The 68,707-nt window shown below is 53.6% G+C and overlaps 2 protein-coding genes and 1 pseudogene across 6 annotated transcripts; 2 read left to right on the top strand and 1 right to left on the bottom strand.

Annotated features, from left to right (window-relative positions):
* Window positions 1-18,539: 18,539 nt before the first annotated feature.
* ADGRG5 (adhesion G protein-coupled receptor G5) lies at window positions 18,540-39,068 on the bottom strand. 3 transcript variants are annotated; one of them, XM_042919792.1, is made up of 13 exons: window positions 38,668-39,068; window positions 37,258-37,446; window positions 32,329-32,430; window positions 32,051-32,129; window positions 31,259-31,415; window positions 30,579-30,695; window positions 29,954-30,067; window positions 28,359-28,511; window positions 27,498-27,619; window positions 26,985-27,244; window positions 22,273-22,390; window positions 19,361-19,638; window positions 18,540-18,978 (listed from the first exon to the last, which is right to left on the bottom strand). In XM_042919792.1, the coding sequence occupies exons 3-13, from the start codon at window positions 32,390-32,392 to the stop codon at window positions 18,878-18,880; spliced, it is 1,563 nt and encodes a 520-aa protein (XP_042775726.1). In that variant the 5' UTR covers window positions 32,393-32,430; window positions 37,258-37,446; window positions 38,668-39,068; the 3' UTR covers window positions 18,540-18,877. The 3 variants fall into 3 exon arrangements, with proteins under 3 accessions (XP_042775726.1, XP_042775727.1, XP_042775728.1); XM_042919793.1 differs by having other exon boundaries at window positions 37,258-37,442; XM_042919794.1 differs by lacking the exons at window positions 32,329-32,430; window positions 37,258-37,446; window positions 38,668-39,068 and having other exon boundaries at window positions 31,259-31,441; window positions 32,051-32,320.
* A 2,035-nt stretch (window positions 39,069-41,103) lies between these two features.
* Window positions 41,104-41,240, top strand: LOC122209250 (annotated as a pseudogene).
* Window positions 41,241-44,441: 3,201 nt separating this feature from the next.
* CCDC102A (coiled-coil domain containing 102A) lies at window positions 44,442-68,089 on the top strand. Of its 3 annotated transcripts, XR_006197330.1 has the most exons (10): window positions 44,442-44,526; window positions 52,667-53,405; window positions 55,539-55,765; window positions 58,671-58,779; window positions 61,238-61,354; window positions 61,714-61,923; window positions 62,304-62,474; window positions 63,621-63,724; window positions 65,927-66,872; window positions 67,682-68,089. XR_006197330.1 is itself a non-coding variant. In XM_042920030.1 (9 exons), exons 2-9 carry the CDS (start codon window positions 52,821-52,823, stop codon window positions 66,054-66,056), a joined length of 1,653 nt encoding a protein of 550 aa, XP_042775964.1. In that variant the 5' UTR covers window positions 44,442-44,526; window positions 52,667-52,820; the 3' UTR covers window positions 66,057-67,002. The 3 variants fall into 3 exon arrangements, 2 of the variants coding, with proteins under 2 accessions (XP_042775964.1, XP_042775966.1); XM_042920030.1 differs by lacking the exon at window positions 67,682-68,089 and having other exon boundaries at window positions 65,927-67,002; XM_042920032.1 differs by lacking the exons at window positions 44,442-44,526; window positions 67,682-68,089 and adding an exon at window positions 47,498-47,535 and having other exon boundaries at window positions 65,927-67,002.
* Window positions 68,090-68,707: the final 618 nt, after the last annotated feature.

The raw sequence follows: 68,707 nt of genomic DNA, 5'->3' as shown, positions 1-68,707 counted from the left end.
GAAAATACCTTTGGAGTCAGACCCACTGGGATCCATTTGTACTAAGTTATGTGACCTTGGGAAAGAGAATAGCCTTTCTGAGCTTCAGCTGCCTCACCTATAAAATGAGCATAATAATAGGACTTCGGGGGCACCTGATGGCTCAGAGTGTTAAGCACCTGACTTCAGCTCAGGTCATGATCTCACGGTTTGTGAGTTCGAGCCCGCTTCCAGTGAGCTTGAGCACAGCTTCGTGCTGACAGTGCGGAGCCTGCGTGGGACACACTCTCTCTCTCTCTCTCTCCCTCTCTCTCCGCTTCTCAAATAAATAAATAGAAATAGTACTTCACTATAAGACTGGATGAGGTGGGATTTGCACACCACACCACTTGGCACAGCACTGACTCTGTATTTCCTCCCAGCATCTTGGAGGATGCAAATCCGCAGATATCAGCCTTTGTCCAAGTGACTAAGTGGTTAATAAAATCAGTCTCTGTTGAAAGAAGTTGCTCTGGAAGTCATCGGTTTTATCCATTAATTGTTCATTAAGGTCTTCCTGTTTTGCTAATGGGAGCAATTAACTGCCTGCAGACTGGGGGCCCTAACTAAATGATAACTAATTTGGGGGTTGGCCTGGAGGCCCAGCAGGATATGGAAGCCCTGGCTTTGGGAAGGAGACTCCAGCACCTGCTCTGGAACCGGGGCCAAGGCCTCTTCTGAGTTCTGACTCCCTCTGGGATGGAGGGCTGGGGCCTGCAGAGGCCTGGGAACGGACTCCAGCCCCTGAGGCCTGGCAGAGGCAGGGAGGGGCACTGGTGGGGTGGGAATTGCTTTCTGTCATACGGAGCACGGACACTGCGCCAGGCCCGGGGAACCCCGCGAGCCCCGCCGTGTGGGTGCCGCTCTCCGTGCCCGGGTGAGGAGCACTGACCCTCGGAGAGCTCAGACCATAGGGTGGTCTGGCCGGGGTCCCTGTGCTCACACTCAGCACTGCCTTTCCCCTGCAGTGGCGGCCGGTGGAGACAGGGCCACGTGCTAGGAGGGACAGTCACACATGCCTGGTGGGCAGGTCAGGTGGAGCCTTATCCACGCTGTCCCCCATCCCATTTCTTTCACGGGGGACTGAGGCCCAGAGAAGGGCAGGGACTGATTTGAGGCACAGAGTGCAAGGCCCAAAACCTGGTGTCCTGCCTCAACTCACGGAAGGCAAGACCGAAGTCTCAGAGGCCCAGAGAAGGCCTGCCTGCCTGAGGCCACCTAACCAAAGGGCTGCAGCAAATTCTCACCCCGAGCCGTGGCCCTGTCACCCGCCCCTCCCCGTGGGAAACTGCTTACTCAGGCCAGCTGGTGGGTAACACCTTCATAAATGCTCTAGGTATGATAGCAGTTGGTTTGAGGCTACAGGCTCTCAAGCTTGTGGATTCCCAGAAGGCAGCTTCCACTCACCATTCCACTGCACGTCCTCAGCGCCTGTGGGTCCTTGAGTGACCTCAGCAACTGCTAGCCCCAGACCTCCGAGCACAAGCCTTGGGGCTTGGTCATAGTGTCCCCCACTGGTCTGATGGAGCTGGGAGCAGGTGGAGGAATGACCAGCCTTCCTTGTTGGTTCACCAACAGGAAAACCGAGGCCCAGAGAGAACAGACCAGGCCACGGTCACACAACCAGTCACTGGTGACAGACCTGGGCTAGAACCCTGGAGCACTGCTTTCCAGGTGAGGGGGCCAGTGGCCTGCTGGGTGGCCTTGGCTGAAGCTCTGCCCTCTCTGGGCCTCAGTTTCTCATCTATAAAATGAAGACATCACACTAGATTAACAGAGCAGGAACAGCAGTAATATTGTGTCCATGGGGCGCCTGGGCATCTGACTCTTGATTTCAGCTCAGGTCATGATCTCATGGTTTGTGGGTTCCAGCCCCGTGTCAGGTTCCGTGCTGACAGTGCGGAACCTCCTTGGGATTGTCTGTCTCACCCTCCTCTGCCCCTCCCCTGCTCGTGCTTGCTCACTCACTCTCTCTCTCACTCAAAATAAATAAATAAACATTTAAAAAATATATTGTGTCCACGATTTCAGTTAACCTGCAGAGGTACATGAGACAGTTTTTATCATCCCATTTTTTAAAACAGATTTTATACCACTTGGTACACACCAGGCACACTCTTAAGAACGTTGCATTTAGTAACTTGTGTGTTCTCCTATTAACTCCACGAGCTAGTTACCATTATGACCATCCCCATATTGCAGATCTGGAAACTAAGGCATGGAAAGGCTACGTAATTTGTCTGCTTCCTGGTAGTCACGCCTTTACGCCATCCCTCCACTTCTGTGGGCTGTATTTGTTAACTCACTTCGACTGAACGGAATGTGGCAGAAATCATGAGATGTCATTTCTGATATTAGGTTATTAAAAGGCTGTGGATCCCATTTTAGGTGTTCTCAAATCTCCTGTCCAGGGGAAGCCAGCTGCCATGTTGTGAGACAGCCCTATAGGTCCCCTCCACAAGTCAAGCATTCAGCCCCAGCCACCAAATTAATAGCGATTTCACAAAAGACCTTAAGCCAGAGCCATCCAGCTAGGTACCTGATTCATGAAAACTGGAGATGATAAATGTTTCTTATTGTAGCCACTACCTTTTGGGGTGATTTGTTACATATCAATAGGTCACTAATACAACCGCCACGTATAATATTTCAAAATATACCAAGTACCTAGAAATAAATCTAACCAGAAATGTGCAAAATCCAGCTAAAATTCTAAAACTTAATTGGGACATAAAAAAACAGACTGGGGTACACACACCAACGGTCCCACACATATGTGGCTGCCTGGTTTATGACCGACGTGGCATTTCAGAGCAATGTGGAAAGAGTTGACTTTCCAGTAAATGGTGCTAGGACACTTGGGTGTCCATACAGGAGAAAAAACCAAAATTTTACCTTAACACATACCAGTCACGAAAACCAACTGCAGGTGAATTAAAGACCTGGCAGCAACAAACTATGAAACTTCTGGACAATAATATAGAAAGATGTCTTCCTGACTTTGAAGCTAGGAAGGAGTTCTTAAACACAAAAAGCACTAACCATAAAGGAAAAGTGTAATTCATTACATTAAACTAAAGAATTTCGGTTCATCCAAAGACTACAAGGGGGAAAAGTGAAAAGACAAATCACAGACTGGGAGAACACATTTGCAATAATATAACTGACAAAGGACGGGGGCCTGGGTGGCTCCAGTCGGTCGAGCATCCGACTCTTGATTTCAGCTCAGGTCATGATCTCACGGTTTGTGGGTTTGAGCCCTGCATCAGGCTCAGCACTGACAACACAGAGCCTGCTTGGGATTCTCTCTCTCCTTCTCTCTCTGCCCTCCCCCACTTGGACTCTCTTTCACTCTCTCAAAATAAATAAATAAATTTTTTAAAAAAGTGACAAAGAAGTAGTGTCCGGAATATATAAACATCTCCTACTGACCAAGAAGAAAAAGATGAGAAGTAAACCTGAGACAAGGGCTTGGGTGCAACAGTGTATCTAGATGACACCAGAGGTAGGAGTGAAGGTTGGAATGAGCAAGACAGGGTAAGCAGACACCCCAATATAAGGGCATCATCAGGTCTCTACTGAAGGCCGTGGGGGCTCCACAACCCCTAGGGAGCACCAGACTTGTTTGCGTGAAGGTCGGGAGACAGAACTACCTCCCAGCTATCATCCTGCCATTCCAGTCTTTTCCACAATGCTGGAGAAGACCCTGAGGTAGAAGTGGGAAGGCTGGCCTTCTGACAGCGGGAGGTTTGTTCACCACAGAGTGGCCGAAGTCAGAGGGACACTGGCACCAGAGGCATCCACTATGAAGACAGACAACCCAGTAGAAAGCAGCCAAAAGATTCAAATAAACACTTAAAAAAAAAAAAAAAAAAAAAAAAGGAAATCCAACTGGCCCATCAATGCATGAAGAGGTGCCCTATCTCATTAATTGCCTTAGAAACACAACTTGTAATACCAGTGAGATATCCCTCCATGCCCAGCAGATGGCCAGAAATTAGCTATGCCAAGTGTGGCATTGGGAGCAATGGGAACGCGCATCCAGGCTGGATGGGAAATTTGTTCAACCACTTCAGAACACCGGTATCACGCAGTAGGGTTGAAGATACATGTGACCTGTATTCCAGAAATTCCGCTCCTAGATGCATAGCTTGGAGGAAAACGTGCGTACGTGTGCCACCACCTACATAGGAGAAGGCTCCCGCATCCTTACGATAGTGGGAAATCGCAAGCAACGCACCCAGCAAGACGCTACTGGGTTCATGACTTGCAGCAATGAGCATGCGCAAACTATCTACGCATGCGCAAACTGCATCTACCGACGCAAGCATGGGCAGTATCTACGCATGCGCAAACTGTATCTACGCAAACTACACACAACAGCACGGATGAATCCTGCAAATACAGTGTGAGTTGAAGGACTGTGGGCTTTTGTTTCGATAAACTTGCCAAACAGGCAAAACCCAAACTATTGTTTAGACATGCAGATACAGGTGGTAAAACTATCAATACAAGTGTGGAAGCGATTCTTTTAAGTGTCAGGATGTCTCTCTCAGGGAGGTGTGTAATGGAGAAAGGGGGCTGGGGGTTTCTGGGGGTGGTGGTTACATGGGGATAGGCTTTTATCATTTTTTGTTAAATTGTGTGTATATCTCTACATTCACGGTGTTTTGTAATGTTTAAAAATGATTAAATCAGTAAAACTGCCTCACACACCACCTGCTCTCCCGTCCTGTGCGCCCCACCGCAGTTACAGACAGGCCACTCCAACCACCCAGGACCCCCAGGTATCGGCTCTGATGCCTCCCAACCCTAAACGACATCTAGTCAGGCCTTCTACCCTGCGGGTCCTCCTTGCAACTCCTCTCAGAGCCTCACCCCCTCTCTGTACCTGTTTCAGCACCACTGGGGGTGGGGAGGCCCAGCATCATCTCGGGTCCACCCAAGGACAACCGGAGACACCTGCTCCTCCCTGTCTGTCCCTCCAACCTGTCTCTGGCCTTTTGAAGTGACCTTTTTGAAACACCACTTGATCAAGAACTCTCCTGGTCAAAGGCCTTCAATATCTCCCTGTTGCCCAAGCTCCATGACCGAGCCCCTTCTCCTTCCTCTGGTTTCCCTCCTGCCTCTCTCACTGCCACCCTGCCCACTAAACCCACTTGCTTCTCTCCCTCTCTCTCTCTCTCTCTTTCTCTCCTTTTCACCGCCCCCCAACCTCAAGCCTTTGTCCAAAACACCTCTTCCCCTCCTCCAGTCTCACCCTATTCAAGACTGAGGTCTCAGCTAGAAGCCCCCTTTCACAAGAAGCCTCCCTCCCTGCTGGATTACACCCCCACCCTGCCCCAACACCCTGCCTAAGGAAGCAGCCAAGCCCACAGGCTCCAGGCTCTGGGCCATGGGGAGGCTGGTGTTCCTGCAACCCAGGCACCTGGTATGAGGGAACGAAGCCAGGACTTGCCAGAGACCAGAGGCTCCCACTGTTGGGGACAGCTGGAAGGAAGGTCTGGGGTGCCTCTGAGATGCAGCCTGTCAGCCTCCGTCCAGCAAAGCTTTCCCTGGGCCAGAAAGCCTGGGGAGGGGCAGGGAGAGAGCCGATAGAAGAGATTCCATGGGCTCCAAAACAAGGGCTCCAGCAGTGACGATGAGGGGTGAAGGTCTTTCCCCCATTTTCTTTTAGGAGCAACATAAGCCTCCCAGATTTTCATTGAACTCAAGGGCCTTCTCCACAAATGACAAACTGAATGTCCCGCCCAGGCAGGGGAAGGGGGTATTAGGGTCTAATGTGAATTAAAAATTAATAATAATGAAATGTGACATTTTTGCCAAGCCCCCAAGTCTGTCCACATACATCATGCTATTTTATCACTGCCTGGTTTGTCTTCTGTCCCACCAGATGGTGAGCTTGGCAGGGGGGTGCTGGAAGCAGGAACTGTACCTCCTCCCTTCATGGGGAAACCCAGGACTGAGCAAGGTCCGGCTCTATAGAAGGTCTCAGTGCATGTGGGATATACAGTGGGTAAATGGACAGATGTTGGATGGATGGATGGATGGATGGATGGATGGATGGATGAAGGGGCACATGGGTGAATAAAAGCATGATAATAGACAGAGGCACAGACATTAGGATGGACAGGTGGACAGACGGATGAATGAAGGACAGGTGGATGGCTAGATGGTCCGGTGGATGGCTGGATGAGGGGGCAGATGAATGGATAGATGAACAAATGGAAAATAAAGGGAAAAAAAATGGATGGATGGACAGACAGAAAGATGGATGAACAAACAGACGGGTGAAGACAAAGGGACAAAGGTTTGGTGGATCAGAGACGGGTAGACAGACCCACAGCTGGATGGGCAGACTTACCAATTTTCTTCTTTAACGGAGGTATGGAAGCCAAGTAGGTCAGGGCTTCAAATGCACTCTTTTTGCCAATGCCCCACCCTGCAGCTAGCAGGAAGGTGGCTGCCCCTGCTGCCCTCTGCAGGCCACCTGAGGGAGCTGGGACCAGGGAGAAAGGCAGACACGGCCAACCGTGACCCCTGGTGGTTGCCATAAGAATGACCACCCCAGATATCCCGGAGACTGGATGACTCAGTTGGTTAAGTGTCCAGCTTCAGCTCAGGTCATGATCTCACCGTTTGTAAGTTTGAGCCCCGCATTGGGCTCGCTGCTGTCCCTGCAGAGCCCACTTCGGATTTTCTGTCCCCCGTTCCCTCTGCCCCTCCCCCCCTTCTCTCACAAAAATAAATAAAAACAAACAAAAAAAGATGTGAAGAGCCACAAAAGTAAAACAGTAAACATTAAAAAAAAAAAAAAAAGAGAATGACCACCCAAGAGCCTGGCTTGGCCACCCTGGCCTTGCCCTGCCAGCTGGGGAGCCCACCTTCGCCCTCACCCCAGACCCTGACCTCCTGGCTCTTAGGCTGAGGCTCCCATCAAATTGTTCTTAGACACAGCCCACAGAATCTATGATGTGTCCAGTGGTGGACCAGGCGTTCACTTACACTGTGGAAGGCCTGCCATCTGCCCAGCCCTGTTAGAGATTGCCTGGAGAGAGTGCCAAGGACATACGTGGACAGGTGACCAGTAACAGCCCACATTTAAGCCCTTAAGACCAGGCCACTCACAGCTTTTTCTCTCTGATCCCTCACCTCACCCCTAGAAGTAACAACTTGAGCAATCTCCATTTTACAGGTGAGAAAGCTAAGTCTCAGAGAGGCCAAGGGCTGTGGTGAGTGAGTGAGTGAGTGAGTGAGTGAGTGGCAGAGCCAGGATTTGAACCCAGGTTGTCTGGGATTCCCCCATCCTTGCTCCCTGCCCCTCTGACAAACCCTGCTGTGACAATAATTGTGGTTGACTTTCTGAGTATCCAGGGTGGGACCACAGCATGAACACACACATACGGCCTCCGCCACAGCAGGACTTGTCACCTGGTTGGGTCACTTCCATCCCTTCGTTGTTCAGCACAGGCTGGTTTGGATCTCAGCTTCAGCACTGAGTAGCTGTGTGACCTTGGGCGAGTCACTTAACCTTTCTGTGCTTAGTTTCCTCATGGATGTAACAAGTATGATAATAACCATGTACCTCACTGGCTTGTTAGGGAAATTAAATGAGCTATTACACATAGTGAGCATCTGGTACACATAGTAAAGGTTTCCTCTCACCATTATGAGGGAAAAAATGGGGCTCAGAAAAGGAAAAGCCTGAATATTTACAGGTGTGACAATTCCCTGCCTCTACACTCACCTTCCTGTGTTAAAAAAAAAAAAAAAAAAAAAAAAAAAAAAAAAACAACTTTGGGGCAGCTGGGTGGCTCAGTCTGTTAAGCGTCCGACTTTAGCTCAGGTCATGATCTCACAGTTTGTGGGTTCAAGCCCCGTGTCGGGCTCTGCTCTGACAGCTCAGAGCCTGGAGCCTGCTTCAGATTCTCTGTCTCCGCCTCTCTTTGCCTCTCCCCCACTCACGCTCAGTCTCTCTCCATCTCTCAAAAATGAATAAATGTTTTAAAAAAATTAAAAACACAGTACAATCACATCAGCCTTCTCCCTGGAAACAAGTCCCGTCCTGTGTTACCTTCAAATAAAATCCAAATTCCAGAGCCCCCCTCTTCTCTTCTCCCTCCTCACCTCTGCACCCCAGAGGCTTCCTGAATTTTGTGGGTTTCATCCACTACTCTTAGTATGGGTACGCGCATGGATATTATTTACTTTTGTTGGTTTTACACTTTATAAAAAGAGCATCAGACTCTATCTAGTCCCTGAGACTTGATTTTTTTACTCAGTATCACATGTCTTAGACTCACCCACATTATTCCAGCATTTCTGCAATTGTAAGCAGTGCTGTCATGAACATCCTCAAGCTGCATGTATCTCTAGGTGCACCTGCGAGGCTTCCTCTTCGAATCCGGGGAGGTGGGGGGGGATTCCTTGGACGCAGGTGTGCCAGGGTCCATCTTCACAAAGAAATGTCCCACTGTCTTTCTATGGTGCTTGAACCAATTTACTCTCCTACCAGCAATTTTCAGTTTCTGTTGACCCACATCCTCGATAACATTTAATAGCACCAGACATCAGACTTTTTACCAGTCAAATGGGGAGAAAGTAATGTCTCATTGTGGTCTTCATTTCCAGATCCCTGGTCACCAGAGAGTGTAAGCCTCTCACTGTGTTTTCTGACCATAGCTGGTTCATCATTCGTGAAATGCCAGTTCACATTTTGTGCATTTTTGTCTTGAGCTGTTTATCCTTTTCTATTAGTCCTGCTCTTTTTGTTGTTGTTGATGTTTGTTTATTTATTGGTTTGAAGAGGCCCCTAGTCCAATGTGGGGCTTGAACTCATGACCCTGAAACCAAGAGTCGCATACTGTACTGACTGAGCCATCCAGGTATCCCTAGTTTCTGTTTTCTCCTTCCTTAGCCTTTTAAAAAGCTTTCAAAGTGTTTGTTTTCCTATCCTACCTTTACCTCTCTATTGGAGTGAAATGTATACATTCCAGTTTTATTTTTTTAGTCATTATCCTTGAAGTTTTACCATGCACATTTAATTAACAATACCTAATGTTAAACAATATATTGATGACCCCCCCCCCATTCCTCCCAAGTGCAAGGTCTTTAGAGCACTTTAGCCTTGGTCTTACTCTGCCCCCCAATGGGATCGTTTCCTTGATTTCTGTGTCTGTTGCTTCATTATTGGTGTATAAGAATGCAACCGATTTCTGTGCATTGATTTTATATCCTGCAACTTTGCTGAATTCATGAATCAGTTTTAGTGGGTTTTTGGTGGAATCTTTTGGGTTTTCCATATAAAGTATCTTGTCATCTGCCAAGAGTGAAAATTTGACCTCCTCTGGTTGATTTGGATGCCTTTTATTTCTTTGTGTTGTCTGACTGCTGAGGCTAAGACTTCCAATACTATGTTGAATAACAGTGGCGAGAGTGGACATCCCTGTCTTGTTCCTGACCTTAGGGGGAAAGCCGTCAGTTTTTCCCCATTGAGGATGATATTAGCATTGGGTCTTTCACATATGGCTTTTATGATCTCGAGGTATGATCCTTCTATCCCTACTTTCTTAAGTGTTTTTATCAAGAAAGGATGCTGTATTTTGTCAAATGCTTTCTCTGTATCTATTGAGAGGATCATGTGGTTCTTGTCCTTTCTTTTATCAATGTGATTAATCACATTGATTGTTTTGTGGATATTGAACCAGCCCTGCATCCCAGGTATAAATTCCACTTGGTCGTAGTGAATAATTTTTTTAATGTATTGTTGGATCCAGTTGGCTAATATCTTGTTGAGGATTTTTGCATCCATGTTCATCAGAGAAATTGGTCTATAGTTCTCCTTTTTTTAGTAAGGTCTTTGGTTTTGGAATCAAGGTAACGCTGGTTTCATAGAAAGAGTTTGAAAGTTTTCCTTCCATATCTATTTTTTGGAACAGCTTCAAGAGAATAGGTGTTAACTCTTCCTTAAATGTTTGGTAGAATTCCCCTGGAAAGCCATCTGGCCCTGGACTCTTGTTTTTTGGGAGATTTTTGATTACTAATTCGATTTCTTTACTGGTGATGGGTCTGTTCAAATTTTCTATTTCTTCCTGTTTCAGTTTTGGTGGCTTATATGTTTCCAGGAATTTGTCCATTTCTTTCAGATTTCCCATTTTATTGGTGTATAATTGCTCATAATATTCTCTTATTATTATTTTTATTTCTGCTGTGGTGGTTGTGATCTCTCCTCTTTCATTCTTGATTTTATTTATTTGGGGCTTTCCTTTTTCTTTTTGATGAAACTGGCTAGTGGTTTATCAATTTTGTTAATTCTTTCAAAGAACCAGCTTCTGGTTTCATTGATCTGGTCTACTGGGTTTGTTTGTTTCTTTTTTGTTGTTTTGTTTTGTTTTGTTTCGATAGCATTGATTTCTGCTCTAATCTTTATCATTTCCTGTCTTCTGCTGGTTTGAGGTTTTATTTGCTGTTCTTTTTCCAGCTCTTTAAAGTGTAAGGTTAGGTTGTGTATCTGAGACCTTTCTTCCTTCTTTAGGAAGGCCTGGATTGCTATATACTTCCCTCTTACGACGCCTTTGCTGTGTCCCAGAGGTTTTGGGCTGTGGTGTTATCATTTTCATTGGCTTCCATGTACTTTTTAGTTTCCTCTTTAATTTCTTGGTTAGTCCATTCATTCTTTAGTAGGATGGTCTTTAGTCTCCAAGTATTTGTTATCTTTCCAAATTTTTTCTTGTGGTTGATTTCAAGTTTCACAGCATTGTGGTCTGAAAATATGCATGGTATGATCTCAGTCTTTTTGTACTTGTTGAGGGCTTATTTGTGTCCCAGTATGTGATCTATTCTGGAGAACGTTTCATGTGCACTGGAGAAGAATGTATATTCTGCTGCTTTAGGATGAAATGTTTTGAATATATCTGTTAAGTCCATCTGGTCCAGTTGTCATTCAAAGCCATTGTTTCCTTGCTGATTTTTCTGATTAGATGATCTGTCCATTGTTGTAAGTGGGATGTGGAGGTCCACTACTATTATGGCATTATTATCAGTGAGTTTCTTTATGTTTGTGATTAATTGATTTATATATTTGGGTTATTCCACATTTAGAGCATAAATGTTTACAATTGTTAGGTCTTCTTGGTGAATAGACCCCTCAAGTATGATATAATGCCCTTCTTCATCTCTTGTTACAGTCTTTATTTTAAAAGTCTAGATTGTCTGATATAAGTATGGCTACTCTGGCTTTCTTTTGTTTGACCATTAGCATGGCAGATGGTTCTCCATCCCCTTACTTTCAATCTTAAGGTGTCTTTAGGTCTAAAGTGGGTCTCTTGTAAACAGCGTATAGATGGATCTTGTTTTCTTATCAATTCTGTTATCCTATGTCTTTTGATTGGAGCATTTAGTCCATTGACGTTGAGAGTGAGTACTGAAAGATAGGAGTTTATTGCCATTATGTTGCTTGTAGAGTTGGAGTTTCTGGTGGTGTTCTCTGGTCCTTTCTAATGTTTGTTGTTTTTGGTCTTTTTTTTTTTTTTTTTTTGTCCATCTTTTCTCCCCTCAGAGAGTCCCCCTTAAAATTTCTTGCAGGGCTGGTTTAGTGGTCACAAACTCCTTTTTTTTTTTTGTCTGGGAAACTTTTAATCTCTCCTTCTGTTTTGAATGACAACCTTGCTAGGTAAAGAATTCTTGGCTGCATATTTTTCTTATTCAGCACATTAAATATATCCTGGCACTCTGTCCTGGCCTGCCAAGTTTCTGTGGATAGGTCTGCTGCAAACCTGGTTTGTCTTCCCTTGTAGGTTAAGGACTTTTTTCCCTTGCTGCTTTCAAGATTTTTTCCTTGCTTGAGTATTTTGTGAATTTGACTATGATATACCTTGTTGATAGTCAGTTTTTGTTGAATCTAACGGGATGCAACATTAGATGAATGTGCTTTCTGGATTTTGATGTATGTGTCTTTCCCCAGGTTAGGAAAGTTTTCAGCTATGATTTGCTCACATAACACTTTTACCCCTTTTTCTCTCTCTTCAACTTCTGGGACACCTATGATTCTGATGTTGTTCCTTTTTAATGAGTCACTGATTTCTCTAATTTTTAAATTGTGCTCTTTTGCCTTAGTCTCCCTCTTTTTTTCTGCTTCATTATTCTCCATAAATTCGTCCTCTAGATCGCTGATTCTCTGTTCTGCCTCATCCATCCTTGCTGCCATGGCATCCATTCAAGATTGCAGCTCAGTTATAGCATTTTTTAATTTCATCCTGGCTAGCTTTTACTTCTTTTATTTCCACAGAGAGGGATTCTAATCTGTTTTTGACTCCAGCTGGTATTCTTACTATCGTGCTTCTAAATTCTGGTTCAGACATCTTGCTTGTATCTGTGTTGATTAAATCCCTGGCTGTCATTTATTCATGCTCTTTCTTTTGGGGTGAATTCCTTTGTTTTGTCATTTTGAAGGGAGAGAAGGAAGTAATAAGGTAAAAAACATAAAATTAAAAAATTAAAAACAACACACACACACACACACACACACACACACAAAATCAAATAAATGATGCTAGATCCTATGTGTGCTTTGCTCTGGTTGTTGAAAGGAGCTTGATAGATTAGAGAAAAAGGGGAAGAAAGAAAAGAAAAAGGAAAATATTTGAAAATTTGAAAAAAATGAACACACTGCAATAGAATAAAATGAAATGATGGAAGTAAAATAGAATTTGAGAAATTTACAAAAAAAGTAAAAAAATATAGTAGAAAAAATAAAGAAAAATATTTTTAATAAAAATTGAAAATAAAAGTAAATTTTTTCTCTTTCTGTATTCAAGGAAAAGAAAAGAAACGAAAAAGAGAAAAGAAAAAAAGAAAATTGAATAGATGGACAAGGAAACAGACCGAAATACGATTGATATTACATCGTTTTCCCCTAGAAGTCAAACTATGAAGCACTTTATGGTCTGTAAACTCAGCAGGTGGAGAGACTTGTATTCCTGAAGAGTGAGGTTGTCCCAGTTGGGCCGGGCTTAGTGTAATGGCTCCGGTCTCCACTAGATGGCGCTGCTTAACTTATTGGGAAAGATTGCTTGTGGCGCTCGTAGGTGCGTATGCGCATGCGCGGGAGCAGTGAAAATGGCGTCACCCAGCTACCCAGTCTCTAGTATCAGAACTCTGGTCTCCCCGATCAGCAATTGCTCACCCATCCTCTGTCTTCAGCTTTCGTCCACTCCCCGCTTTTTCACTGTTCGTGAGCCATCAGGCTGCCAGGCAACACCTCCCTCCTGAGTTTTACGTCAGATGAGTCTGTGTTTCCTGACCCCGTACTTCTGAGGGACTGTGTTTGGCCTGCTCCGCTCCTCCGCGGGAGGGTCTCACGAGCAATGGCCGGGTGCTGGCCGCACCCAGGAACGTTCGAGGGACTGTGCTGCTGCTGCTGATGCCCAGACTGCGGCCGGGTGCCAGCCCGCCCCAGAAAAAGTCCACGCGATCGCGTGGCAGCAGCGTTTCAGGGGTTGTGGCAAATCACAACACGCCTCTGGCACCAGGCTTCACCCCCAATGACCTTGTTCCAGCACCAGCGAATGTGGTTGTTCTCCGGGTCCGCTGACACCTTTGCCTGTGGGGGTGGGGGCCACACAGCCTCTACCCGATGTCCTGCCAGCAGGGGAACCACCACTCCCCATGTGGCCCGAGGGCCACCCAGACTTCACTCTGCTCCTGGTGACTCGCCCTTCCCACCAGAGCACCGCCAGGTATCAGCTGCGCAGTTTCCGACTCTGCGCTCCCCCTGTTACAGAGTCTTAGTGGAATTGAAACCCTCTCCTTTCTCCCTTCTCTCTTTTTAGTTCAGTCCCTGCAGCTGTTTCCACTTTTCCACTTTCTCTCCAGCTGCTTTTGGGGAGGGGTGCTTTTCCCGTATCCTCCTCCCCTGTCTCCGTCCTCTCTCCTCAAGCAAAAACAGCTCCCTGCCCTCCACAGCTTCTCTCTCCCCCAGTTCACCTCTCCGCACCGTGTACCTGCTGAGTTCTGTGGTTCAGGTTGTGCAGATTGTTATGTTAATCCTCAGATCAGTTTTCTGGGTGTGCAGGATGGTTTAGTCTTGGTCTGGCTATATTTCATGGACGCGAGACGCAAAAAAAAAAAAACAAAAAAACCCAACTTCCATGCTGTTCTGCCATCTTCTCCAGCGTTTTCACTTCTGTTTTGGTTGTTGAGAAGTCAGCTCACGTTCTGTCATCCCTTTGGAGATGATTTGTCCTTTCTCTCCCACTGCGTTCAACATCTCTCTGCGTCTGGCATTCTGTGGTTCCAATAAAATGTCTGTAACCCTTACATTTCTTTTTTTTTTATTATGCTTGAGATACTTTGAGCTTCCTGGTTCTGTGGATCTGTTTTTCACTGCTTCTAGAAAATTTACAGCCATTAATGTCTTCAAATGCTGCTTTTCCTCCATTCCCTTTTTCTTCTACTTGTGGGACTCCAGTATATAAGATCTTCTCATTCAATTCTCTGTATCTCTTAATCTCTCATTCATATTATCCACCTCCTGCATTCATTATATGCAACTTCTGGTCCACAAATTCTCTACTCAACTGTTTACCATTGATTAAATTTTTGATTTTGAAATTATGTCTTTCACTCCTGGAATTTCCATATGTTCTTCCCCCAAATCTCTCTCTCTTCACCCTTCTTTGTTTATATGTTCATCTTTTCTTTTTTTTTTTAATGTTTATTTGTTTTTGAGAGAAAGACAGACAGAGCATGAGCAGGGGAGGGGCAGAGAGAGAAGGAGACACAGAATCCGAAGCAGGCTTCAGGCTCCGAGTTGTCAGCACAGAGCCCGACATGGGGTTCGAACTCATAAACTGTGAGATGGTGACCTGAGCCGAAGTCGGATGCTTAACCTCCTCTGTGTAACTATTTTTTAAACATGTCATACGTGGCCACTCTGTATTCTGACCCTGGAGGACTCGTGTGTTGCTTCCTGTCTCTGCTGTCACTCATGGTAACTTGTCTTCTTGTGACTTGGTAAGTTTTGTATTTAAGCTCATCAGTGAGTCTTACTCTGCAGGGGTCCTCCTGGCCCACCTGAGGGAAGCTTTCCTCTGCCTTGAGTTTACTTCTGCTCCTGCCAAGAGCCGAGGGCTTCCCAACCTGGGACCACCTCACCAGCCCCCCTTTAGAGTTTTTCGTCACAACAGATACAAGTTCCCATCTTCCCCATCCCTAGACCCAAAGATCACTATCACCGTGTGGCAAAACCTCTAGAGGACTCTGGCCTTGGGGCTCCCCAGGCAACCAGCCAATCAGGCCAGCTCTCTGACTCTCTCCTACCCACCCCAGCACCTCTGGATTCATTCTCCAACCCCCTCTGCTGAAACCCGAGCCCCCGGCCTCTGTATCCCCTCTCCCTCCTTTATTTTTCTAATCGCATGAGTTCCCACTAATGATATCCTATTTATTTGTTAAATGGCTTATTATATGCCACCGTCAGCAACCTGCACAGTGTCTGGATTGTGCCTCACAATTATGTGATGGACATATAATAAATGAAGGAGTGAATGAGGCATAGTACCTGTCCCCCAACTGCTCTCAATCTGGAAGCTGAGACAGACCAGGAGACAGAGAAATAACTACTGCTAAGGGGAGAGGGCAGGGGCCATGGAGGCGAGAGAAGACCCCACCCTAGATGCTGGAGGGCAGGGCCAGCTTCCTAGTCCAGACTCCAGGAGGTCAGGGGAGGGTGCAAAGCAGAGATCTCAGGGTTGGGCTCTCATCTTTCCACGAATGAAAGCACTGAGGGACAGTGTTCTGGGAAAAGAGAACAGCTTGTGCTGAGGCTTGGCAGTGAGAAAGAACCTGTTCGAGGAACTGAAAGGAGTTGAGTGTGGCAGCTGCTAGGAGGATGAGGAAGGAGTGGTGGGTGATGGGCTGGAGAAGAGGGCAAGGGGCAGACCCCCAGGGCTTTTGAAGCTCCTGTGAGGAGTTTGTCAAAAAGGAGGAACAGAGTATAGAAGGGCGTGATCAGGCTGCAGGGTGGAAATTCCCTCTGGCTTCTGAGTGAAAGGAGGATGGGAATGGGGAGGCAGGGAGGCCGGGGAGGAGGCTCTGCAGGGATGGAGGCTGGGCCAAGGTTGATAGCGGGGGAGGGGTGCAGCACAAGGCCGACTCCTTGAGCGCCCTCTCGGCGACCTTGGCAGGTAAGGGGAGCACCGAGGAGAAGCCTGGCTGAGTCAGCCCGAGTGTGCAGGGTGTGTTCAGTGGGCAGAGGGGCTCCCCAGTCAGCACATCTGGGGTACAGTTGAAGGGTAAAGAGTGCATACCCTGCACTCCCAAGCCGATGCTCCTTTGTAATAGGGTTGCCAGACAGCCAAAGAAAGGGGGAGCATGATAGACGGACAGTTACAGGATGCTCAGCTAAACTTGAATTTCAGATAAACAGTGAATAATTTTTTAGTATATGTCTCTTAAATTGGGCATTCTGTATTTTATCTGGCAACCCTGCTTTCAAACCCCACCCCGTCACGCACACACTGTGCCTTCCTGATGCGGCAGCATCTAAACAACACAGACACCTCTAGTTTGCGGCCCCACGGCATCCATTTGTCATCCTACCCGGTCCATCTCCCCACTGGCCTGTAAGCCCCCGGAGATCTGAGCCCAGTCCCCAGGCTGGGCCAGGCCAGGACCCTGCTGGGAGTGAGGGGAAGGCAGGGAGTTCCAGCAGGTCTCCTTCATCCCTGCCCCCACACCCGGGAGGGGCATTTCTGGGAACTGATCCCCATGGTGCTCAGGGCCACATGCCTGGGCCTGTTTTCTGGAACGACCAGAACGACCCCTTGTCACTGTGGCCACATCCTCCCTTGGGATATAGCCCTGGGCTTGGTAGGGTCTAGAGGTGGGGCCTGAACTAGTGGGGTGGGCCAAGTCACAGGCAAGGCCCTTTTTCACTGGGCTACAGACCCAGAGTTGTCTGAGACCAGGAGTGGGAACCTGCCCTGATCCCTCAGCACCCTCATTAGTATGAGACCCCCCCTCCCCCAGGCCTAAGGAGCCTGGTACCACTCAGGACTGGGCCAACCCCAGGCAGGGGACTTGGATGGGGACCCACATCACCCTGATAGAGGTGGGGGGCCACTCTGAAGTCAGAGCAGAGGCCACTCTAGGGAAAGTGGGGGAGGAGGTGATGAAGCTGAGGGACAGCAGGTTGTGCCTAGTGATGGCGTGCCCTCTCAGTTGACTCTGTTAATAATAATAGCAAAAACACTAATGATAACAATGATAACCGTTTATTGAGCACTTACTACGTGCTAAGCCTCTTTATATGGGGTTTTTTTTTCATCTTCAAAATAGGCACCCCTACTACTACCTCTATTTTACAGATTAGAAAACTGAGGCACAGAGAACTTGAGCGGCTTGTCACATAGCTGGCAAGTGGCAGAGCCATCTGAGCCCAGGCAGTCTGGCTCTAGAGACCACAGTACTCACCACCCAGAGAAGGGCTATTTGTATCAAGAAATGAGCAGAGGGCAGAAGATCCCCCCCGGGAGAAAAGGGATCCAGCTCCAGTTCCCTCGCCGCGCCCTCCAAAGCCATTATTACCTGTCTGACGGCCTGGGGCGGCGCCCTGAGAGCCTACCCCAGGCCACGGCTTTAGCGCCGGATATGCCCAGAAGAGCCAGAACCGGCAGCTGCGTTGGGAAAAGAGAGAAATGGCCATGTAAACGGTGTGAGAACTCTTTCTTTGGTCCCTCAGCAGGAGCAGTTCTGGAAGCAGGACCTCTGCAGCTCATGTGTCAAGTCCACAGACAGGTGACATTTCCAGATGGATTTTGGAGCCAACGGCCTCTGAGCACAGGCCAACAGCGCCCTCTGGTGTGCATCCTGGGAATGCAGCTGGCTTCGTGAGCCCTCTCCCTCTTGGTCTGACAGATAGGTCAAGGTAGGTCTCTACAACTGTGGCCTTAGCTTGGGTTTAGAATCCAGACCCTCACGCCTACCAGGGGAAATTCGATCCTAACCGATCATCAAATACCCAGGTCACAGGCCCAGCTGGCTCAGGTGGAGGGGAAAGAGGCTCTGCCCTCCTATCCCCAGGAAGCCCTATCGCCAGCTTCTGTTCTACATGGCCTATAGGGGTCTTGGGAGCACTGGAGGAGGAGCTTCTGGGAAGGACTGGACTTCCTGATCTTTAAGAACAGGCCTGGAGTTGTGGGTCATCATAATTTGGGGGGACTGAAGGAAAAGCAGCCTCAGGCATAAGCTGGTGAGGTCTCAGACACTGGGTGTGACTCAGCTCTGGGCTGGGGACCCTGGGCCAAGATGTGGTCTGGCCCTCCCCAGAAGGAAGGTGGCAGGGCCCAGCAGGAAATATCCAGGGCAGATGGGCAGAGACCCCGCCCCCAGCAGGCAGTTGGAAGTAACGGGGCCCACTAAGACCTTCTTCCCTGGTTTTACTCAGTCTTCACAAAGCTCTTGGGCTAGGCAGGACCGAAGCCATCTGCCCCATGTCACAGATGTGGAAACCAGGGTCAGGGAGATGACAGGCCCAAGGTCATACAGTAAGACTCGGAGCCAAGCCTCGAAATATGGCCTCCTGACTCCCAAGCCAGTGCTCTACCCATGGGCCTGACCAGGTACCCTGGGCCCAGGCGCCCCAGTAAAGTTTGCTGACCCCCAGCGGGGTTGCACCTGTCCCGGGGCAGAATGCCCTGCCCTCTGGGGCCGGGGAAGCCATGGAGGTAGGGAAGCCTCCCTGGAGGGCACAGCGGCTTCTGGTGTCCAGCAGCTGACCTGCCACCTTCTCTGGTGGGAGCCAGAGTCTCGGGCTGCAGGCAGCCAGAGAGGCTACGGGTTCTGGGCCAGCGGGCCCAGACTACGGCATCGTCTGAGAGGAGCTGAACGCCTCCATCTCTGCCTCCACTTCTGCCTCTGAGCGGCACCTCTGGGAGCAGAACCACAGGAAGAGGAAAAAACCTGCAAGCAAAAGACTGGTCAGGGGGACACTGGCAGGAGCAACGTGGCGCCCCACCCCGAATCCAGGGATCTCCTCGCTGGGGGTGAGCTGAGCTTCCTTGAGGCCCAGGAGTCATTCTTAGGGCCCCTTACTGTTGGAAGCCAGAAGGGGCAGAGCGTAGAAGCTGGAGGACCAGCCACCACTAGGCCAGAAGGTGCCTTTGTGCCAATTAGAAGGACATGCTCCTTCCCATGGGCAGAAGGAGCCCCCAAACCAGCTTGGCAGGGGAGCTGGATTTCTGCCCCTGACTCGCCCCCTTGGCCTGAAGCCCTTCGGGCTAAACATCTACCTGCCGCTGTGCACACCCCTTGGGGCTTCTTCCACGCCTCCCGCAGGACCTACCGTACAGCGAGTTGAAGATGGTGAAGAGGAAGAGCTGGGGCAGCAGGAAGACACCAAAGGAGAAGAAAGCCAAGGCCCAGGTGGTGCCCAGCAGCATGGTGAGGCCCAGCACGGTGACGCTATCTCGGCAGGCCCGGGTGCCCGGCACCTTCTCCTGCGCCCGCAGCCTGCGCACGGCCCACAGCGCCCAAGCCAGCACCACCAGGTTGAAAAGGGATGTGAGGCCACCATAGCCCATGACCAAGATGTTGTGCACCCAGCGGCTCCGCACCCAGCATCTGTAGAGGAGGGGTGAAGTTCAGGGTCGGTGTGGCTCCCAAGGCCAGCGTGGGGAGGAGATCCTGGTCTCTGGGCCTCTGGATGGGCTCCCGAACCTAGGCCTGTCTCCTGGCCCAGACCCGTTGTTTCTTTTCCGACCACACGTGTGGTGAAGTTCTGGGCCCAGCTTTCCAGCCAGGCCACCACATTAGGCCCCACCTGCCACCTCAGCCTCCTGCCTCAAGCCCCCCAAGCTCTCCTTTCCAGCCACACAGGGCTCTCTCATGCCTCCATGCCTTAGCCCACCTGAAAACTCTTCCTCTCCTTTCTACGTCTTACCTCTCTCCCCTTCCACGGCCAGCCAAACTGCCAACTTGTACGATACTGTCAGATCATTGGCCCGGGGGCCCTCTTTCCTCCTCCCACCCACCACACGGTCATCACCATCCAATCAGCATCTCTGTGCAGTGGACCCCTCCCCACCTAGACTGGGCCGACATGCTGGGCTCTGAGCAGCAAACAAGCTGTTGCAAGTCGGGGCAGCCTGGTGGAGGGGCAGTCAGGGCGATGTGTGGACCGAGGAGCAGAGAAGAAACAGCAGGAAGATGCCACCGAGGACTGAGGAAAGAGCAGAGGCCTGGCAGTGGCCCCAGCCCTGCTCCTAGACCCTCCCTGAGGGCTTCATGCCCTTTGCTTCCCCAAGACACCTGCAAGACAGGTGGTACCTTTTACCCACTCAGACACCGTGTCCCATACTTTCCGTGGATTAGCCCATTCAGTTCTCACGATGACCCCATGAGGCAGGTGCATCACCATCCCCGTCCTGCTGATGAGGAAACTGAGGCTCTGGCTTAGGAACATGCGCTAGTAAGAGGCAAAGGTGGGATTTGAAGTCCCAGGCTCAATGCCTGTGTCCCTGTCACAGTCGCCTGCTCGAGCCCCTGCTGCGGCAGCCACCATTCTTGAATGTGATCTTGGGGATTTATCCAAGGGACTGAGTGTGGTCATGGATCATTCCTTTTCACCACAGTGTGACAATCCAGCAGGGGTGGCTCTATCGCAATTTACTAACCAGTGTCCCGTCAGCGGGCACTGGAGTATGTTCAAGGTTGGTTTTTGTTATTGCTTTTTGTGTTCAGGAACACATATCTACATAGGAAGGGTCTTTTAAATGCAGGAGAATAAAAGTCACGAAGCCAGATGAGAGGGAAAGGAGAAAGAAGGAAGAAGCTTTGGGAGAAGCTGGTCCTTAGAGTGGGGAGTGCTCTGAGAGCCCAGCAATAATGTCCTTCCTGTCCCCACTGCAGGGCACACAGCACATATTACATTAAAACTCATGGTGAGGGGCACCTGGGTGGTTCAGTCAGTTAGGCGTCTGACTTCAGCTCAGGTCATGATCTTGTGGTTCATGAGTTCAATCCCTGCATCAGGCTCTGTGCTGACAGCTCAGAGCCTGGAGCCTGCTTCAGATTCTGTGTCTTCCTCTCTCTCTGCCCCTCCCCCACTCGTGCTCGCTCTCTCTCTCTCTCTCTCTCTCTCTCTCTCTGTCTCAAATAAAAATTCTTAAAACATTTTTTTAAAAAACTACATGGTTAAGGAGCCCCAAGTCACACCTCCTCTGACGAAGCAGCCTGACCCTTTCCGTGAGGAATAAACCCCACTCTGCCTCCACTCGGTGCCCAGAGTTCTCACTTCCTGGAGGCTGGGGGGCCGAGCTCTGGAGCCATCCTGCCTGTGGCCAAGTCCCAGCTCTGCCATTGACCATCTGGGTTTCCTTGGGCAGGGTTCATCAGCTGCCTGTGCCTCAGTTTCCCTAACAGTAAACAGAGGCTGACAACAGGACCCACTCCTTGCTGCAAGGTTTAAACAGGATAATTCATGAGGCCTGCCACAGAGTTGGCCCTCAGCAGTCCTGAGCTTGTGTCAGCCAGGAAAGAAAGCAGGATGGACAGCCGAATACTGGAGCTAGGTCAACGGGAGGTTATTAAGCTATTCTCCCTACATTGGCTGTTAGAAACTTCATAGCAAGAGAAAGGTTAGTGTCCGAGAGCACAGGAAGAAGCAACAGAGTCTGGCCCCCCCCAGACCCCCAGGCCCGCCGACACACACACACACACACACACACACACACACACACACACACACACGTGAGCCCTGTCCTTGGGATGTCCCAGCCCTTGCAGCACTGTCTCTGACCAGGAGGGTCTGTGGGCTGGCAGTGCTATGCCAGGCACAGATCGGGAGGTGCAGGAGGCTGAGTGAGCACAGCAAGGTGGTGGGAAAGGACAGCAGAGTCAGGCGCAGGCTGAGCTCCCCCAGTGAGGTCTGAGAGCGGGAGGGGGCGCTGGGCCGACCTCTGTGCTGCCAGGAGGTGGAGGGCCTGCTACCCTGGCTTGGGAGGCCCATGAGCAAGCACCAGAGTTCATGCCAGGGCTCTCTAGGGTTAGCCAGCCTAGGATGAGAGCCTGCCTCTGCGGGAGGCTTCGGGGATCCAGCAGAAGGTGTGGCAAAGGCCCCTGGAAACCACCCCCTCTCTGAGCCCTGGTCCCCTGCTTGCCCCACAGCCAGTGTCCTGCCTACAGCACACCCTGTTCAGAGCCCCTGGGTCCTTCCACCAGAGCCAGAGAGCCTGCCACAGCCCTGAAGGTACTCACATGGAATGGTTCTGGAAGCCCGTGCCATTTCCCCGGCTGTCGAAGAGTGGGATTGTGTGAGGTCCATACACTGAATTCTGGTCAACAAGAAGGAGCAGCACCAGGAGGGCTGGGACCCCTGAGGGATGAGACAGAGTTCTCAGCATCTGTCAGGTGACCCCAGAGAAAGGCTTGTCATGGGTCCCTGGGGCTGCTAAGACAGAATCCCACTGAGCAAGTGGGGAGGGAAAGGGACTGTTCTGAGCCCCCAGCCCCTGCCATATTGTCCAGCTTCAAAGCCCGTAACCTGGAGCTCTGAGAGGAGACAGCTCTTCAAGATGATGTTAGTGAGGGCTCTCGGGTGGGATGGCAATGGCAGTAGCAGTGGGGAGATCGGGCTAGTGGGACAGAGGGTTGGGAGAACTCGTGAGGAAACAAGAGATGCTAAAGAAGGGCTAGGATGGTGGTAGAGGTGCCAGTGACGGTGACGCCAGAGATGGTGGTGAAGACGAGGATGAGGATGGTAGTGACGGTGGAGGTGGTGGTGAAGGTGATGCTAGAGTCAGAGGTGGTGATGGAAGTGGCAGTGGTGGAGTTGATGGTGTTAGAGGTGGACGTGGTGGAGACGATGGAAGAAGTGACGGTGGTGTTAGAGGTGGAGGTGATGGTGGAGGTGTTGGAAGCGATGGGACTGGAGGTGTTGGAGGTAAGGTGTGGAGGTGATGGAGGTGGGGGGGATGGAACTGTTAGAGGTGTTGGAGGTGTGGAGGTGTTGGAGGTGTGGAGGTGATGGAGGTGTGGGGGTGGGGGGAATGGAGGTGTTGGAGGTGTGTAGGTGATGGAGGTGTTGGGGTAGAGGGGATGGAGGTGTGGAGGTGTGGAGGTGTTGGTGTGGGGAAATGGAGGTGTTGGAGATATTGGAGGTGTGGAGGTGATGGAGGTGTTGGGATGGGGGGAATGGAGGTGTTAGAGCTGTGGAAGTGATGGAGGTGTTGGGGGTGGAGGGAATGGAGGTGTTGGGGGTGGGGGAAATGGAGGTGTTGGAGATGTTGGAGGTGTTGGGTGTGGAGGGGATGGAGGTGTTGGGTGTGGAGGGGATGGAGGTGTTGGGGTAGAGGAGATAGAGGTGTTGGCGGTGGGGGGAATGGAAGTGTTGGAGATGTTGGAAGTGTGGAGGTGTTGGAGGTGTTGGGTGTGGAGAGGATGGAGGTGTTGGGCGTGGAGGGGATGGAGGTGCTGGGGGTGGGGGGAATGGAGGTGTTGGAGATGTTGGAAGTGTGGAAGTGTTGGAGGTATTGGAGGTGTTGGGTGTGGAGGGGATGGAGGTGTTGGGTGTGGAGGGGATGGAGGTGCTGGGGGTGGGGGGAATGGAGGTGTTGGGGTAGAGGGGATAGAGGTGTTGGGGGTGGGGGGAGTGGAGGTGTTGGAGATGTTGGAAGTGTGGAAGTGTTGGAGGTGTTGGAGGTGTTGGGTGTGGAGGGGATGGAGGTGTTGGGTGTGGAGGGGATGGAGGTGCTGAGGGTGGGGGGAATGGAGGTGTTGGGGTAGAGGGGATAGAGGTGTTGGGGGTGGGGGGAGTGGAGGTGTTGGAGATGTTGGAAGTGTGGAAGTGTTGGAGGTGTTGGAGGTGTTGGGTGTGGAGGGGATGGAGGTGTTGGGTGTGGAGGGGATGGAGGTGCTGAGGGTGGGGGGAATGGAGGTGTTGGGGTAGAGGGGATAGAGGTGTTGGGGGTGGGGGGAGTGGAGGTGTTGGAGATGTTGGAAGTGTGGAAGTGTTGGAGGTGTTGGAGGTGTTGGGTGTGGAGGGGATGGAGGTGTTGGGGGTGGGGGGAATGGAGGTGTTGGAGATGTTGGAAGTGTGGAAGTGTTGGAGGTGTTGGAGGTGTTGGGTGTGGAGGGGATGGAGGTGTTGGGCGTGGAGGGGATGGAGGTGCTGGGGGTGGAGGGAATGGAGATGTTGGGGTAGAGGAGATAGAGGTGTTGGGGGTGGGGGGAATGGAGGTGTTGGAGATGTTAGAGGTGTGGAGGTGTTGGAGGTGTTGGAGATGGAGGGGATGGAGGTGTTGTGTGTGGAGGGGATGGAGGTGTTGGGGGTGGAGGGAATGGAGGTGTTGGAGATGTTGGCGGTGTTGGAGGTGGAGGGAATGAAGGTGTTGGGGTGGAGGGGATAGAGGTGTTGGGGGTGGGGGGAATGGAGGTGTTGGGGTGGGGGGAATGGAGGTGTTGGGCGGGTGGGGGGAATGGAGGTGTTGGAGATGTTGGAGGTGTGGAGGTGATGGAGGTTTTGGGGATGGAGAGATTGAAGTGTTGGGGGTGGAGGGGATGGAGGTGTTGGAGATGTTGGAGGTGTGGAGGTGAAGGAGGTGTGGAGGTGGAGGGATGGAGGTGTTGGTGGTGGAGGAGATGGAGGTGTGGAGGTGATGGAGGCATTGGAGGTGGAGGGGATGGAAGTGTTGGGGGTGGAGGGGATAGAGGTGTTGGAGATGTTGGAGGTGCGGAGGTGAAGGAGGTGTGGAGGTGGAGGGGATGGAGGTATTGGTGGTGGAGGAGATGGAGGTGTGGAGGTGATGGAGGCGTTGGAGGTGGAGGGGATGGAAGTGTTGGGGGTGGAGGGGATAGAGCTGTGAAGGGGATGGAGGTGTTGGGGATGTTGGAGGTGTGGAGAGGATGGAGGTGTTGGAGGTGGAGGTGATGGAGGTGTTGGGGTGGAGGTGATGGAGGTGTTGGAGGTGGAGGGGATGGAGGTGTTGGGGGTGGAGGGGATGGAGGTGTTGGGGGTGGAGGGGATGGAGGTGTTGGGGGTGGAGGGAATGGAGGTGTTGGAGTGGAGGTGATGGAGGTGTTGGAAGTGGAGGGGATGGAGGTGTTGGGGGTGGGGGGGATGGAGGTGTTGGGGTGGAGAGGATGGAGGTGTTGGAGGTAGAGGGGATGGAGGTGTTGGGGGTGGGAGGGGATGGAGGTGTTGGGGGTGGGAGGGGATGGAGGTTTTGGGGGTGGGGGGAATGGAGGTGTTGGGGGTGGGAGGGGATGGAGGTGATGGAGGTGTTGGGAGTGGAGGTGATGGAGGTGTTGGGGGTGGAGGGAATGGAGGTGTTGGGGGTGGGGGGGAGGGAGGTGTTGGGGTGGAGGGGATGGAGGTGTTGGAGGTAGAGGGGATGGAGGTGTTGGGGGTGGGGGGAATGGAGGTGTTGGGGGTGGGAGGGGATGGAGGTGATGGAGGTGTTGGGGGTGGAGGGGATGGAGGTGTTGGGGGTGGAGGGGAGGGAGGTGTTGGGGGTGGGGGGGAGGGAGGTGTTGGGGTGGAGGTGATGGAGGTGTTGGGGGTGGAGGTGATGGAGGTGTTGGGGGTGGGGGGGATGGAGGTGTTGGGGGTGGGGGGGAGGGAGGTGTTGGGGTGGAGGGGATGGAGGTGTTGGAGGTAGAGGGGATGGAGGTGTTGGGGGTGGGGGGAATGGAGGTGTTGGGGGTGGGAGGGGATGGAGGTGTTGGGGGTGGGGGGAATGGAGGTGTTGGGGTGGAGGTGATGGAGGTGTTGGGGGTGGAGGTGATGGAGGTGTTGGGGGTGGAGGGGATGGAGGTGTTGGGGGTGGAGGGGATGGAGGTGTTGGGGGTGGGGGGGAGGGAGGTGTTGGGGTGGAGGGGATGGAAGTGTTGGAGGTAGAGGGGATGGAAGTGTTGGGGGTGGAGGGGATAGAGCTGTGGAGGGGATGGAGGTGTTGGGGATGTTGGAGGTGTGGAGAGGATGGAGGTGTTGGAGGTGGAGGTGACGAAGGTGTTGGGGTGGAGGTGATGAAGGTGTTGGAGGTGGAGGGGATGGAGGTGTTGGGGGTGGAGGGGATGGCGGTGTTGGGGGTGGAGGGAATGGAGGTGTTGGGGTGGAGGTGATGGAGGTGTTGGGGTGGAGGTGATGGAGGTGTTGGGGGTGGGGGGGATGGAGGTGTTGGGGTGGAGGTGATGGAGGTGTTGGGGGTGGGGGGAATGGAGGTGTTGGGGTAGAGGAGATAGAGGTGTTGGGGGTGGGGGGGAGGGAGGTGTTGGGGTGGAGGGGATGGAGGTGTTGGAGGTAGAGGGGATGGAGGTGTTGGGGGTGGGGGGAATGGAGGTGTTGGGGTGGAGGGGATGGAGGTGTTGGGGGTGGAGGTGATGGAGGTGTTGGGGTAGAGGGGATGAGGTGTTGGGGGTGGGGGAAATGGAGATGTTGGAGGTGTTGGAGGTGGAGGGGATGGAGGTGTTGGGGGTGGAGGTGATGGAGGTGTTGGGGTAGAGGGGATGAGGTGTTGGGGGTGGGGGAAATGGAGATGTTGGAGGTGTTGGAGGTGGAGGGGATGGAGGTGTTGGGGGTGGAGGGGATGGAGGTGTTGGGGTAGAGGAGATAGAGGTGTTGGGGGTGGGGGGAATGGAGGTGTTGGGGGTGGGAGGGGATGGAAGTGCTGGGGGTGGTGGGAATGGAGGTGTTGGGGTGGAGGTGATGGAGGTGTTGGGGGTGGAGGTGATGGAGGTGTTGGGGGTGGAGGGGATGGAGGTGTTAGGGTGGAGGTCGCCATGGAGGTTTGGAAGTAGAACCGATGATTAGAAAAGCAGTGTAGAAAGTAGTGGTGAGCGTTGGCAGGGATGATGATCAGTGCTCATGGTCGCTCTGATGAGGAAGAGGAGAAAGAGAAGGGCAGGAGAGGGTAGACTGCCTGTGTGGCTGGAACCCTCAGGAAGCAAGAGCGGAGGGCGGCTCTGCTTACCCCAACCCACTGCACACAGCTTGAGCATATATCGGCGGATGTAGATGTTGTAGACGCGCACGAGGAGGAGGTAGAGGTTGAAGCCTTCGATGGCCATCCAGGTGAGGCAGCTGAGCAGCGCAAAGTGCAGGATGGCCGCCAGTGCTGTGCATGCTGCCCCGGCCCTGGCCAGCACAGGACTCAGCAGGAAGGCGACGTTCAGGAACAGCACAGACGCATGCAGGTTCATGTGGATGTGTGTTGTGGAGTCACCCTGCTTCCTGCGGGCGGGAGCATGCCCTTCCGTGGCCTGGGGACGTCACCCAGGCAGTGCCACCCCTGGGCTCACGGACACACAATGATGGGAACGCTGAGGTTGAGAGGTCGCGGGGATCCAACAGCAGCCACACAGCAAGGCTGGTCTCCTGCCCCCATCCCCTGGAGGAGTCCACCCCACTCTGGGGGATCAATTGGATAAGGAGGGGTGCTGAGCAGCAGCGGGTGGGCGGTCCTGGCACGGGGGCAGGGGAATACCTGGCTTGGAAATGCAGCAGGATAGTGAGAAGCGAGGCCACGACGGAGATGCTGCAGCCCACCAGGGAGATGTACGTAAGAGGCGCCAGCAGCTCTGCGGGGATCGGGGCCGGGGAGAGTTGCTGCAGGAAGGAAGGGGGGATGGAGGACAGAAGCATGGGAATGCCCTCCCCGCACCCACAGGGACCTGCTAAGACCTCAGCTCCAAGCTCCCCTGCCCCACCACAAAGCCTACCATGGTCCTGACTTGAAAGAAAAAGCTCTGGCAGATACGGTGGCTTTTGCGCCCCTCAACTCCCATCTCCCCTCTCTCTATGAGAACCTCCCCTGCCTGGCTGTCTATGCACATAGACATATATGGACACTGTGCGTGGACAGTGCACCAGGCCTGACTTATCAGAGCCCTCCCTCCTCCTGTCCAGAGTGATTGGTTGAGGGATGGGAATGTGACACACTCCAGGCCAGTGGGACTCAATCCCCAAACTAGCTGGCAGAATTGGGAAAGAGCCAGTTAGAGCCTACTGGCCTGAAAGCTAGTAGGACACGAGCCTGGATCTGCTAGCAGCCATATAATTATCCTGAAGGGAAATTCCATCTGAAGCCCGGGCCAGTACAAAGCAAACACAGGTGAGAGATATAGAGCCTTGTCTTGGTGATATTGAACATCTTGATCAAGCCATGCCTGAAGCCCAATATAGCCTCTTCAGCTACAGGAGTTCATACGTTTCTCTTTTTTTCTCCTTAAGCCCATTTGAGTTGGATTGTCTGTCCCTTGCACCTGCCTATGCCCTGCTCCTCTTGCCTAGACATGGGGTCCTTTACAGCTTTGACTCCCATCACCCAGACTGGATGCACACATACCATGAGAACAGCGAAGTAGCTGAGGTGGTTGCAGCGGCAGAGCACCTGGGAAGGTGACGGCTGCTCTGTGCGACAGCCCTCGGGGCTCCAGACCCCCCAGTGATCCTTGCTGGCTCCTTCCTTCCAAAAGACACAGGTCGCTGTGTAGCCTTCCTAAGGGGAGATGGTGGAGTTGGGTATGGGGGAGGGCCGTGGATCAGAGTCTGGAAATTGTGGGAGCCAAAGCTGATTCAACTGCACCCTTGTCAGCATCTTACAAGGCACTGGCTGGGCTTTGGCCAGACGGACCCAGATTCCAGACTCACCTCCACTATGGACTCTCAGAGTAACCTGGGCAAGTTGCCAAGCTTCTCTGTGCCTCAGTTTACTCATCTGTAAAATGGGATTCTCTACACACAATTTCTCAAAGAGGGTATTAAATTACGGGCAATGAGGAATCTTGAGTGGCCAGCTCTGGCTGGACAGTAGGCGCTCTACAACCAACTGTGCCCTTTCTCCTCCTCCTCATGGGGAACAACGATATTGCAGGTGCACTGCCCAGGGCGGGAAAGAGACTCATCCACAGACAGCCCTGATGCTGAGCCATGGGGGTGGTGGGGTGGGAGGAACGACACAGAAAGTGCCGTGGAAAACCACTGAGCAAGGGGTAGGGGAGTCCCAAGGAGGGAAGGGACGATTGGGGCACTGGGGTCTTTGAGGACACATCAGATCTCAGCAGAAGTGGAACGAGGGCAATCCAGATAAAGGGAACTGCGGGAGCAAAGGTTCAGAGGAAAGTAAGGGAAGGATGATGGAGAAAATGAGAGTGCAGAGCAGTCTCATGAAGCTGATGGAAAGTCAGGGCAGAAGGTAGAGTCTCTGGGCTTTTCCGGAATGCCAGGGCCAGGAGAGCAGAGACACCAGGGCTCGTGCTCACCCAGCAGCCCTTCTCCCTCACTCCAGGATCAGCTTCTGAGCTTCCCTTGAAGACCCATACCTGCCCCCATGGCAGATCAGATGAATCCAGCCCCGTCCCCAAGCCGTGTGACCCAGGCCTGGCCAAGCCACACGTTCCATCCACCTGTGTGCAGTGATGGTGCAGGGATGGACACATGACCCAGCTGGACCCTAAGGACTCCATTTTGGAACCCTCATTTGCACTGATGAGGAAGAGCCTCCTGGGAAGAGGGGATGGAAGTCCAGCACTTTTGCTGCCATCTTACCAGAGTAGAGATCCGAGATAGGAAACCATTGCTGAGCGATGGAAAGAGGCTGAGCCAGAATGGCATTGCATCAGCCCCTGGATCCAGCCAGGCCTGAAGCTGGACAGCCCTGGACATTTCATCTGCATGAGCCCATCCTTTCTGTGTTTAAGCTGGCTTGACTTGGCTTTGTATCACTTGCAACTCAAAGAATCCTGCCTAATGTGGTAAGTAAAAATAAATTAAGCAAAACTTCTCTCTCTGATTCCTTTGACAGGAATTTTCAAACTGTGATCGATTTGAAATGGTTTGTTTTCGAAATGCTTCCATGGGTGTGGGTTTAGTTGAGCCAGAATTCAACAGGAGCCACAAGGGGCAGGGGTGAGGTGGAAATGGGGGCACCCCCCACAGTACCAGGCTTCGGTTGTGCCAGAAGCTGATGTTGATCGGCTCACTGAGGTTGTTCACGTGTCCGTGACTCAGCTGGGCTCCCAGGACATAGTTATTGAGCAAAGATGAGTTGATACTCTGGAAGGACAGCAGAAGGGCTGACTAGAGAGGATGGATGCATGGAGACCCCGGCTGAGGTCCGAGAGCCCCCCTTCACCAGCCCCTTCCCCCGGGTGAGAACAGCAGTGTGCCTTCACATGTGGGCCAGCCTCCTAGCCTTTGCGTGTGCTGTCCCCTCCACCTGGAAAGCTGTCCCTTCAGCACCCACCCCCCACCTCTCCGCCATGGATTCAGTGCATTCCAGCCTCCGTCTGTCCTCGCTCACTTTCAAAGCCAAAGTTAAAAACACCTTTGTCTGTCTCCCATCTAGGGACAGACACATACAGGGTAGATTGATTGTAATTGCACCCCCAACACCATTCTCCTAAAACCAAGGCCCAGAAAGGACAGCGGCTGGCTCAGGTTGCACAATGGGCTGGTCCCACCTGGTGCTGGTCCCTGTGCAGAGGCCAGGCAATGGTACGGATGCCTGCAGTGCCCTCAAGAAGGGGCCGGCACCTACCCTGCTTGGCCCCCGTGTGGCACTGACCTGGAAAAAGTAGTCAGTGAAGAAGTAAATGCAGATGAGGCGCAGCTCCCTGGGGCGGGTCCTGCAGGCATTCTGGGTCAGCTCTGCCGGGAACTGCATGGCGTGCGGCACCGAGGCCTACGGGCAGCCATGGACGGGCTAAGCCACACCCGGCCCCAACACGTCCACTGCTCCCCACTCCTTGCGAAGCCTTCCCATCCTGTTCTTTCCCTGGGGCATTTCATCCCTAGGAGGCTCCACCTGCAGAGCCCTCGCCTCCCAGGCTGTACTTCCTCCCCAACTCCCTGAGATCCCAGGCCCTCCCTCCAGGCTGCCCCTGCCTCGATTTACCCCACCCAACTGGGGCCCCTGGGGATGGAGCTCGTCAGCCCTCAGCGCCCAGACGGTCAGCAGGAATCACACCAGAGTCTTCCAAGGACCCTGGCTTCCCTGGCCTCTCCCACTGCCGCCTCCCCTCGGGGACCTGCAGAAGCAGGAAGAGGACATCGCCCTTGAGGGGCCACAGAGCACCCTCTCTTTCCACCATTCGTGTGAGGAATGTCAGCCCCATTTTACAGAAGAGGCAACTCACAGCTATTAGGCCAGACCAGATTAGTTGGGGGAAAGTCCAGACCTGAAGCCCCTGGAGGATTTCTAGGGTCGAGACCCTGGCTGCCCTCCATCTCCCGGCCCCCTCTGACCTGGGGGACCCGCTCCAGAGTCGCACTGCTCAGTGCGAGGCCAGTGAAGTCACAGCCCAGCTTGAAGGCCAGTGTCTGGATGCTGTGCGTCTGCAAGGTAAGGTTCTTGCCCCCGAAGCTGGTGTTCAACAGGCTGCACTCCAGGCCCCGGATAAGCCTGAGGGTGAGAGAGCTGGCCAGGGTCTGGAGTGGGCGTGGGGGCAAGAGGGGCCCCAGACAGCCAATAAGGGCAGGGCCTCGCCCAGCCCATACCTGCTACCCCTACCTCCGGACCTTTGCACACACAGTGTCCCTGGCACACTCTTACCTCTCCACCCCACACATCTCCTGATCACCTCTTGTTCAGGTCCAGGTCTTTGGACACCTCCTTCAGGAAGACTTTTCTGGATTTTTTCTGCTGACTGAGCGAAATGCCACATAGTCCCTGTGCTCCCCCGGCCAGTCCAATCAGCACCATCCCCTCACCCAGAGCTTCGAGAGCATTCGAGAGCTCAGTCCAGCTTTGCAACTCCTTCCCAGGAAAATGCAGAGACCCATGATTCTGCACCTGATTTCATGGCATCCATAGTTAAAGGCCCTAAACCAGACAGCAAACTTGATAAGGGCAGGGACGTGGTTAACCTGCATCTTCCAAGCCTCATGCTGGGCACACAGTAGGTACTCAATAACTGAATGTCGAATAAATGGATTAATGGTCTACACTGGACAACCCTGGACCACTGACTCAAGGCGCAAGCTGTGGCTGGGAGGCACAGCTGACTCAAGGGGGGCGGGGAGGGCCGCCCAACTCACCCACGAAGCGAAGTCACATTGCGGTTCCTGGACATCATCTCCAGGGTCTTCATCCAGCTCAGGGGTTCTTGGGACTCCTCTGCGGGGCAGGTCACACCTCCACATCAGCCTCTGTCCCCACAGCCTCTGGGCCCTTCTACCACAGCCTCAGCCTTGCTGCTGCCCTGGGAGACCTCAGTGCCCTCTTTCAAGCTCCCTTGGTTTAGGGCGTCCCCCTTTCACATCACAGCCACGGGCCCGGGCTCGGATTGCCCCCCAGTTCAGCAGCACCCCCTTACCCACTGTGTCACTGTGAGCAATCATGAGGCACAGGCAGAGGAAAAAGACCCTATGGTCATCCATGTCCTGTTCCCAGTCTCTTCCAAAAACTAGTTTCCAACCTGGAAAAGATGCATGCCATTGTCACCATGGTAAAAGAGTGAGCTCTAACTTCTAGGTGTCCGGCATGTCCCAAAGGTAGGACATCTAGCATTTTATATATTTTTTTAAATGTTTATGTATTTTTGAGAGAGAGTGAAAGAGCACAAGCAGGGGAGGGGCAGAGAGAGAGGGGAACAGAGGGTCCAAAGCGGGCTCAGTGCTAACAGCAGAGAGCCTGATGTGGGGCTTGAACTTGAGAACCATGAGATTACGACCTAAGCCGAAGGCCGATGCTTAATCGGCTAGCCACCCAGGCACCCCAAGACATGTAGCATTTTAATTAATCCTCATTACTCCTGCATTTCACAAATGAGGAAACTGAGGCTCAGAGAGCAAGTGGGTTTGCTCTGCTTTAGGCTCCCTGAGCCAGGTCTCTGCGACTCCAAGAATCCCAGATTGTTTGTTCAGAAATGCCCACCATTACCAGCTTTGTCTGAGTCACTCTCCCTCCCCAAAAAAATGGTCTGTCTGGGAGCTTCTCCAGGGCGCTGACTTCACCCAGGGGGAAGTTGCTTGGGAGCAAGCAACAGGTAACCCTGTTGAGCTGTGTCATTAATTCACTGTGTGACTTTAGGCAGGGGTCTGTCCCTCTCAGCCTTCATTTTCTGTAGTTTTAAAATAAACCAATAAACGTCTGCTTAACTATAGCAAATCTATGTCAACCCCCCGAAACTCCACTAAATGAGAGTGAGTGGATAAACGGGCACAAAGCCACAAAGACAGAAGAGGAAAGAAGTCAACAGCAGGTGAGAAATGTTAGCAAAACTTTGGAGGCTCCAAGCAGGTGACCACCGGTAATCAGTTTAGCCAACCGTAAAGAGTTGAGCCCCAGTGTCTGCAGGGGGGAGAGGTGTGGAGTGAGGGAGGGGAAAAGGGGAGGGGACAGGGAGAAGGCTTAGAGCCCTGGGAGCACTTGAGAACCAGAGGCATCGAGAACCTCTAAAAGAAGGGTGAAGGCAAAAAAATGGGGGATTGATGGTGGTGAGTCTTTTAAATGACCAGCTGGGGCCCCAGATCTCCTCTGTCACCCGGGGTGCCCAGGACTGTTGTCATCACCACCCTACCACCCTCAACCGCATTCCAACATAAAGTTCATTCCCGGGAAACCGTGCATGCCAGAGGACCTGAGGGCAAGGATGGGATGCCATTCAGGTATAGAAAAATTAAGCCATATCCCTTCCTTACCACTTCCTCCACTCAGCTTCCAGAAGCCTGCAGCAGCCAGGTGACGATGCTCTAAGCCAGGAGAAAACTCTTTGCTGAAGAACTGGCTATTCCAAGAAAAGTATCCTATAGCTACTGAGGTTTTGATGTTCCTCAGTGAAATGGCCAGGACCAAACTCAGGTTGGAGCTTTCCCAGTTATCAGCCCTGACAAGCAATAAGGCTTTAGTACCGCACTCTTAAAGGTGAGCGGTCAACCGAGGATCACTAGGTATTTTAAAACATACACCCTCTTTCAGAAAGCTGCTGGAGGACGCGCTCCAACAGAATGAGGGAGTGACTTGTGAAAGACAACACAGGACACAGGAAACCCTAGCGGAGAAGAGACAAAGCTATTCCCCCGGTTGTAGGTTGGACAGCAGGACCAGGTATATCCTGTCCAGAAGGGAGCAGGAGAAAAGAAGTTTCCAGGAGGAAGGCTTCAACAAATAAAAGGAGGAGAAGGAGGAGATTATACAGATTAATTGGGTGAAGCATACACAAAATCTTTCTGTACTATTTTTTTGCAGCCTCCTATGAATTTGTCATTTTTTCAAAAGTAGAAGTTCAAAAATACAGTACACTGGATCGCCACGTCACTATCGAAAGTTATGATGTCAATAGTAACATAAAAGAGGAACATAGTATATTATTACGCATTGAAAAGAGCAAGTTGAACATAACACTCACAATATAATCACACGTATGGAAATGTGTGCAAATATACATGCTTAAGCCTAGGAGGGTATCTAGAAGAATGGTCACCAAAATGCTAATAATGTTATGGGAAGGAGGATTACTCTCTTTTTTATGTTTTCTGTATAGTTCAAATTTTCTGCAACGAACATGTGTTATCTTCAAAACAGAAAAGCAAGTTTTTAATGCTTAGAGTTCTTTTATTTTTTACTTATTTTTAATTTTTTTAACGTTTATTCATTCTTGAGAGACAGAGAGACAGAGCATGAGTGGGGAAGGGGCAGAGAGCGAGAGGGAGACACAGAATCCGAAGCAGGCTCCAGGCTCGGAACTGTCAGCACAGAGCCCGACGCGGGGCTCGAACTCATGGAATGTGAAATCATGACCCGAGCTGAAGTCAGACGCCCAACCGACTGAGCCACCCAGGTGCCCCAACTTAGAGTTTTTTTTAATGCTCCAAATGACTAGCATTATGGAAAAAATAATGGTGACATATTGCTTACGTAAAACAAAAACCATGTTGCAAAGCAGTGTAATCCAACCCTTGTAAAAGTCATATTTTTTCATATATGCAAAATGTGGAAGATTCAGGGGTCACTTCTGGGTACTAGTTTTGATTGCCTGTATTTTCTGAAGTTACCCTGCGTTATAGTTGTATATTTCTCGATTTTTATTTGCTCTTTGCTTTTGGAATTTACATCTTTCAAATATAAACAATAAATAAGCACACAAGCACATAAAATCATAGTATCCCTGCTGCCCGTGTCACCCAACCACTCGGTTCCTCGTTAGTCACCCCCAGGTAACTACTATCATTAGTGTTTTGTGGACTTTGCCAAGTTTCATATATAGATAAGCACACATAGGGCACTTGGGTGGCTCAGTCAGCTAAGTGTCCAACTCCTGTTTTTGGCTCAGGTCATGATCTCACAGATCAAGTCCCGTGTTGGGCTCTGTGCTGACGGTGTGGGGCCCACTTGGGATTCTCTCTCTCTCTCTCTCTCTCTCTCTCTCTCTCTCTCCCTCTCTGCTGCTCCCCTGCTCTCTCTCAAAAGAAGTAAACTTAAAAATATATATATAAGGGGGCGCCTGGGTGGCTTGGTTGGTTAAGCGTCCGACTTCAGCTCGGGTCATGATCTCACGGTCTGTGAGTTCGAGCCTCGCGTCGGGCTCTGTGCTGACAGCTCAGAGCCTGGATCCTGTTTCAGATTCTGTGTCTCCCTCTCTCTCTGCCCCTCCCCTGTTCATGCTCTGTCTCTCTCTGTCTCAAAAATAAATAAAAACGTTAAACAAAATTAAAAAATATATATATAAGCACATATATATGATTCTCCTCATTTTATTAAAAAAAAGCACACTTTTTACTGTTCTGCACTCTGCATTTTTCTCTTGAAAATATATCTTGGAGAGCTTTCTGTAACAGTTCCTAGAGCTTCCATTTTTTACTATTACAACTTCATAGTCTAACGTTGGAGGGATAAACCCTAACTTCTTCAGTGGGTGCCCTGTGAACAGCTAGTTGTGTTGATTCCAGTCTTTGGTTCTTTCCAAAGTGCAGCTGTTCTGATGTCATTTCCCACGTGTGCAAGTTCACCATCTGCCCTTTTTTTTTAAAAAAAAAAATGTTTCTTTCTGTTTGAGAGAGAGAGACAGAGACAGAGAGAGACAGAGTGTGAGTGGGGGAGGGGCAGAGAGAGAGGGAGACACAGATTCCAAAGCAGGCTCCAAGCTCCCAGCTGTCAGCACAGGCTCCGAAGCGGGGCTCGAACTCACAGACCGCAAGATCATGACCTGAGCCAGGGTCGGACGCCCAACCAGCTGAGCCACCCAGGAGCCCCACATCTGCCCATTTTTACATCAGGTTTGACTCTTCCTTATCTTCTCAAAACTCTTTACATAATAGGAAAATTAGCTCGTTGTCTACTGTGTGAGTTACAAATATATTTCCTAGTTTGTCATTTGCCTTTTAACATTACACATGGTCCTTCTGCTGGTAGGAGTCTTTTTTTGTATGTATAATTTTTATGTAATCAGAATTAGCAGCATGTTCTCTTAGGTCTTCTGGATTTTGAGTTGTAGCTAGAAAGGCCTTCCCTGCTCCAACATTACAAAGGAATTCTCTTAAGTTTCTCCTAGTCCTTTTAAGTTTGCATTTTTCACATTGGAACCTCCAGTCCATTTGCATCGATCCCGGAGTACAGTATGAGATGGGGATGTGATGGTTTTTCCCGGGTAGTCGTACATGTGTCTTAACACTATTAATATATGTGTTGATTTGAAAAGAGAATAGAGACTTTGGAGTCACAGAGTGCTGGGTTCTTATTCATTTGGCCACTTGGTTATTTATTAGGCTGTGTTACCTTGGGCAATTGACTTGCCCTCTCTGAACCTCAGAGAAGACAGGAGGGAAAACATTTGAGGGGACAAAGGAAGCTGCTGAATGAAACAATTTAAAACTTTTCAGATAAGAAGTCTGAGGACCCAACAGTGCAGACAGATCTCGGGTCATCTTGTCTACCCCCTCACTGTGTGAATGGAGGCCCAGACAATGGTGCAGATTTGACCTCTAGGGTCTGGACTGTAAAGCCAGCTCCCCAGGCCCTTGGCCACCCTGCTCTGTGTCTACAGAGGGAAGAGGGGCCTAACCCCACCACCAACTGGAGAAATCAAGGTCAAAGCAGAAGTGACACCTCTCCTAGACCCCTCAAATAGCTGTGGTTACCACTCCCTTTCCCAGGGGGCAAATCGCAATCCTCACCTCTGCTTAACACACCCCTCTCCCCTGCCCTTCAGAGAAGCCACCGTGCAGCATTGCCCCACACCCTCACCCGTCTCACCGTGGCCCACAATTCATTATCTGAAGCTCCCTGGGAAACAGAAACCCCCTACCTGATGTCCAAGACGGTTCCAGTTGACTGTGCGGAAACGGGAAACCACACAGGAGTTTGCCTGGGAGGTGACGGCAGTCCCGTGGTCAAGCCAGGACTCAAACCCAGGGCCCCAGGCTCCAAGTCCAGTGCTGTGTGCCACAGGCTCCCAAAGATGGTTGGGTTGTTCTACGGATGAGTAAGCCTCTATCTAGGTCAACAAAGAGATAAGGAAACAACAGGGTGCAGACTAGAGCCTCTAGAAGATGCAAATTTGATAGCCACTTCCAGTATTCAGTGCCTGGGCTGGGACGTGGGGCAATAACTCTACTTCTCTGTGCTTGAGGGCTTCCCATCTGTAAACTGAAGCCAAGGACACCTATTTCCCAGGGAGAGAGACACATAGACATTTCCATGATCCCACTGCAAGTTTAGGGCTCTGACCCAAAGCCCCAGCTGGGGATACATCTGAGCATATGCCTTGGGAACCCCTGCCTTCCTCCCTGGGGCTGACCGTGCATCCCCCCCCCGCAGCCTGCCCTCTCCCCGGCAGCACCAGGCCTGCTGAGCCAGCTATGCTCCTGGAGCCCCCACGGCTGGCCTCACCCCAGCCTGGGTGAGGACTGAACCTGTGGTCTCTGCAGGAAAGCCCTGACAAATACCATTATTAGCCCCATTTTACAGGTGGCGAAAGGGAGGCCACGCCAAGGCCCAACTTAGTCTGTGACTAAGCCAGCACTGGAGCCATTTCCCTGAGACATAGAGTCCCCGGGCTCCAGTCCAGGTCACTCTGAGAGGAATGGCACCAGCTCCCGTTTGCCCAGTACAAACTCCATCCCGGCCCTTCCCAATGTCATCTAAGGTGCAGGCTACCAGATTAACCCCACTGTACAGATGAGGAAACTGAAATCCAGGAAAGTCTAATAACTTGCCATAGGTTGCAGCAGGGAGCTAAGATTTGAACCTAGTGCCTAAACACTCCTTCGTTTAAATTGTTCTCTTTTGGGGCGCCTGGGTGGCTCAGTCGGTTAAGCGTCCGACTTCAGCTCAGGTCATGATCTCGCGGTCCGTGAGTTCGAGCCCCGCGTCGGGCTCTGGGCTGATGGCTCAGAGCCTGGAGCCTGCTTCAGATCCTGTGTCTCCCTCTCTCTCTGACCCTCCCCCATTCATACTCTGTCTCTCTCTGTCCCAAAAATAAAATAAACGTTAAAAAAAATTTTTTTTTAATAAATTGCTCTCTTTTTTTTAAATATAGATTTCTACATTCCCAGGGATCTGGAGTTGCCCCCAGAGAGTGAAGGGAATGAGGTGTGTCCCCAGCTTGCTGCTCCCAGGATGTCACCAATCCTGGGCCCCGGCAGGCACCTGCTGGGGACCGGGTGGATAAGGACAGGTGAGGGAGTGGGGAATAGAGATGCTGGATGGGGCTGACCTGTGAAGCCGCTGCTGCTGTCCTGTTGCCACGGGCTCCCAGCTCGGGTCCACAGAACAAAAGGGAACTTGGATGTCTCTGCCGGCCGCCTCCTCTCTGCTCCCCTCAGTGCTCGGCACGGGCTCTCAGACCTCCCCTTCTCTCTGCTCTCCTTGCCCCCACACAACACAACACGCTCTCACTTCACTTCACTTCTTCTTTCACTGCAGCCTCTTGCTTCCTCTGGTCTCTGGGCTCAGAACACTTCTTGCTTTCACTCCCCAGCTCCTGCAGCACTTCCTGGGGATGGCAGTACCTCAAGGAGGTGTCTGATATCAGTGGGGGAAGGGGGGAGAGCTGGCCCTCGTGGCACCCCACAAGGTTTCAAGACCTGCCTCTGCTCTGCACCTCTTCAGCCTCGGTTTTCCCGTCTGCAGAAAGGGAGAATGACCCCTGCCTGAACTGACAATCAATGAGAGTGATGATGGCCGGGACCTCAGGCAAAGGCTGGGTCAGATTGCCTGGGTTCAAATACCAAGCCTGCCATTTACTGGCTGGGGGACTTTGGGCAAGTTACTGAAACTCTCTGAACCTCAGCTTCCCCTCTGTAAAATGGAGATAAGACAGTACCACGTAAGAGCGCCTGGGTGGCTTGGTGGGTTAAACATCCAACTCTTGATTTCAGCTCAGGTCATGACCTCTGGGCTCATGAGATCAAGCCCCGAGTAGGGCTCTGTGCTAACAACACAGAGTCTGCTTGGGATTCTCTCTCTCCCTCTCTCTCTGCCCCTTGTCCACACACACACACACACACACACACACTCTCAAAAATAAATAAACACACTTTAAAAAGGAAAAGAGAGAGATAGTACCACCTCATGGGGTAGTGTGGGGCTTATAAAAGGAAATGCTGCGAAGTCACCAGCAGCGCTCCACAAAGCTCCCCTGTTTCACACATGGGGGAGACTGAGGTCTGGAGAGGACAAGAGCCTGGCCCGGAATTACCCAATGCAGAGCCCTCCGGGGCAGGGTCTTGCTCGGAACAGCGCTCAGAAAATGTGGCCAGACTCGGGGCTGGAAGGCTGGTCAGCCGGTCCTATTCCAGCCACTTCCTGTGCAGGATCCTAAGGGGAAGGGGAAGAATCTGTGTATTTTGGTGGGAGGCAGGGTGCTCTCTCTTGTCCAGCCAGACTCCCTGGGCAAATTCCGGCTCAGGAAAGTATTTTTCTCCCCCCGGGATGAGAAGGGGTTGCAGCAAGGAGGAGACAGGCAGGTCCCAACAGGGTCTCTCTCCTCTTTCCCCCAGCCCGTGGCCCTTCCAGCATCAACCCAAGTGCCACCCACAGGTAGCTCAGGCCTCTCTGGGAAGGGGGAAGAGAGCTGCCTCTTGGAGGGCAGCAAGATCTGAGGGGAGCACAGGTCCACGCATGCAGGTTCCACACTCCCTCTCCCACTGCAAGAGGCTGCAGGGTAAAGGCTTTGCAGAGACACCTGTGCACTTTTGTCCCGAACCCTTGGCCACACTCTTGCTAAACGACTTGGGAAAGTCCTTGCCTTTCTCCGCACTTTGGTTTTCTGTGGCCACAACCCAGGCCATGACCTCCAGGCCCTTCATTTCTGAGGTTTCCTGGCCACCTCTATCTAAGGCTATAACACCAGCAGCCTTCCTCCTCGTGCTGTTTGCGAGCCCAAGAGGCTGCTCTCAGGGCTCAGGATGAGGCCCTGCTCACGCCAAATCCCCTCTATTTCCCACCTGGGATCTGTGCCAACTTCACGAAGCCTTGCCTCAGTTGCAGTGCTGGTTTTACCTCACCGTGCACCCCAGACCCTGGAAATCACCACCAAGATACTCCCCGGCTCAAAAGCCAGCAGTGGCTCCAGATTGCCTTCGTGGTCCGGCCCCGTCCAACTTCCACCCAGCTCTGGATGGGCTTGCCACATTCGTATCCACCTCCCCGCTCTGTCCCAGCTGGGACACACACGTACTGGGCAGGAGCCCAGCTCTTCTCCATCCCTCAGGCGCTCAGGGGCAGCTCCCCTGAGTCCAGCTTCCCCTGAGAAGGCTGATCTGCCTCCACCTCCCCTATAAAACATTCCAGATGCTTCAGCTTTAGGAGGCGTGCCAGTCCCTTGCTCAGCCCCCCAGGCAGGGAGGAAGCAGCAAGCCACCTCCCTCTCCCCATCCTGGGAGAGCCACACACCATCCCTAGGGAAGCATCTCTCTCTCCCCATGGGGGCTACTCACCCCGTGATCTGCAAGAGGACAGTAAGTGGGACCCCCAACAGGACATTACCTAAACTGAGTCACACCATGAAGAAGTCACTCGCTGTTCATTGTTTTTCAATCCTGGCTGCATCCAGGAGAAGCCTCCATTTAGAGCTGAATTCTCTCTAACTTGTCTCTTGCCTTGCGTCCTTATCTTTTCATTTCTCAATCTTTTATATTGGACTCAGAAAATCGCTTCTCGGCCTTTTGGCTAAGATCAAGTGTATATTGGACTCAGAAAACTAGATACCTGATTTTTAATAATTTTTTATTGTGGCAAAATATACATAAAATTTACCAGTTTAACCGTTTTTTAAGTGGACGGTTCAGTGGCAGTAAGTACATTCACAATGCTATACAACCCTCACCACCATGTGTCTCCAGAACTTTTCCACCTTTCCAAACTGAAACTCTGTCCCCATGAAATAGCAACTTTCCCTACCCCCCTCCCTGCAGCCCCCTGGCAACCACCAGTCTACTCGGAATCTTATCACTCTAGGAAACTTCTAGAAGTGGAATTACACAATATTTGTCCTTTTGTGACAGGCTTATTTCCCTTAATGTAATGTCTTTGCAGTCAATCCATGCTGTGGCATGTATCCAGAATTCCCTTCCTTCTTAAGGCTGAGTAACTTTCCTTTGAATGTACAGACCAATTTCATCTATCCATTTGTCCACTAACAGACACCTGGGTGGCCTCTACCTTTTGGCTATTGTGAAAAATGCCCCTATTTAACAAAGAGCAAGTTTCTAGCTAGATTTTAGTAGCATTGTTTGTTCGCATGACATTAATTTTTATGATTTTCTTCTATTTATGGCAACTGGTACAGATTTCCTGCTTACCCTAAAATACACATACATCCTAAAAAAACGAAATTATTTAAAGGAAAAGAGCTATGTGTTGATGGCAAAAAGTGGGGGCAGAGGTACAAGACAGAAATGCTGGAATGTGGGAAATACCAATACAAACCTCAATCGAAGGCTGAGTTGGGGAAGGAACCCCTTTGGTGGGGCCACCGGGAGGCTGACACCAGATTAGATGCATCCAGAGGGCAGTCTGGGTGTGTGGTTTCAGAGACAGGGGTGACAATGGTAAGATTGAAAGAGTCAGATCTGGGTGCTGAGACCTTCTGGCTCTGTGACCCGGGGCCTGTCACTTGACTTCTGATTCTTACTTTTCCATGAGTTGGTGATAACAACTCGCGGGGTGGCTTAAAACTGAGATAATTCATGGGGCGCCTGGGTGGCTCAGTCAGTTGAGCGTCCGACTTCGGCTCAGGTCATGATCTCACGGTCCGTGAGTTCGAGCCCCGCGTCGGGTTCTGTGCTGACAGCTCAGAGCCTGGAGCCTGCTTCGGATTCTGTGTCTCCCTCTCTCTCTGACCCTCCCCCGTTCATGCTCTGTCTCTCTCTGTCTCAAAAATAAACATTAAAAAAAATTTAAAAAAAAACTGAGATAATTCATATGAACTGCCAAGCCTATGGTCAGTAACCATCTTGGTTCCATGACTGGGTGGGATCTCCCCATCCCCTGCAAGACACTCCTAGGACTACTTCCTTTCTTAGGAGAGAGGGCCCAACTGTGATGTTCTCACTGGAGCTCAGCTTCACCAATGACTCGACCTCTTCAACCTTCTTTATCCCTCTATCCCTACTGTCACCTCCAGAAACCCTGGGAAAGAACCAGGGGGTTCTTGGCCCATTGCTGTCCTTACCAGCTGTGGACTTCGGGGAAGTCTGAGCCAAAAGCCCCCCCACCCCCACCCCACCCAGAGCATTTCCTCAAGTTTAAAAGGGGGAAGTCTTGGGGCACCTGGGTGACTCAGCTGGTTAAGCAGCAAACTTCAGCTCAGGTCACAGTCTCGACAGTTTGTGAGTTCCAGCCCCGCGTTGGGCTCTCTGTGCTGACAGCTTGGATTCTGCTTCAGATTCTGTGTCTCCCTCTCTCTCTCTGCCCCTCCCCTGCTCAGGCACTCTGTCTTTCTCTCTCAAAAATAATAAACACTTTTTTTAAAAAAAGAGGGGGAGAATCTCTGTCCTCTGAGTCCTTAGTAACTGACTCTCACAGGCCCAGGTACAAAGCAAAGCAAAGGCCAGCCTCGCAACATTTACGGACTAGATCTCTCTCCAACACCACATCCTCTCCCCAAATCTGTCTCCGTCAGACATCAGCATTTAACCACGCAAGTAAGAAGCAAATGAACTGACAAGCAAAACTGCAAATATTGCAAAAAGCGCAGGGCTTCATGAAGTTGGTTAAAGTGACATGGGACAAATGAAGGCATAGCTGTCCACAGAGGAAGAGAACATCGCAAAAGAGAAATGATCGCGTCCTTCCAGAGAGAATTGTTAGACTACCGAAGGACTCAGAGCACCATTTGCACGTGAAACTCTCAAATATATTTGCAAAAATGACCCTGTTTCAGTAAAGGACCAACTCTTCATTCTAATATCTGCATGGTTGCAATCATAATCTAAATAGTGTTCGTTAGTTAAAGCTAGTCTTTCTTCAACATTTTTCGTTTCCTTTTCAAGGTAGAGTCCCAATGTGGTCTTGTTGCCTCCACTCTCTCCGGGAAGTTTTGGTGATCTTTTCAGAAGGATTCATGGCAGGGGCTTTTCTGGCTGGCTCAGTCAGCAGACTATGCAACTCGATGTCAGGGTCATGAGTTCAAACCTCACAGGTGGCCTAGAGCCTACTTTAAAAAAAAAAAAAAAAAAGAGGATTGACCACAGTCGCCCTCCAGATACAGGATATGATGAGAAGCCCTCCTGGCACCCATCCCCCATCTCGCGGGCAAACCACAACCACCTTACTCCCATGGGCGGAGGAAGTCCCACAGCCATTGGGCGCACAAAAGAGCGCCTTACCGTAATTGCCTGGGGACAAGTGCCTGCTCCTGTCCCAGGTTGGACGCACCCCAGCACCTCGGAGAAAATCTCCCCCCCGCCCCCACCGCGGGCCAAGTGCCGCACCACGCTTCTCAACATGCATGAGGTTACTCTGGTGAATCCCTTTGTGGTACAAAGGGGAAACTGAGGCCCTGTGAAGGGCAGAGACTTGCTGCTCCACGGCCACTCGGTGGCAGAGCTGGCACTAGGAAGAATGCAGGTAACAAAAGTGAACATTTGATAAGCGTGCCCCACGTGCTGTCCCGGCACAGGCGGTGCCTACTTCGGCTGCAGGGCGCCTAGTGCGTCGTTGGCGCTCTGGAAGCCTGAGGCGGGAAAGCCGAACCCCGCGGGGGCCCCCAGACCCTGCCTTTCGTACCCCCCACCCCCACCCTCGGCCCCAAGCGGAGGTGGGGCCTCCGTCCGGGTCCCGCTCCCTCTCTAGCAGAGCCCGCCGCCCCGGCCCGTGCCCCTCGCCTCCAAATCAGGCTGGTGCCCCCCACCCCGGCAACCCGGTGGGCCCGGGTCACATTGGGGCTGCAGCTTGCCGGGGCCCCCCGCCCCCGCCCCGCCGTCTCCTCTCCCTCCCCTCCCTCCGGGAGGGAGGAGGAGACTCGGCGGCCCTCCCTCGGCCCTCCCGGCGGAGGCCGCGGCAAGCCCCGTGCCCGCTCCGCCCAGCCGCGGCGGGTCGGACGTCCGGAGCCCGCGGGTCCCCGGCTGAGGTGAGCGGGGGCGGCAGCGCTGGGGGCAGCTAGCCACTGCGTCTCGGGAACTCCCTCCAGGCCGCGAACCATCCGCGGGAGGGAAGGGGTTAAGTTGGGGGGCGTGCTGGAGGAGAGGGGCACAGCGTCCGCAGCAACCCCCAAACTCCGAGAACTTCCTAGCCCTCTCCCGGGGCTCCCCAACTTCCCGGGGCCCCAGGCCTCGGGTGTAGAGGGGTTGCCGGGAGTGGGGGGGAGGGCAGGGCCGCCTTCGGAATGCTGCGGGCCGGGACCGGACGGGAGGGGGGCGGCGGGCGGGGGCGGAATTTGGAACTCTCCCGGGGGACCCAACGTGGTCACCATGGCGAGTGCGGGATGGACGGGTTCAAGGGCCAATCGGAGCGCGGCGCCGCCGCCCCAAGCCCGCGGCGGCCGCCAATGGGGGCCGCGCGGCGGGGTGGGCGGGACCGCGCTGCCTGGGGCCGGGAGCCCCCTCTGCCCTCCGCCAGCCGCTAGAGGGAGCGGGGCGTCTTTGCCGGACCGGGGCTGCTGGGGAAGGGGCGAGGAAGTGAGGGTCGACGCTACTTCTGGCCGTGGGCGGGCAGAAAGCGCATTTCTGGAGGGAGTTGGGGCAGTCAGAGCGATGGCTCAGTGCGAGGAGAATGGAGTGGTCCTCAGTTACCCCCCCCCCCCCCCCCCCGTTCTAATGGTGCCAATAGATGATAGCTGGCAAACCCACTCTCCGCCCTGGGCTCCTGTTTCTGTGTCTTAAGTGAGGGTTGTACAGACCTGTGTGGGGGTTGGGTTGGCTCGGGTCGGTTCAGGTGGCACAAGGTCTGCCCACTTTGTTGGACAGAGCTTTTAGGAATCTTGTTAGTGCCTCTCCCCATCGTACAGGCAAGGAAACCGGCCCAGACAAGACAGAGAGTTGCAGATATCACACAGCCTACCAGTGGCACAGCCCTGACTGGTGAGACGTCTGCTCTACAAAAGCGAATAGTTCAAGGAGTCGCCGAGAGGCTGGCCGGCCCCCGTGAAAGGCTCTAACTCTCTCCCATACCAGCTATGCTTGGCCACTTGGCCTGATGCCTGAGGACCCCCTCTTATAAGTGTTCCCAGGGGCATCATGCCCCTTAGGCAGACTTAGCCCAGGAGGGGAAGGATCCAATCCCAGCAGTCCAGCCCCACCCCCCCCCCACACCCCACCCCCACTTTGCTGCTGGTCCTCTGGGTGGACGTGGGCAAGTCGCTGCTCCTCTGGACCTAAGTTGGTCCATTGTAAAGAAAGGAGTTCTAATCAGTGATGTAGGACATCTTTGTGGCTCCTCGGTCTGAGATGGGGGTGCCTGGGATAGTCTGCTCCCCAGGGGCTCAGGTCTAGCTGGCAGGCCCTGCTTACCTCCCTCCCTCCCTCCCTCCTCTCCTGGCCATCCAGTGGCTGGAGCCCAGGCAGCAGGTCCGAGGGACAGGTGCCCGCAGTTTGTGGGCTGACCAGCCTTGGACCCTGCACTTATCCAATCAGGCTGTCCTCTGCGGTTTCCTGCTGGGCTCTGCTCCCTGCCCACAGCCAGGCCTGTGGCCATGGGCAGCTCCAGAGCGCCACCTGAAAGGTTCTGGAAGGACACAGCGGGGTTCTTAGCTTGAGGGAAGAGCTGGGCCGCTGCGTAACCCCCAGTCCCCTCAGCTGGCCCCCATCCAGCCCTCAGCATTGCTCCCTTCTCTAGCTGAATAGTGAGAGTCATCTAAATGTGCTAAAGACAAAACACAAAGTTGTCCTCCTGTGGGCCACTTAAGCTTAAGTAAGAGGCCCAATCCCTAACCTGACCATGAAATGACCTCTGACTTTGACCTTGGCCACAGATAGGCTCACACACCTGCCTGTCTTGGAGTCTGGCTACAAAATGACTCTTTATCCTTAGGACAGTTCAATCCTCCCTCTTTATAAGGGGATCCCTAACTGTTGATCTTCTATCCATCAACCTAGAAAGTATTTATGTGTCATCTGCTGTATGCTGGGCCCTGTGCTGACAGCCGGAGAGATCAAGATTTCCTTATGACCATTGCCTAAGAACAGGGTGGTGTGCCAGTGCTTTGGAAACACTCGAGTGCTCTATATGAGATCAGAGAAGGCTTTCCAGAGGAGGGGAAACTAAAGGTGGGTCTTGAAGGATGTGTAGGAGTTCGCTGATGGAGAAAGAAGGAGGGAGAGACCTAGACAGTAACACAAGCAGCAGGAACCACTGGTCACTTTCTGTGGACAGAGTAGATGAGGGCCTCGCCTGAGGCAAGTATTGGATCAAAAGATTCCAGTTTCTGTCCTAGAGTGAGCCCACAGCTTCCTGCAGCAGTGAGGACGGCTGTGGGGCTGGGGTTCGGGAGCTCTGAGTCCCACTAAGGGGGACTGCCCACCCAACTAATGGGATGCGAGGTCACAGTTAAGCCTTCTGCTCTCCACCCCGCCAGCCAACTTCAAGCAAATCCTGTATTCAAGGCCTGTCCTAGAAGCTGTGGGTGGCACAAGCATCCCGTCTGGGCCCGGGAAGCCTGTGCTGCAAGAAGAGAGGGCAGCTGGCCAAATGTGGCTGCGAGGGTTTGTAGGGCTGTGCTCTCTGGGGAGGAGGAGCTGGAGCTGAGGAGATGGAGGCATTTCCTGGAGGTGGCAGAACTGAGCTTGAGGGATGGGTGGGGGTTTCGGAGACTGAGGGGCAGCGTTCCGAGTGGGGGAACAGCCTGAGCAGAAACCCTGAGGATTAGAGCAGGAATAGACCCGTCTGGCTGGTGGGAGGCAGGAGAGGGGAGGGTGGGGTGAGGAAGGCTCTCTGGGGCCTGTGGTGGCTGGTCCCTCCCCGACCTGCTCTTTGGGGGGTAGTGACACCCTAGGGGAAGCAGGAGGCCACACACACACACATACAAACCACACACCCTATGGGAAGAAGGCACTGAGCCTGGTGGAGAGGGGGCAGGAAGGGCAGGGCAGCGGCAGTCTGTCTCTGTAACTGTGACCTGAGCCTCTGTGTTACACGACTCTGGGTGAGTGTGGTGAGCGTCCGTTACTAGGGCTCTGTGTGTGTGTCCCTGGGGCTGTGTTGTGTGAGTGGGATGGGAGTGAGGGTGAGGGGAGGTGTTGCTAGGCAGGGTCTGGCTGCCGTGGAATCTACGTGGGGTGCAGGGTTCCTGGTGTGCCGGGGGGTGGGCTTCTCCAGAAAGCCAACCTTGGGACCCCCACCCCTTTCCACACGTATGCACACACGGCCCCCAGGGGACTCTGGGCTTGCAGGAGGGCTGTCCAGAGTCCCTCTTTCCCCGCTGCTCCCCTTCCTCCTCCCCCAGCCCCCAGGAGGGACTGAGCCAGGCTGCTGGGAAGGGCAACAGGAGCTCCGTCTGGAGCCCACCCCTGCCTTTAGTGTGGGCGCCTGGAAGCCATTAGGGGCCTGGGTGGCGCCTGCCCTGCCCCTGAGCGACAGGCTTGAGATTCCTGGAAAGAGCCCACCCCCACCCCCGCCCCCTCACTGCTGAGCCCCATGCCAGGCCTGGAAGCTCCCGGAGGCCAAGAGAATATGGCAGTGGCCCCCTCCCTGCCACCCTCTCAGTTTAGGGCTGCCAGAAGGGCCCAGCAGCCGGAGCCTGGCGGACCTCCCCCCCACATCCCAGAACCAGCACAGGGCTGGCACTGGGATTTCCTGCCTCCTCCCCTCCCCCTCAGGCCCTCACATTGTTTCTCTTTTCCAAGAGCTTCTTCTCGTGGAGCTGGGCCAGGGAAAGGCGGAGAGGAGGAGTGTGTGTTTGTGTGCGTGTGCATCTGTCTGTCTTAGGGGTGAGTATCGGCACGTGTCCGTGTGTATCCATCGGTGTTTTCACGTGCGTGTCTTCGGGTGCATCCGTGACTCTATCTACAGGGGAGCATCTCCGTGCATCCGTACTGTGGTGCGTGCATAGGGGTCCATCCCTGAGGATACGTGCCTTCCCGTGTCGCTCTGTGTCTGTGTTTAAGTGTGTGGGATTGCATGCATGTCTGCAGATGTGTCCGGGTGTGCGAAGATGTCTGCGAATGCACGTGGTATCTAGGCCAGCCACCTCACTGCACACACAGAGAGCCTGTCGGAGGGCACGCAGCCTGCCAGGGAGGTGGTGGTGTGTGGGGAACTGCAAGCTAGGTCCGTATGGCTGTGTCTGGGTGTGTGACTTTGTGTAGCTGTTATTGGCATCGAGACGTACACGTGTGTCTATGTGAAATGAGGGGTGGTGACGAGGCATCACCATGTACTCAAATGTCCCCAACCTGGACTATAAAAATGCAGATCCCCAGCCCCACACCTACTGACCATGAGGCTCTGGCAGGGCGTGGGGGAGGTAAGGCCCAGGAACAGCATTTTAAGCCAGTATCTAGGGGAATCCGAAAAATCCCTTGATCAGGAAGCACTGGTCTCCCGCACTCCCACGCCACCCGCATTCTACAGGTGGAGAAATTGAGGCCCAAAAAGGGGCAGTGGCTTACACGAGGTTGGTGACAGAGCTGGGCCTTTAGAACCGATGCCTGGTGACGGTGGACAGACAATTAACAAACAGCCAACGGACGAGAGAAATACAGGAGGATCGCCGGGCAGCACTGACACGCGAGCGGTCACGAACGTAAACTCCTCCACCTGAGGGTAAAACCCGCGGTGTCTGGCTGCACAGGTGGAGGCAAGGCAGGCAGAGCAGTGGAGGTGACCTAGGTTGGCACTGCCTGGGGAGAAAAGAACAGGAGAGGGGCTGGGGCGCTGAGGGAGTTTGCCAGGGCGAGAGCAGGGCCGCGGAACGTGAGCTGAGTGAGGGGAGCAGGGCTGGGGGGCGGGGGGGGGGGGGGGTGGGAGGCGGGTGGTGCGGACCGCGAACAAGTGGTGGGGTTGAAGGATTTTTGTGATTGGGACTCCCAGAGGGAGTGAGCTCGGACTTGACGCTAGAGGGGGGTCACCGCTATTGCCAGCAACAAAGCGTGGCTAAAGGTTGGTGTTCTTTAAAAATGTTTGTTTATTTTAAGAGAGAGAGCGCCCGAGCAGGGGAGGGGCAGAGAGAGAGAGGGAGAGAGAGACTCCCCAGCAGGCTCTGTGCTTGGGTCGGGGCTTGACCTCGTGAACCTCGAGATCACAACCTGAGCTGACATCAAGAGTCAGATGCTCAACTGACTGAGCCACTCAGGTGCCCCCAGGTTTGCATTTTTAAAAACTCACTCTGGGGGCACCTGGGTGGCTCAGGCGGTTAAGTGTCCAACTTCAGCTTAGGTCATGATCTCACCGCCTGTGAGTTTAAGCCCTGTGTCAGGTTCCCTGCTGTCAGTGCAGAGCCTGCTTCGGATCCTCTGTCCCCTCCCCCTCCCCCAAAATAAATAAACTTTAAAAACAATTAAATTAAAACTCACTCTGGCTGCCACTGTTCAGAATGGATTTGAAGAGTGGCACGTGGGTGGCTCAGTCGGTTGAGTGTCCAACCGGCTCAGGTCATGATCTCACGGTCCGTGAGTTTGAGCCCCGTGTCGGGCTCTGTGCTGACAGCTCGGGGCCTGGAGCCTGCTTCCGATTCTGTGTCTCCCTCTCTCTCTGCTTCTCCCACTTCTCCCACCCTGCTTCTCCCACAGACTCACACTCTGTCTCTTTCTCAAAAATAAAGAAACATTTTTAAAAAAGAAAAAAAAAAAAGAATGGATTTGAAGAAGGCAAAGGAACCACCTTTGGTTCCAGGGGGAAAGCAGAGAGTCAGTGGCTGGGGTCACCCAGGTGGAAAATGATGGTGGTGGCCTTGACAGGTTAGTGACAGAGTAGGAAGAAGGTGGATAGATCCTTGTGACATGTGGCAGACAGACCAACAGGAGTTGGAGGTGACGGGATGAGGGGTGTGGGGACAAAGCAAGATTCCAGAATGTACTCCACAGCATGAAGGAGTGAGGAAGTGCTCTTCTCCCAGAGGGGGCATCCAGAAGGAAGAGCTGGTTGTGGAGGGAATGGAGTCCAGAAGGAAGAGCTGGTTGTGGAGGGAATGGAGAAGGTGAGTTCCAGTTCAGCCAGGCTGAGTCTGAGTTATCTGAGGAACATCCTGTTAGAGGCGTGGGAGGTTCCGGTGGGGCACCTGGGCTAGAGAGAGAGATTCAGGGCTGGTGACGACATGGTGGGGTGGCTCAGGCCGGGTGGTGAGAGACAAGGAGCCCCAGGACTGGATGATGCCGCCACTCAACAGATGCACCCAGGTTGTCCCGGGAAGGCTGGCGGGAAGCAGTTGGAGGGTAGGAGGAAGACCTGGAGAGCACGGCGTCCTGGATGAGGGTGACGCAGGAAAGCAGGAGAGGCTGACGGTGCCCACACTAGAGAGGGTGCAGCGGCGAGGGCTGAGACTTGCCCAGTAGGTAGGTAGGGCAGTGTGGCCGGAAACCAGCCTGGCGTGGCCTGATGAGAGAGGGCAAAGAGACTGAAAGGGTGGACGGGCCTTGACAGGGAAGAGAGAGAGGAGGGGAGAAGGGGGGAGGATCGTGCCAGGAGAGACTCCAGCAGGGGTGAGGCCCCCTAGAGAGGGCATCATTGGCAGAGATGGGAGAAACCGGAGAGGGGACCTTGGACCCAAAGAGGGACAGCCCTTCCATCCTCTTAGGGCCAGAGAGAAGGGGCCATGGGCCTTGGAACAGGACCTGGAGGGAGTGCCAATCTGATGGCTTCCCTTTTCACTGCAACTATGACATTAGATCACCTGCTGAGAGTGGGGGGTTAGAGGTGGGAGGAGGATGAAGAGGAGACAGAGAGGGCTGGCCAGGCAGTGTTGGGAGCAGCTGGTATTGAGACACTTTGTTGTGGGGCTGAGTCCCGCCAGAAGTGCACTGGAAAGGAAGGGATGGCTATCGGGGCAGGGCCTTGGGTGAGGATTTGTGGGACACGCTCTGCTGAATGGGGAAGGAAGAGCATGATGTCCCAAGAGAGGCTGCTGCTGGCGGTCAACACAAGGCCACAATGGAGGGAGAGGGGGACAGGCTGGGGACAGAGAGAGGGCATGCGTCTCACTTTTCTTTTAAGTTTATTTATTTTAAGAAAGAGGGGGTTGGGAGGGACAGAGAGAGATAGGGAGAGAGAGAATCTCAAGGTGACTCCACACTGTCAGTGTGGAGCCCAGCTGCAGGACTGGAACCCACAAACCCTGAGAGCATGACCTGAGATAAAATTAAGAGTTAGATGCTTAACCGACCAAGCCACCCAGGGGTCCACATCTCGCTTCTTTTAAAGTGATGTGGCCCACAAATAGCAGAGTCCAGCAGTGGGACCGATCCCTCACCACGCCACACCCCCACACTGCATACGGGCTTATTTCCATCATACCACCAGAACACGTGTTGCATTCACCAAACCCTCACCAGTGTTTGCATTTGGGCTCCCAGACACAGTATCTGCGATCAGACCGAGGCTTTAACCCACCTTGAGTTGAGCCTCCCTTTCCCCTCAGGTAAATGGCAGTCATTTCCCTGGAGTCTATTGAGAGGAATAAATGAGACCCTAGGCATGGTACCCGGCCTGTAGTCAGCCCTCCACAAATGTCACTGCCATTGTCATCATATGCTCGGACTAAAACAGTGGCCGAGAGCCAGCCCCTGCCCTCAGCAAACTCACAGGATGGGGAGCAGACAGGGATACAGATCAATGGTAGGTGAGGTTGGTTAGACTAATGATGGAGACACAGATGGGGCTGGCCACCTGGCCTGAGGCGGTCCGGGAGGACTTCTAGGAGGAGATGATATCTCAGATAAATCTTAAGGATGAGAGTTAGCCCAGCGCAGCAAGCGGCAGGGAGGGGACTCCTTCAGCAAGCATGCGTGCTGCATTTGGGGTGGAGATGGGGAAGTAGTACCAGCCATTCACCTTGTGAGACTGGACTTGAAGGTCAGGGACAGCAGATCAAGGTTTCAGATCAGCTGCCTCGGATGCAGGGTGAGGGGACAGTAGGGTGGTGTCTGGAGGCCAGTGAGGAAGCGGTTACAGGCCCTTGCTCACCACTACAGCCTCACTGGGACTTTCCTGAAGCAGACCGTTTCCCCCCTCCTGCCTTTGCTCATGCGGTTCCCGCTACCGGTTTTGCCCTTCCCATGTCTGAGCTTATGGGTATGGACAGGTGGTGGCCACGACCAAATAACGGTTGTGTTCTCCCACAGGTCCAAGGAAGAAGCGTCCCCCACCCAGTGGCCAGGAGAGCGGTGGGGAGCAGTGGCCATCATGCACAGTCGTATCGCATCCGCCGGGCGTCCCCCGTGCCGCCCCTGAGTCCGGCCGGAGTTGGGACGCAGGGCCCGCCCGCGCGGCCGCACCATGAGCCACGGGCCCAGCCCCCGGCTGGCCGAGTCCCCGCAGCTGTCCAAAGGCAGCCTCCTGACCATCCTGGGCAGCCCCTCGCCGGAGCGCATGGGGCCGGCCGACTCGCTGCCGCCCACGCCGCCCAGCGGCACGCCCTCGCCGGGACCGCCGCCCGCGCTGTCGCTGCCGCCCGCGCCCGCGCTGCTGGCCGACGGGGACTGGGAGAGCCGCGAAGAGCTGCGGCTGCGGGAGCTGGAGGAGGCGCGCGCGCGCGCGGCGCAGATGGAGAAGACGATGCGCTGGTGGTCCGACTGCACCGCCAACTGGCGCGAGAAGTGGAGCAAGGTGCGCGCCGAGCGCAACCGCGCGCGCGAGGAGGTGCGCCAGCTGCGCCAGCGCCTGGACGCTCTCACCAAGGAGCTGGCGGGCGCGCGGCGCGAGCGCCAGGAGGCGCAGGGCGAGTGCGAGGCTCGGGGCCGCGAGCTTGCGCGGCTGCGCGGCGCCCGGGGGAACGCCGACAGGACGCCGGACGGGCCGGAGCCCGAGCGGGAGCAGGAGCCGGTGCGCGACGTCGGGTCGGAAGTGCCCCAGGGCAGCCAGGTGCGCGGCGCGCGGGTGGGGCTGTGGGGCTGGGGACGCGGTGGGCTCCTGGGCAGGGCCTTGGCACCGGGGTCCGGCAGGGAGCGCTGCGGGACTCCGAAAGGGGGATAAGGAAGGGCTTGGTCCCCTGGGAGGTTTCACCCCCCTGGGTTGGCCTCTGCTCCCCAGGGCCTCAAGAGGCCATTCTTCGGGAGAGGCAGATCGCCAGGGTGGCGAGGCCTGGGACCTGGTGGTCCCTCCACTCCCACATCTGAGCAATCAACAGAACCATGAAATCGTCCCTTTGGGGCAGGAGTATGATCCGAACAGTTGCCTGGTAGGCGTCCATTAGCATCGCAGCTGAATTCATTCATTTTTTCAGCTTGAATGGGGGGCGGGTAGGGGTGAACATCTATAACCCGCATCATCAAAGCTGAGGGGGTGGGAGATTGTCAGGGCAATAGGGGCACAGAGAAGGTCCCTGAACCAGGCTTTGGGAAGGGGGCTTCACAGCTTTCCTGGAAGAGGTCCCATTTCAGCTGAGACTAAACGGATGTGGAGGAATTAGCTGTGAAATGTGCAGGCAGACATCCTAGGCATGCAAAAGCCCAGAGGCTGAGAATAACAGGTCCCGTCATTCAGTGGGCACCTACACAGAGCACTAAACTCTGCGTGTGCCGTATCTAGTTAATTCTCACAATCCCAAGAGGTGTTTGCTTTGTGGATGAGGACACTGAGGCATAGAGAGATTAAGTACCAATGTCTGCCAGCTGGTGACTGGGGCATTGGGTAGTTGAACCAGGTGAACTCCAGGACCCACTGTAATAATCAGTCTGGCTGGAGCATTAATGGTGGGTGTGGAGGGCAGCATCCCCTGACCCAGCAGGCCTTGTAGGAGCAGAGTCCAGACTCACATTCCTCCCAGCTCCATCCCCAGACAGGCCAGCTCTTCCAGCTCAGATTCTTGGCTGTCCCTTTCCCTCCCCTTCCATCCCTGCAGGCTAGAGTGGGCACTGCTGCCCCCTGGTGGCTGAAGCCCCCTCCCCCCCACCCCCTTCCTCCCCAGGCCGGCCTGGTGTTCGGAGGTGGCATTCATTGCTCTTCTTTGGGGCAGATAATGACAGCTCCTGTCAGCCAGCCTCAGGTGCTATTCCTGACCTGTCCTTGTTGTGGTTGCCAGTCACAGCCCCGGATGTGGCAGTACAGTGGCAGGAACCTTGGGATTACAGTCTGAGGTTTTTTCCTCCAGCCTAGCCAAGGGGCTGCTGGTGGTGATCAGGGTCTGGGTCTGAGACTCAGAAAAAGCCCCTTCCCTCCCTGTTTCCCTGTTTGTGAAACAGGACTTTGGACCAGGTGGCGTCCAAGGCCTCCACCCAGACAGTCTGAGATACATTAGGAGTAGAGCCTCTCTCCCCAGGTAGTTCCCAGGGCCACTGTCCCAGTCCAGATAGGGAAACGGAGGGCCAGACCTGGAAGGAGTTGGCCTAGACTCATCTAGGAAGGTCACAAGGGAAGCCAGGCTGGAAAAGAGTCCATGGATGTCTCAGGTTCGTGGTCAGAGACAGGCTGTGGGTGTAGCAGGGGCAGGCTGAAGGGGCCAAGGGGTAGGGGGAGGCTGGAGGAGAGGAAGAGGGCTTGGCACTGAGTTAATAATCCCTCAGTGCTTCCTGTCTGGGAGCTGGTTCTGCTCACAGGGACTGCCTCTTTTACCATGTCACATATCTCCTGGTGCCTTAGTGTTGGCACGTGAAGAATGGGATCTTCGAGCCGGAATTCCCTTTGAGAGAAGCTAGCTCTTATCCATTATAAGTGTCCCTGCTTCTGCTTCCATTCACACCAGTGTCCCACCATATGCTTTCATACTTCCAATGACAGGGAGCTCACCATCTCCTGCAAAATCTTCTCGGATACAGAGAACTTTGGTGGCTGACTCAATGCACAGTTCCAGGAAGTGAAGGGGGAGGCCCAGAAGAGGGGGTGTCTCTCCTTCTCCAGGGATGGAGAGGCAGGCTACGGGATGGAGAGGCAGGCTGTGTGATTCGCCCAAGGTTACCTACAAGCTGATCCCAGACCCCGGGCCTGGGAAAGGCCAGGAGGTTGGCCAAGAGCGGGGCTCAGCTGCCACTGGTCCATCCTCCGCCTTGGTCCCCACAGGAATTGGAGCTAGTGGAGAGCCTGCTGAAGAGCAGACCAGAGGAGCCCGAGGGCTGCTGGGAGGCCCGCAGCGTGGGGGCCGGGGGCCCACGGGGCAGCTCAGGCCGCCAGGAGCGCAGCCGGCTGCCCTGGGAAGACACAGCCACCATCGAAGAGGGTGCATCCAAGTTGACCGCCCTGCGGCTGCGGCTAGATGAATCCCAGAAGGTGCTACTCAAGGAGCGAGAGTGAGTCCTAGGAGGGAAGCAGGGCCCCGGGGGGTGGACCCGGCCACACCAGGGCACCCTCAGAATCACAGAATGAAAGTCAGTGTTGTGGAACGTGAGGCTCGCTGCAGGTGAATGGCACTACTTAGGGCCGAGTCTTGGAACTTTAGAGCGGCGTGCTCTACCGGAGGACCCAGTGCAAGGTTTGATTTATTGACTTATTTTAATAATTCATTAGTTAAATAATATGTATCGTGCATTTACTCTGGCAAACCCGTGCTCGGCAGTCAGGATACTGCTCTAAATACGACCAAACCTCCCCATCCCTGGCCTCACGGAGCTTTTCTCCTGGCAGGGAGAGGGTGCCATGGACAGTCAGGGAGGTTGAGGGGTTGCCTATGGGAATTCAGGTTTGGACTGGTTGAGTCTGAGATGACAGGGAGACAGCTGGGGACATGAGGAGTCTGGAATTCATGAGGTGGATCTGGGCTGGAGGTAAGAACTCAAGAGTCAGCAGTGAATAGGCGATACTGGTAAAGCCACGAGCCAGGTGAAGGGAGGTCAGAGACGGAGCCCTGGAGCCAACCTAGTTTAGAGATCAGAGGAAGAGCTAAGCAGGAGACGAGACAGGAGAAGGGAGTCCCGGAAGGGACAGGGAAGCCAGGAGCACCTGTTTCACAGAGGAGGCAGTGAGCAGTTGAATTGATCAAGTAAGGAGAGGACTAAGTTCTGACCCGTGGATTTAGAACAGGGAGGTTCCCGGTGACCTTGATCAGGGCACAGGCCTGATTGCAAAGAATATTTTGTAACACCCCCTTTTCTGTCCAGAAATTAAATGCATAGATAGTGTGAAGACAGAGGTCAGTGTGGTGCTTCTATAATCACGGAACCCCAGTGGTGGCCCACAAACTCCCAGAAGCGAGGACACAGATTCCCTCTCGTGGGCTTCAGACAGAATGAGTCCTACTGACACCTTGACCTTGGACTTCTAGCCTCCAGAACCGTGAGACCGTAAATTTCTGTTTAAGCAAAACAGACGAAACTCAACCTGTTTCATTAACTGAAATTTAAAGTACACATGAGGGGAGCCTATCATAAAATATATGTATCGTGACATGGAAATGCTCAGGCCCAGCTCCCCTAGAAGAAATAGTGAAATGCAGTCGACCCTTGAACAATGTGGGGGTTAGGGGCACTGACCACCCCCCGTGCAGTTGAAAATCTGACTCCCCAGAATTGGACTCCCCAAAAACTTAGCTAATAGCCTACTGTTGACCAGAAGCTTTACTGATAATGTGAATAGTTGATTAACACATATTTTGTATGTTATTCATATCATATGCTGTATTCTTACAATAAAGTAAGCTAGAGAAAAGAAAACATTAAGAATAGGAAAGGAAGGGGCGCCTGGCTGGCTCAGTTGGTTAAGCCTCTGACTCTTGATTTCGGCTCAGGCCATGATTTCATGGTTCATGAGTTCGAGCCCCACGTCAGCCTCTGGGGTGCCAGTGCAGGGCCTGCTTGGGATTCTCTCTCTCCCTCTGTCTCTGCCCCTCCCCTGCTTGGGCACATGCACTCGCTCTCTCTCTCTCTCTCTCTCTCTCTCAAAATAAACAAACATTTTTAAAAAAGAAAAGGAAAGGAAAATATACTTACAGTACTGTACTGTATTTATTGAAAAGTGTGCATGTAAGTTGATCCATGCGGTTGAAATCTATGGTGTTCAGGGTCAAATGTAGTCAGCATCTGGTAACTTTATAAAGAATGATAGTGATGATAACCATACCAGCAAATACTCCGAGCCAGCCACTGTCCTGCAGCCTTATGTGTGTTCAGTCAGGTAAAGTCACCTCCCAGGGCAGCTACAAAAACGGCAGGTGCAGGTGTGTGGGGTTAATAACTCAAATACACAAGTGCTGTCTCTTTGGTGACCAGATTTCCTGAGAGATGAACAGCCTTTGGCAGAGTTCTGAACAAAGCAGAGCGCGACATTCCCTCAATTTACACAGCGATTGTGTTCCTGGGGAACACCACGTTATACCGAAGATACTTTCTGTTTATATGGGAATCAGCCTGAGGTTCAAGGCTCAGATCCTTTTCACACCCAGGGATGTCCAACAGGACATGCACGCGTTACAGGGATGCGGGACAGTTCCTGGGTGCACAAGATGTCCTGGGCGTTGACTGCAGGACGTAGGCACGCCTTGTCCCTGCCCACTAAATGACCCGATCATGCGTGATTATCAGACATACCTCCTAGAAGGTGGCATTGTCTCTTCTGAGAAGCCCATGTTAGACATAGGACACGTCAGGCTTCCTGAGAGTGGTGGGGGGAGGGGGACAGTCGTGAGGCACAGCATGCTGAAGAGTGATGATAAGCACAGCTCTTCGTTGAGCACCTACTGTGTGCCAGGGCCAGGCCTTGTGCTCTTTACTCACAGCATCTCATGCATGCGCAGAGCAGAGTGCAGAGTGGGGATCGCAGGAGACCCACCCAGGGATGATGACAGGAAGTGCCCCCTCCATCTAAGACCCACTGGACAGTATTTTCCAGCTTTTCCAACTCCCGAACCCTGTGTGCAAACCAAGCCTTACAGGGAACCCCAGTACGTAAAACAGGAACAGACGTCATATTTGGCAGTTGAGCCTGAGACACTTGCCCAGGATGGCCACTGCCCTGGAGTCTCGGTCACCTCCCCATGTCGTAAGCCGGGCAATCGCGGTTGTGCGTGGGGTTGGGGGTACCCCTCCAAAAGGAGTGCAGAAGCAGGGTGCCTGCCACAGTGTGGGGTGCCAGGGCCTTGAATGCCAAGGCAAGGACTTTGGACACGGACTACTCCTCCGGTGCAGACCACCGGTGAGGGCTTTCAGCAGAGGGCCTCAGTGAGCTCACCCCCATGTCTGCCTCTCCTCCTCCTCTCTCCAGGGATAAACTGGCACTGAGCAGGAACATTGAGAAGCTGGAAGGGGAGCTCAGCCAGTGGAAGATCAAGTATGAGGAGCTGAACAAGACCAAGCAGGAGATGCTCAAGCAAGTAAGTCCTGGAGCTGACGGTCTTCCTAGGAGATGCAGCACTGCGCTGTTGAATTTCAGCAGTGGGAGCAGGAGACAGGGAGTTCAGTCATTTCCTCGCCAAGCACTGGCTGTGTGCCATACGCCGTTCTGGGTGCCGGGGCAGGCGATGTCCCTGCCTTCAGAAGCTCACCTTGTGGAGGCCACGGGGTGGGGCCCGGGGGATACCGACAGTAACCGGGCAGGTACGTTCATAAGCTCTGAAGCACTCAGAATGAGAGAGATGGGGTGGTGGGTCACGAGTGTCCTCTCTAGAGGCGCCTGGGTGGCCTAGTCGGTTAAGCGTCCAACTCCGGCTCAGGTTATGATCTCACAGCTTATGAGTTCAAGCCCCGCATCGGGCTCTGTGTTGACAGTGCAGAGCTTGGAGACTGCCTCAGATTCTGGGTCTCCTTCTCTCTCTCTGCCCCTCCCCTGCTCGCACTCTGTCTCTCTCTCTCAAAAATAAACATTTAAAGAAAAAAAGAAAAAAAAAAAAAAAGAATGGCCTCTCTTGGAGTACCTGGGTGGTTCAGTCAGTCAACTCTTGATTTCGGCTCAGGTCATGATCTCACAGTTTGTGAGGTCAAGCCCCGGGTCGGACTCCGTGCTGTCAGCATAGAGCCTGCTTGAGATTCTCTATGTCTCTCTTTTTGCCCCTCCTTGCTCGCTCTCTCTCAAAATAAAGAAATAAAGTATAAAAAAAAAAAAATAAAGTTCACTAAATCTTAAAAGAAAGAAAGGAAGGAAGAAAAGGAAGGAAGGCAGGCAGGCAGGCCTGCCTCTCTAGGAAGGTGATGTTTGAGGCAAGACCTAAAGGAATTAGAAGCCATCCTTGAGACAATATGGGAGCAGAGTTCCTGGCAGAAGGCACAGCAAATGCAAAGGTCCTGCGGCCAGAATAAGCCTAGTGTGTGCAAGAAACAGGCCAGTGTGGCTGGAGGGTAGTGAGCGAGGAGGTTACAGGGGAGCCAGACCTCACTGGGCTTTGTAGACTGTGCTGAAGGGGAGGAGTCTGGATGTAGCATTCATTGGGCACCTAGTGTGTGCTCTCACTGATGCCTCGGGGCGGTCGAGGAGGCTGGACCCTGATGTCCCCATTTTGTAAATGACAAAACTGAGACTCCAGCTGTCAGGGGATTCCACCACGGTAGCAGGGGGATTCGGGGTAGGCAGAAATCCCCCTGGGGGGCCGCTGCTGCCTCCTGTGCAGGCCCTCATAGCCACCAGGGGGCGCAGCCACCCAGAGAAAGCCTGTGGATCAGCTGCATTTCCAGAAGGTACAAAGATCCAGACCTCAGAGCCTGAAACTGCCGTGGAGGCGACTAAGGCTGGTCCCGTGGTAGACTCTCTTGGGAAATATCCTAAAACCCTCACTCTCCTGAAGCAGCATCTTTGGGGGATGGGCCCAGGAATCTGCCTTTTTAATCTTTTCAAATTATGAAGTGGAATCATTTGCAGAAAAGTGAATAAAACATGAATGTGCAGTTTAGCAGATAATTATAAAGATTCTCTTTTGTAACTGGCTTCCTGCCCTCACTATTATGTATTTGAGGCTCATCCGTGTCGTTGCACAGAGTGGTAGTTTGTTGGTTTTCCTGCTGTGCAACAGGGAATGTGCAACTCTGCCAGAATCACCCCAGGCGATCCTGACATGGCCAGCCCCGCACCCATACGCAGACCCTGTTCCGGTCTGTTGTGTGCATTCAGCCAGCACAGGGCTACCCAGGGCCGAGACCATCGGGGATACAAAGGTGGGCAGACAGGCAAGCTCTCTGTCCTCCCGAGCTCACATTCCAGTGGGGAGTGGGACAGAGAGTAAAGGAGGCACCCCTTGTAGTTAGGGAGGAGGAGAGGGGCCTCCTTGAGGAGGGGGCATTTGGGCCAAACCCTGAGAATGAGTACAGTCAGTCCTGTAAAATACCTTGGAAAGAGTGCACCAGGTAGAGAGAGCCGTATGTGCGAAGGCCCAGCGGTAGACAGGAGCTTGGTGTGTTTGAGGACTAGAGCCTAGAGCACAGTGAACTAAGGGGAGAGAGGTGGGAGATGAGGCTGAGGAGAGATGGACGAAGGTCCAACCACGCAGGGCTTCATGAGACCATAGAAAGGAGGCGGGTCCTTATCCTAAGCAACCCAAAGATGGAGGTATGATTGGATTTGTCTTTTTAAAGAGCTCCTTCTAGGCTACTCTTGTGGAAAGTGGGGTGACAGGGGCCACGAGTAGACACTGGGAGGCTAGCGGGTAATGAGGTCGGAAGCGTGAGATGCCAGAAATGGCACAAGTGGTGGGATTCAGGCTCTGTTCTGGATACTCTGTGGCCCACGTGGGCCCCGCCTCAGACTCTTTGCAGACCATTCCTGCACCAGAGCCCATCCCCCAGAGCTGGTTCCAGATGCGCCCAGGTGGTTCTCACATAACCAGGCTGTGCTGTATCCTGCAGCTCAGCATCCTGAAGGAGGCCCACCAGGACGAGCTGGGTCGCATGTCCGAAGACCTGGAGGACGAGCTGGGTGCGCGGTCCAGCATGGACAGGAAGATGGCCGAGCTGAGGGGTGAGGTGAGGCCGCGGCTGGGAGCCGGGAGAGTTTGGGACTGGGGGGAGCCAGGGGCATTGTCTCCATCAGCCGACCGCTCAGAAGAGGGCAAGAAGCAGGCCTGTGCGCTGAGGTGGGGACCAGCCACACCCCGGGCTCCAGCCTGCAGGGGGTGACGGGCCTCTCTCCCACACAGAGACCAGAAGCTCCCTCACATCCTGCACACCGTGAAATCAGCCCAGGTTAATTATAGCTGCTGCAGCCGGATCTGCTTCCTGGAGCCAAAATTGGCTACAGGAGGAGATGGGGAGGGGGAGCATCCAGCCCAGACCCTGCTGTCCCTTGTCCCCCAGAACCGTGACCCCGTCCTGCCCTGTTGTAGATGGAGCGGCTGCAGGCGGAGAACGCAGCCGAGTGGGGTCGCCGTGAGAGGCTGGAGACCGAGAAGCTGGGCCTGGAACGGGAAAACAAGAAGCTGCGGGCACAGGTCGGGGACCTGGAGGAGGCGCTGGCCCGGCGGCGGAGGCAGACAGCCAGCGCGCTGGACTGTGACCTGCGGGCCAGCCAGGCTGCGCTTTTCGAGAAGAACAAGGTGGGGTAGCGGGTGGTACGGCCGGGGCCGGGGCACCCCTGGGGCCCCGTGCAGCCAGGGCAGAGCGCCTGCTGGGTGTCCAGCCCCAGCCCACTGGGGGCCGGGGACCCCTGAAGTAACGACTAAGGACAGGGGTGGCAGTCGCCCTAGAAGCTGCTCCTCCTGGGTGCCCACCGGGGGCGAGGCTTACCGAGCACTTTACTGGGAGCCCGGCCCCGCGCCAGTGCTCTTTGTTCGTTGTGTCGCTTAAGCCTCTTAATCCTCCAGATGTCCATCGGGCACCCGCTGGGTGCAGCCTTGTTGTGGGCACTGGAGGCACGGCGGCGAACAGGCAGGTGCCCTCTGACGCCGAGTCCTCCCCCGTCTCCCCTGCCCCGCAGGAGCTGGCAGACCTGAAGCACGTGCACGGCAAGCTGAAGAAACAGTTCCAGGAGAAGGTGGCAGAGCTGGCACACGCCAACCGGCGGGTGGAACAGCACGAGGCAGAGGTGAAGAAGCTGCGGCTGCGGGTGGAGGAGCTCAAGAAGGAGCTGGCCCAGGCCGAGGACGAGGTGAGCACCCGCGGGGGCCCGGAGGGCGGCCTCAGACCTCAGCCGGGGTAGGAGTGGGGCGGCAGGGCCCTCCTGTGTCGCTCTGCGCCGGGCCCCCGGTGCCCGGCATGAGCCTGACTCTCGGGAGGTGCCCAGGGTAGAGCGGGATGTGGGCGTCCAACGGATGGTAAATAGATGCGTATGTAGCAGCGTGGGAAGAAAAACGGGCGAAGAGATGAGTAGTCGAATAGATTAATGGATGGATGAGTGGGTGGATGTGTAGGAGGCACAGGTACCACATAGATGTGTAGATGGAAAGACGAGAGAGTAACTCCGTGGATGGATGAACAGATGTATGAGAGAACAGATGGACAGGTGGATGGGGAAGGGAGGGGGAGGAGGGAAGAGGGAGGGATGGAGAGGATGTAACGATAGGTGTATGAAAGGTGAATGGATGGGTGGGTAGATGGGTAGGTGATTGGATGGATGGATGGGTGGATGGGTAGGTGATTGGATGGATGGATGGGTGGATGGGTAGGTGATTGGATAGATGGATGGGTGGATGGGTAGGTGATTGGATAGATGGATGGGTGGATGGGTAGGTGATTGGATAGATGGATGGGTGGATGAGTAGGTGAGTGGATGGGCGGACAAATGACAGATGAGTGTACAGATATGTGGAAAGACAAATGACAGTGCAAAGATGGCCAGATAACTGGATCAGTGGGTAGAAGGATGAATGGACAGAGAGAAAGGACAGAAGGATGGAAAGATGGGATAATAGGTGTGTCTGGGAGAGTGGAAACGGATAGACGGGGTGGATGGGTGGCCGGGTAGAATAAGCAGTGGTGAGTGGGCAGGTAGGTAGGTGTCTCCATGGACAGATGCTATTCCATGGCTGAATGGTCAGATAAACAGACCCACAGGGAGAGACGGGCAGGTGGGTTGATCGCTGCATCAGTGGCTTGGGGTGTTGCAAGACGTGTAGACTTGGAAGGCAGGGGCGCAGCAGATACGGAGAGGAGCAAAGGGATGCTTCCTGGGCGGAGGTGGGCCTTGGTTTTGGCCTCGATGGGCAGACAGGGCTTGCTCTTGGGGAAGGCAGAGGAATGGCAGGAGTGGCTGGCCCAAGGTGACCCTCACGCTCTTTCCCTGCTCGCCCACCAGCTGGACGAGGCCCACAACCAGGCACGGAAGCTGCAGCGGTCGCTGGACGAGCAGACGGAGCAGAGCGAGAACCTACAAGTGCAGCTGGAACATCTGCAGTCCAGGTGAGCCCGGCGTGCGGCAGGAGGACCAGCGGGGAGAGGATTCCCGGCCGGGGCACAGAAACCGGGCAGAGAGACTTCCTCCCGGTCAGGGTTGGAGCCCCAAACTCCTGCTAGAGGGGAAGGCGGTGAAGGAAGAGATCCAAGACCCCTGGGGCCAGAATCCTGTCCCCTCCAGGCAGGAAGGGCCAGGGCCAGGAAACCAGGGAAGGGGAGTGCAGGAAGTGAGACCAGCTGGGAGCCCTGGAATCATCTCCTGTGACCTGCTGGCAGGCAGGTGGGCGGGTGGGGAGAGGGAAGGAAGGGCGGCCAAAGAGGTCGGGTCCTAGGTGGGGCAGCGGACAGGGCCAAAGGGTCTGGAGAGTCATGGCCAGGAAGAACAAGCAGCCCCCAAGGTCCCCGGGCTGGGGTGACCACAGGCCAGCTGGGAGCTGAGGAATCGGAAGGCAGGGAAGCATGGAGGAGCCCCGGCCCTGATGGTAGACCCAACCCATCAGCTCTGGACGGGACGCGACCGCGTTAGTGAAGGATGACCTCAGGGTCTCTGGGGCACCCAGCTAGCACTCTTCATCCCTTCCCTGACCACCCCATACCAGGACTCTGTGTACTCTCCCCGGGGCCACAAGGTAACAGAAGCCGAGCCTAAGCCGCTGCCTACTTCATAGGTGCCCCGCCAGCCAAGGGCATCATGACCACTATACTGACCAACTTCCTGTGCCAGGCCCTAGCCAGGCCCTTAGTGGCATCCTATTATTTCACAGAACAGAGAGATACGGGCTCTGCAGCCAGGCTGCCCGGGTGGTGGGAATCTGCATTTAGTAGCTATGTCGGTGGTCAACGTGGTCTTGCTTGGGTCACTTGCTTAAACTCTCTGTGTCAGTTTCCTCCTCTGTAAAATGGGGATGATACAGTTCTTACCTCGCGGTTATTGTGAGTTAAATGAGCTTATAAAAGTACCTAGCACATAGTAAGTGTTGCTACTGCTGTTATTGCCTCTGCCCCCGGGGAGCCCCTGGGGGCTGTTGGGGGGGTACTTATATTTGGGACCCATGTTGTGCCGCAAGAATCATGCTCCTATGAGAGAAGGGAAGTAGAAGATATTTTGTTCTAGGGAGCTGGCAGACGAGGAAACTCAGGCCTAAGAAGATAGATGTCTTCACGGCCACACAGTGGACCAGTGTTCTGGCCAAACTGCCCCCTGGCCATCTGTGCCCTGATTTACTGAGCACGTGCCATGTGCTGCCGTGTGTGGAGTTTTCGTGGCTGGGAATTCAGGCTATGAAGCCAGACCTGAAGCCATGTGACGTGGCCAACCTGGCCTCAGTTTCCCCGTCTGCCTGGGACGAGACCCATAAAGTGTTGTGCAGGGGCCCAGGCACCAGTCCAAGCATGGCCGGCACTGGCCACTCTACCCCCACAGCACACACCCCTCAGAGGCCACCTAGCCCCGGGCTTTCCCGCAGTGTTGGCCACATTCTTTGGGAGCCATAAACTCCCCAAATGGACAGGCAGGCTCTACCCAGCCTCTCAAGTGTTTCCAACGGGGAGGGCAGGGCTGCCCAGGACCGCTGCCTCGTTTTATTTTCCAACTTTTTGTGCTTTAATGTTCCGGGGACAGCTCACTAAATCACGGCCCAGTAATGGAGGCCCCCGCCGGGGCCCCTCCCTGCCGTGTTAATAATTCATGCCTTCCAGTAAGATGCAGCCAAGGCGGCCACTTGCTGGGGGATGGGCATTTCCTCTACCAGCCCTTGTAAATTTTGGCTTTAGGAATTTGAATGTGGGGAAGAGGGAGGGCGAGGCACTTTCTCACTGTCCCTGGGGGGGTAGGGGACTCAGACCCCTAGCCCCAAACTCTCTGCCTGTGATCTTTGGAGCCTGACGTGGGTTCAAATCCCAGCAGTATGACCCTAAGCGGCTACTTTACCTCTCCAGCCCCAGCCCACCGTGGAGCCCAGCCTCACTCACTACTGTCTGGGGGACTAGGCAGTTTACTTGACTGCTCTGTGCCTCAGTTTCCTTGTCTGCCAAACAGGGGTGAAGTAGCATCTCCCTCACCTCCGTGGTTTCTGGGAGGATGATGGGTGATGAGGTGATGGATGAAAAAGGCCCAGCCTGGGGCCTGCCAGCAGGGAAGTGCTAGGGAAGGCTTGGCTGCTTGCAGCTGACAGACTCCCCTGACCGTCCTGTCACCCGGCCCCACAGGCTCCGAAGGCAGCAGCAGAACGCCCCCCTCTTCGGGAAGATCCGAAGCGCTCGCTTCGGCACTGAGGAAGCCGGGGACGGAGCCAGTGACCTGGATGAGGATGAGGACCTGCAGATCCAGGTGGCCTAGAGCTCCCAGGGCCGGACAGGACTGGCCCGTGGCCACAGGCCCTTGGGTGCCTAGGCGGACCGGCCGCTCGGACTGGTGCAGCCACCCGTGTTCCCCGCCACGGCTGACTTCCTCCTCTCCCAGGATAGGGGTCGACCGTCCCACCCTAGCAACGCCTCTTGGAAGGGAAGCCATCGCCTGTGTTTTATACATGTATATTTTATGTATGTGTGCGGGGTCCTTGGACCCATCTGATGTTATAAAAACAGAACCGCTCCCGGGCCCGGTCTCCACACCCCCCATCCACCCAGGACCTTCATGCAGGGGCGAGGGGGATGGCGAGGGGGGCTGTTGGGGCCTCGACCCAGGCTGCCTCTCTGAAGCTTGGGGGTCAGGTGGAGCTGTTTATAGTACAATGTGATAAACTCAGCCTTTTGTAATAAACCGAGTTTGGGTTCTCAGGGCAGAGTCCTGAGAGTGTGGCAGATGTGGGCAGCTGGTGTAGGGGACAGCACCTAGCCCAAGCTCAGGAATGTCAAGCTACGTAATGAGTGACTGAATATGCAAAAGAATGAATGAATGAACATCTGAGCTGCTAAATGGTCGGGAATCCGGCTCCCATGAGGGGAAGGAAGAGGTACAGTGTGTGTCTAATCTGAGAAGAAGAGACTTCCATTCTGCTCCGGATGGATTCAGATCCCTGCCTCTGCCCCTTCCTGGCTGTGCAACCATGGGGAAGTACCTGACCTCTCTGAGCCTCAGTTTCTCCATCTGTAAATTAGACATCTCATACAGCTATCGTGAGAATAAGATGAGTTCATCTGGAGCTCAGTAAAGGTTAGTTCTTATTGAAATACGTGAAGGTGTGCGCCAGAGAGGGGGGATTTGCCCGCTGGGTTCTGCCGCATGGGATGAAGGTCAGGTGACCAGAGGTAGGTGTAAACACAATAAACAATAAATCCTTGTATCTTTATCCCAGCCCTGCTCTAGGTAATGAAATTGCAGGTAGTTTCCATGTTATTTTTGATACTTAATGTCTAAACCCTCTATAACCAGCAGATTTATGTTAAATCTGGTAGAAACTTATTCAAAACACAATAGCATACATTTTTGAATCTGCAAGTCTAGGTGGCATTGAGACACCTGCCCTTAGATGAATTCTCAGCAGCAGGCCTGCTTTCTCCAGAAAGAGGCTCCGTCAACATTGTGTTTTAGCAGGCAGAAGGGGTGAGTTCCCTGTGCTCAGGGGGTATGCAAGGAGCAGTTGTGGCTCTGAGCAGGGGCCTGGCACCAAAGAGGAGTTCACTTCAATTGGGAAAGAGACTCTGTGGCTGTGGTGGAGAGCTGCACCCCGTGCTTTCTCTCTTGTGGCCCAGTCTGAGGGGGCCCCCAAGGCCCCAGTGCTGGTGATCAGTGACCTAGCAGTGCCGGTGAGGTGGGATTTGCTATCATGGCGGAGAGGCCTCAGGTTCCCTCCTGGGCTCCAAGGGCAAAGGAAGGAGTGGGTGAGACCCAGCCATGGGGAGCCCCCCTCCCTCCATCATGGGTCTTTCCCCACAGGCCAGAGCCAGCGGAAAAAGCACTGTGGGGAGAAGGGAAGAAGACCCATTTCCTGTTGGGGCCTTTCTGTTTTCTCTTCCAAACAGGAAGTCAGTCCCAGAAGGGGCTGAAATGCTGCCTGCCCTTTGACCCCCAGGAGCCAGGCCCTCACTGACAGCAGCCCTGAGAGCCGCCTCCCCAGGCCCCAGGCAGACCTGCTGGTAAGGCGGGCTTCCCCAGACTCCCTGGCACCCCTGAAAAAAGAGTGTTGAGCAGGGACCCCATTCCAGCCCGTCTGCGGGCGGGGCCGCTCCGGAGAACGGCAGTGAGGAGAGGGTCTGGCCTCCCCCATCAGCCTCCAAGGGAAGACCAAAGTCTCGGGAGGGGCAGACGCGGAACTAGAAGATTCTCCAGGCCTGGAATGTGCTGCCTTCCTGCTCGCAGCCTGTTCGTCCTGCGTTCGCGGTGGTGACGGCAGCAGCTTTGGCTCACGTGATACTTTGAAAACTATATTAAACGCATTGCTAATAGCAATGGGAAGCTTCTCAGAAAAATGCGGGTTTCCTTCTCATGAGGAATTGGCACATTGGACCACGTCGGGTTCACGCTCACACGTGACTGCAGCCTTACTCTGCGTGCACCTCATTCACATCACCGCCCGGCCCCCAGAGGCACCTGAGGGTTTTTCCTCTGGTCTGGTCCAGTCTCTCCTTGAACAGGTGAGGGAACTGACCAAGAAGGGGAGACACTGGCCCAAGGTCAGGGTGAGGTATAGTCAGTCCAGGGACACGTGTCAGCCATGAGCTCGGAACTCTTACCGGCTCCTCGTCAACACGGGTGACTTCCGAGAACGGGTAACCGTGTTGAGCCTCGCCGTGCACTTCACACCCGCTGAGGCAGGCGCTACCATCCTCCTCCCACTTTTCACCGAGGATGCAGAGCCTCAGAGGGGGCAAGTAACTATCCCAAGGCCACACAGCTGGTTGGTGGTGATGTTGCCATTCCAGGTCCGATGGATCCGAGGCCAGAGTCCGAGCTCTCGAGGACGGCTCCCTACCCCACCTCTCCAAGGCAAGGCCCCACGTGGTGCAGCCCCTGCCCTCCCCTGCAGCCCTACCCCGCTCCACTTCTCC

This window comes from Panthera leo, chromosome E2, assembly GCF_018350215.1.
Source record: "Panthera leo isolate Ple1 chromosome E2, P.leo_Ple1_pat1.1, whole genome shotgun sequence".
In the NCBI taxonomy this organism is placed as follows: domain Eukaryota; kingdom Metazoa; phylum Chordata; class Mammalia; order Carnivora; family Felidae; genus Panthera; species Panthera leo.
This window is presented reverse-complemented; position numbering and strand designations above follow the sequence as displayed.

Bases quoted from the DNA above. Each gene is read 5' to 3' on its own strand.
- ADGRG5 (XM_042919792.1), bottom strand. From the start codon at position 32,392: ATGGATGACCATAGGGTCTTTTTCCTCTGCCTGTGCCTCATGATTGCT. The intron at 31,416-32,050 runs GTGAGTTGGGCG...TCTCACCCTCAG, and splicing joins AATGTGACTTCGCTTCGTGG to GCTTATCCGGGGCCTGGAGT. The intron at 30,068-30,578 runs GTCAGTGCCACA...CTGTCCTTCCAG, and splicing joins TCACTGACTACTTTTTCCAG to AGTATCAACTCATCTTTGCT.
- CCDC102A (XM_042920030.1), top strand. From the start codon at position 52,821: ATGAGCCACGGGCCCAGCCCCCGGCTGGCCGAGTCCCCGCAGCTGTCC. The intron at 53,406-55,538 runs GTGCGCGGCGCG...TGGTCCCCACAG, and splicing joins AAGTGCCCCAGGGCAGCCAG to GAATTGGAGCTAGTGGAGAG. The intron at 62,475-63,620 runs GTGAGCACCCGC...CTCGCCCACCAG, and splicing joins TGGCCCAGGCCGAGGACGAG to CTGGACGAGGCCCACAACCA.